Below are 72,089 nucleotides of genomic sequence, written 5' to 3'. Positions count from 1 at the left end.
ATGGTGTTCTTCGGCTTGCAAGCCTCCCCTTTTTCTCCAAACATAACGATGGTCATTATGGCCAAACAGTTATATTTTTGTTTCATCAGACCAAGAGGACATTTCTCCAAAAAGTACGATGTTGTCCCCATGTGCAGTTGCAAACCGTAGTCTGGCTTTTTTATGGCGGTTTTGGAGCAGTGTCTTCTTCCTTGCTGAGCGGCCTTTTAGGTTATGTCGAAATAGGGCTCGTTTAACTGTGGATATAGATACTTTTGTACCTGTTTCCTCCAGCATCTTCACAAGGTCCTTTGCTGTTGTTCTGGGATTAATTTGCTCTTTTCGGACCAAAGTATGTTCATCTTTAGGAGACAGAACGCGTCTCCTTACTGAGCGGTATGATGGCTGCATGGTCCCATGGTGTTTATACTTGCGTACTATTGTTTGTACTGATGAACATGGTACCTTCAGGCGTTTGGAAATTGCTCCCAAGAATTGCTCCCAAGATTCTGAGGTCTTTGCTGATTTCTTTTCATTTTCCCATGATGTCAAGCAAAGAGGAACTGAGTTTGAAGGTAGGCCTTGAAATACATCCACAGGTACACCTCCAATTGACTCAAATGATGTCAATTAGCCTATCAGAAGCTTCTAAAGCCATGACATCATTTTCTGGAATTTTCCAAGCTGTTTAAAGGCACAGTCAACTTAGTGTATGTGAACTTCTGACCAACTGGAATTGTGATACAGTGAAATAATCTGTCTGTAAACAGTTGGAAAAATTACTTGTGTCATGCACAAAGTAGATGTCCAAACCAAACTTGCCAAAACTATAGTTTGTTAACAAGAAATTTGTGGAGTGGTTGAAAAACAAGTTTTAATGACTCCAACCTAAGTGTATGTAAACTTCTGACTTCAACTGTAAGTATTCTGACCCTTTACTCAGTACCTTGTTGAAGCACCTTTGGCGTGATTACAGCCTCGAGTCTTCTTGGGTTTGACGCTATAAGCTTGGCACACCTATATTTGGGGAGTTTCTCCCATTCTTCTCTGCAGATTCTCTCAAGCTCTGCCAGTTTCGACGGGGAGTGTTGCTGCCCAGCTATTTTTATGTCTCTCCAGAGATGTTCAATCAGGTTCAAGTCCAGACTCTGGCTGTGCCATTCAAGGACATTCAGAGACTTGTCCCAAACCCACTCCTGCATTGTCTTGGCTGTGTGTTTTGGGTGGTTGTCCTGTTGGATGGTGAACATTCGCTCCAGTCTGAGGTCCTGAGCGATCTGGAACAGGTTTTCATCAAGGATCTCTCTGTACTTTGCAACGTTCATATTTCCCTCGATCCTGGCTAGTCTCCCAGTCCATGACACTGAAAAACATCCCCACAGCATGATGCTGCCACCACCATGCTTCACTTCTAGGGATGGCACCAGGTTTCCTCCAGACGTGACGTTTGGCATTCAGGCCAAAGAGTTCAATTTTGGTTTCATCAGACCAGAGAATCTTGTTTCTCATGGTCTGAGAGTCTTTATGTGCCTTTTGGCAAACTCCAAGCGGGCTGTCATGTGCCTTTTACTGAGGAGAGCCTTCCGTCTGGTCACTGTACCATAAAGGCCTGATTGGTGGTGTAGTATCCTTAAAGGCTTCTTAGAATTACGACTCATGAGACTTACGTACGGTTTAGTATTTAATTGTAACTTAGATTTACATTCTCTTATGCACCTGGCTTAATTAAACTAGCTGAAGCTTTCTTAATCATAGTTAAATAGGCAGACATAGGAAATAGCTACGGATAGCGGGAAGCAAACCCCCGTCTTGAGTCAATACTGCCATCTATTGGTAAACATAAATATACCAGGTTACTACAGGTGGAGTGCTGCAGAGATGGTTGTCCTTCTGTAAGATTCTCCCATCTCCACAGAGGAACTCTGGAACTCTGACAGAGTGACCATCAGGTTCTTGGTCATCTCCCTGACCAAGGCCCTTCTCCCCCGATTGCTCAGTTTGGCCGGGCGGCCAGCTGTAAGAAGAGTCTTGGTGGTTCCTAACTTCTTACATTTAACAATGATGGAAGGCACTGTGTTCTTGGGGATCTACAATGCTGCAGAAATGTTTAGATACTCTTCCCCAGATCTGTACCTTGACACAATCCTGTCTCGTAGCTCTATGGACAATTCATTCGACCCCATGGCTTGGTTTTTGCTCTGAGATGCGCTGCCAACTGTGGGACCTTATATAGACAGGTGTGTGCCTTCCCAAATCATGTCCAATCAATTGAATTTACCAAAGTTGGATTCCAATCACGTTGTAGAAACAACTCAGGATGATCAATGGAAAAAGGATTCACCTGAGCTCAATTTCGAGTATAATAGCAAAGGGTCTGAATAGTTATGTAAATAAGGTATTTCAGTTTAAAATGTTTAATACATTGACAAACATTTCCAAAAACTTGTTTTCACTTTGTCATTATGCGGTATTGTGTTTAGATTGATGATGACATTTTTTTATTGAATCAATTTTAGAATAAGGCTGTATCGTAACCAAATGTGGAAAAAGTCTAGGGGTCTGAATACTTTTTAAAGGCACTGTACCTGGCTAGCGAATACAGCTAGTTAGTTTAGCCTACTCAAACACCAGGTTCAAACAGAGAGGGATGCTCTGTTAGCTAGCTGGCTGGCGATCCAACACTGGAACCATTCCACCGGGGCCCGCCGGTGTAACTGCTAAATTGCTTTCTGTACACTACTGCATGATTGTAGCGGGTTTACTACCTCGTTAGTTCTAGTAGATATGTTGACTATGACGTTAATATGGTGAAAACGATGTAGGCCGTGTGTAGCGGTTAGCGTTTAAGGTATGAAGGCTTGGAAAGGTTTTTTCGCCTGGTCACAGACAGCTGTTGTATTGTGCACTGAAGTTCACAAGCAAAGGGAAGAGGTGATAGGAGGAGAGATCGTAGATGCGAGAAGGAACTATATATATACAACAAGCAAAGCATGCTGTTTACATGTGGCTGCTCGTTCTGTGTTGCGTGTGATCAGGGGTGTATTCATTCTGCCAATTCTGTTGAAAAATATTTCTTTATCAGAAGAAAAAGGAACAAAATGGGGATTAACATACCTGAATTTGTCAGCTAGATCAGTTAGATGCAGGCAAGAGAGTGGAAGGTGGTTCTGAATGTGTCACTGTCTGTCACCTTGTTTACTGTAATTTCTCTCGACCTGTGCACCTACATTGTAAACTTTAATTCGTAGGCTAGGTTGTAGCAACCTCATGATGGTTATAGGGAAAATTAGAGTATCATATAGTAGCTTAAACCGATCAATGTTACATTGAGCTGGGTGAATGGAATATGAATGATAGTCATCCAATATACTGTAATAGAAATAAGGCCATTCTCATAATCATTTTTAAATCATCTTCCCTCATCTTAAACGGCATCAACCGCCACTGATATGCACACATAGGAAGAGGCTGACACGAAGACACTGGTTCAGCTGTCTTGGTATCTTCTCTCTCTGGTCAGAATGAGATGTTGTGCCAATGTGAAGCTTTTAGAGCCACTCCTTTCCTTTCCTGGGACAATGGTATAACATGGCAACTGACAGTTTGCACTCAAGCCTCAACTCCCCATTCTCACCTACTCATCACCCCAGGAAATTGTGGTCCTCCCAGGGTAAGTACCTTACCTTTTCACACTTACATCCACCCCTTTAAATCTCCCTATCTGATGCCATACATGGTATTTTAAGTTTGAGATACAACTTTACAAAGCCCCTTTAAGCTTTATTTCTACTCAAAGGACTATATTTTAACTAATATAGTAGAATAAAGAACTTGGGGTGTATTATAGAGGTTTAGCATAGGAGTTTAGTGGATCAGAAACAGATGGAGATGGCTATTTGGACTGATAACTGACTGCTGACAGTTCATTTACCCGATATGGTATTACAACTGACCCTGTGTATATAGACTAACTTTTTCGTGTTCTTATTTTTACTTGTTGTGAGTTTTTTCTAGCTGATGGTATTTTTAGTGCTACATTGATATTGATTACTGCATTGTTGGGTTTGGGGCTTGCGAGAAAGGCATTTCACTGTACTTGTGCACGTGACATAAAAACTTGAAACATATCCTTCTACTCAAAAATGTCTGATGCTTAGTGGCAGTGTTTACTTGTTTCAACCTTGTTGAATAACTATTACACACCTGATTTTTTAAAACATGTGCACAGGGAAGCTATGTTCTGTCTCGAAAATATAATCTCTTATTGAATTTTATTTTTCATTAGGTTGACTATTTCCTCTGTTTTCTGATACCAGAAACAGGGCTATACAGCAGGTATGTAGTTAAGGTACCTGGATGAAAGGGATAGAGAGGGTCAGAGTGAGTGGGAGGTGCTTCCACCCAGTGTGTGTGAGCAGAGAGTGAAGTAGCTGGCGCAGAGTATGTCAATCACAAAGGACTGTGTGAGTGTGTGTGACTAGCAGATCTCCACACACGCACACAGAGAGAGAGACCAATGCCTCGTATTCAGTGTAGACCCCCCCCCCCCCAGCATCCCCAGCTGTAGACCCCCCCAGCTTCTGTAGACCCCCCAGCATCCCCAGCTGTAGACCCCCCCCCCMGCTTCTGTAGATCCCCCCAGCTTCTGTAGACTTCCCCAGCTTCTGTAGGCTTCCCCAGCACCCCCAGTAATGGGAAGGTATGTCAGTGGCCTGAGTGGATGGGGGTCAGGGGGAGGGGTGGGGGCCTGCACCAGCCAGCGGGCTCAGTCTGTGGGACATGTTGACTCTGCGCATATTATCACCAATCCATGGAGCTGCATAGTCACACAGGATAATCGGTACACGGTGGCGGCACAGCAGCAGGAAATGTAAAAGTTACCGGCTTTCAAGGGTAAACAGGGCTCGTCTTTCTGGCAAGGTGGCAACAGCTGAGCAATTTATAAACATTAGCTGGTGAACAAGGTGTACATATGAATGACTGGATCTCTAGATCTCCTTTTCAGACTGGGACCAGGACACAGGACATGTGAATGCAAAATGATTGGCTTGTTATGTCTGTAGTACAACAGATGCAGGCTCAGAATTGCATGGATACCTCAATGATGTCCATGAACACCATAGAATTCAGCCATCATGAGAGGTGTGCTTGTTTGGCCAACCCAAGAGGTATCCCTGAAGAATACTTAACCAGTATGTGGCATAATACACATCACCCTCCTACTGTAAATGGCCTACTCTGTAAAGTTCTTGGCTTAAGGCCAGTTGTGTTTTTTTTTAAGGCCGAATGTACAGGAAGTAAATGATCAATGGATCTAAAACTTAGTGATGAGAGGAAAGCTGCATTCATTCCGCATGTGGTAGGGACTGTGGGGAACATATGCTGGGGTCTTTATTGGCATTCTGGAGGAGACAATCAATTAGCCATGAAGCTGTGTGTCCCAGAGGGCCACCGGTTAACCAGCCTATTTAGTGGTCACACACTCACCAACACAGTGATTGACTGGGATTGACTCCTTAACCAGCTGTCACTGGGGGTGTACACGCATTTGTCAATAGTTGTTAATGGAATTGGTTGATTAGAGACTGTTAGTAGCTAATTATTATTCATTCATTATGTATTTGTCATTACTCAAAGTGACAAGGTTTTAAAATGGGAGGGGGAGAGGGATACATGGAGCAGGGAACAAGAAGCAGTGTGGAGAAAGTAAAGTCTCAGAAGGTGTACAGTGTGTTGAACCATATGGCACATGGCAACATAGGGAAATACAAGGCAGCATAGAAACACAGGGCATTTACATTTTATTTAACCCTTATTTTACTAGGTAAATTGATTGAGAACGCATTCTCATTTACAGCAACGACCTGGGGAATAGTTACAGGGTAGAGGAGGGGGGATGAATGAGCCAATTTGAAGCTGGGGATGATTATGTGGCCATGGAATGGGGCCAGATTGTGAATTTAGCCAGGACACCGGGGTTAACACCCCTACTCTTATGATAAGTGCCATGGGATCTTTAGTGACCACAGAGAGTCAGGACACCCATTTAATGTCCCATCCAAAAGACTGCACCCTACACAGGGCAATGTCCCCTTCACTGTCCTGGGGCATTGGGATATTTATTTTTTTACCAGAGGAAAGAGTGCCTCCTACTGGCCCTCCAACATCACTTCCATCTAGGGACCGATCAGGACCAACCCTGCTTAGATTCAGAGGCAAGTCAGCAGTGGGATACAGGGTCATATACTGCTGGCTAAAGGGCAACACAGGGAAACACGGAAACACTGGGAAACACGTAAACACAGGTTTCTGCGGTGCTCCCCCCGACCAGTGCAGAGTTGAGAGAAGCATGCAGGTCCACTGCTGATTATTCAACATGTTTCTCTAATCCCGGGGCCTTTGGGTAGGAACCTGTGAAAGAGCCTGGTCTTTGTGTCGGGGGGGTTAATCGTGTTTTGGAAACGCCGATCAGGGCTAATCTTCTGGCCTGCCTCTAATGTGGAGCAACTGATACCCTCTGCTGCAATAAATGAAGCTACTTATTAATCTAATTGCTGTACATTCATCCTCACAAACTTTCATGTGACTTGGAAAGCTCCCTTCACCACTGAAATCTCTCTCGCGGTTGACTCCCCTCTCCTCTCTCTCTCCAGACCAGACCACATGGCCCCATTCGTCCCAATTAGGAGCCCTGTGGATACTGCCTCTAACAAGCCTCTAGGCTCCAGCTAGACTTTCCAGCCAGACAGGGGTCAGCACAGACTCCCTCAACTCAGACTCCACCTCTTCTATTCTCTGTGTATTCCTTTCATGATTTAGGTTTCCTTAACTATGCCTCTCCACAGTTTTTCTACATTTTCTTTACTCTTGGGCTTCTCTTATTGTTCCTCAACTACTTACTTTATTGTTCCTCCTCTGATCCATCTTCTGTTTCCTCTCTTCCTTTCTCTCACTGACTCACATTTCTATCCGCTCAGCAATTTTTTGGGCCTTCCCCTTCAAACCATGCATGTTGAAGTCAGTGTGACTTTTCCCAAAGTGCCTCTCTCCATGGTTCCCCTGATCTCAGTCGGGGTGAATGGGGCCTCTGCCCCTCTGTGGCCCCCCAGGGCCTGTGTGATGCCATCACACTCTGCTGCCCATAGCATAGCGCTGCTCCCTCCCAGCCCTGGGCAGAGGTCGACTGGGCGGCTGGGGGGGAGCATGGGGGAAAATGTGGGAAGGTTGGGGAGTGGGATAGGTTGGTGTGGCAAAATGACAGTGAGATGACAGGTTCATTCCCTCCATGGACAGTGACCCTGAAGGGAGATGAAAGAGGTTCAAGTCTGCACTTTAGCAGCTCAAACTGGGCTGCAATCATTCGTGAAGTCTCCCTTCTTCAGCCTCCCACCACCCCTCTCTCCTCCTCTCCCTGTCTTTCTCCTTCCCTTTGATTCTATGTGAGGTGGAGTGTGGCAGCCTCCTCTGGCCTAGAACACTCCTTTCTCAAGCTCCTCCTACTTCTTATTTTCCTTGATGCCCTCTCTGTACAGGACAATGCCAGTGGGTGATGGCAATAGTTCGCAATTCTCAGCTTCTAAGAGATACTTTTTTAAATCTAGCAAAACAATATTTTTAAGGGCTCGATTCAATATATATCGCTGTTCAGTACTAGTACAGCGCGATTGAAATGTAAAAGTAATTTCCTGTTGAGCCGACATGCTATATGCAATGTTTACCGTGAATGCAGTCTCTGCCCACTAGGCACAGACGTCAATTCAATGTCTATTCTACATTGGGTCAACGTAATTTCATTGAAATGACATAAAAAAGTAACGTCGATTTAACCAGTGTGTGCCCATTGGGTGCGAACGTGGGAGCATTGCCTTTTAAAATTCAAGTCAAAAGTTGAGTTGTTCAAGTATTTACTTAATCTGCTTTGGGAGTTCATGTAGTTAAATAGCCTATGTGGAAAGGCAGCCACAGCGGCATAGCCTCAGGCTCAGCAGTTTGATATACTGTCATGCTCCCCGTCTCATCAGAGACAGAGTAGATCAGTGAGACGACCTTTAGCACTCCATGCTCAACGCACCTCAGCCTCCTCCAGAGGTATCATCTGTGCCGCATTAACCCTGGCCTTCTCCCTCTCTCAAGTGCGGTGCGGATGTGCTCGTTGCTCAAAGCTAACCGGAAGAGTTAAACGAACGCAAAAGGGTCTGTGCTGCTATCAAACTCCCATTAGATACAGAGAATTGAGTGTACGCTCCACACCGCGCTCCAAACGGCGATTTGATAACGCCGCGCAAAGGCAGAACAGGATGCTAATTGCATGTTGAATATTTATAGACCAGACAATTAGCTGTTGCCTTTTATATGCAAAATAACAACAGCAGTAGCGGCAACAGAGAGAGGGAGAGAGGGTGAGAGAGGGAGGAAGTAATTAAGATGCTCAAAACAGGACAGGGACATGCTGTCTGTTGTACTGTGATTTGTTGCTAACATACACATTAATTAGCCTGTCATTGTGGGATAATGAAGTTGGCTGTGTCTTTTTCTGTCTGCCAAGTGGCATCCAAGACAAGGCAAGGATGTCCTTCCACCACCGCTACTGCTGACATGGCTGTGAGAACACGTGGGTGTTCAGGGGGGTCATAGAGCCCCCTGAGCCTCCTAAATGGTCCAAGGTGGCTTAGCAGTTCAGACGTCTTTTTCCGTATTGTCGTGTCGTGTCCTGTATATATATATATTTACACCTTTTCTTCGCATATCTTTTATTTATTTTATTATCCAAGAACTCAACTACAAAAGCTTTCCTGCAAAAGCTTTCCTGCAACCCGCTTCACCAATTACAAAAAGTATTATTTACCTCAATCTGAAAATCCATCGTGGAAGCTAGCCAGGGGCTAATTCAGAAGCTAGCCTGAAAGCTAACCAGAAGCTACTCCGATAGCTAGCCAGAAGCTAATCTGTAGCTGCCCCGAAATTAGCCGGTTTGCTGGCTAGCTGTTGAGGTGTCAGTGCCCCCGTTTTTTGTCATCAGCTATTCCTTTAGCTCGATATCTACCGGCACTTTTGTGCAACGCGACTCGGACCGGAGCATTCCGGGACTTTTTTCTCTCAGTTTCCCCGGATTCCAGCCGCAGGCTCTGGACACTTGCACCTTGATTTCGCAGCTAGCTAGCTGCATACCGTGTGACTTAGGCTTACGTCGACCCCGGAGCAAACTCAAATCATGCTGGAGCTAGCCGCTGAGGAGTTCCATCACCATCCGGACCCGTTTCTTTTGTTGCTGCTGTAGATACGGAACCCCACCGGGCCTTCACGACTGACTGCCGCGACTGACTGCCGACGTTATCTGCCCGAGGATTTATCCAACCGGCACCTCCGTCCCGACGTTACCTGAACGCTCATCTGAGGCCCGCTAATCGTTAGCTGCTTATCGGCTGCTATCTGAACAAAAACCCACTACACGGAACCTACCGACGGAAACGCACGAGGTATCTACAAACAGACCTCCATCCTATGCTGCTACCGATAGCCATATACCCGGCCAGCTGTCTGGATCGCCACGACCCCAACCAACCTCTACTCACTGGACCCTTATTGACACTCGATTAAGCATGCCTCTCCTTAATGTAAATATGCCTTGTCCATTGCTGTTCTGGTTAGTGTTTATTGGCTTATTTCACTGTAGAGATTCTAGCCCTGCTCTCTACCATATCCAACCTCTCAGTTCCACCACCCACATATGCGATGACATCACCTGGTTTCAATGATGTTTCTAGAGACAAGATCTCTCTCATCATCACTCAAACCTAGGTTTACCTCCACTGTATTCACATCCTACCATACCTTTGTCTGTACATTATTCCTTTAAACTATTTTTACGCCCCCAGAAACTTCCTTTTACTCTCTGCTCTAGTAGCTCTAGGCGACCAATTCTCATAGCTTTTAGCCGTACCCTTATCCTACTCCTCCTCTGTTCCTCTGGTGATGTAGAGGTGAATCCAGGCCCTGCAGTACCTGGCTCCACTCCTATTCCCAGGCGCTCTCTTTTGATGACTTCTGTAACGCGTAATAGCCTTGGCTTCATGCATGTTAACATTAGAAGCCTCCTCCCTAAGTTTGTTTTGTTCACTGCTTTAGCACACTCTACCAACCCGGATGTTTTAGCCGTGTCTGAATCCTGGCTTAGAAAGACCACCAAAAATTCAGACATCATCCCCAATTACAAGATTTTCAGACAAGATAGAACGGCCAAAGGGGGCGGTGTTGCAATCTACTGCAAAGACTGCCTGCAGAGTTCTGTTATATATCCAGGTCTGTTCCCAAACAATTTGAACTTCTACTTTTAAAAATCCACCTCTCTAAAAACAAGTCTCTCACCGTTGCCGCCTGCTATAGACCACCCTCTGCCCCCAGCTGTGCTCTGGACCTATATGTGAACTGATTGCCCCCCATCTATCTTCAGAGCTAGGCGACCTAAATTTGAACATGCTCAACACCCCAGCCACCCTACAATCTAAGCTTGATGCCCTCAATCTCACACAAATTATCAATGAACCTACCAGGTACCACCCCAATTCCGTAAACACGGGTACCCTCATAGATATCATCCTAACAAACTTGCCCTCCAAATACACCTCTGCTGTTTTCAACCAAGATCTCAGCGATCACTGCCTCATTGCCTGCATCCGTAATGGGTCAGCGGTCAAACGACCTCCACTCATCACTGTCAAACGCTCCCTGAAACACTTCAGCGAGCAGGCCTTTCTAATCGACCTGGCCGGGGTATCCTGGAAGGATATTGATCTCATCCCGTCAGTAGAGGATGCCTGGTCATTTTTTAAAAATGCCTTCCTCACCATCTTGAATAAGCATGCCCCATTCAAGAAATTTAGAACCAGGAACAGATATAGCCCTTGGTTCTCTCCTGACCTGACTGCCCTTAACCAACAGAAAAACATCCTTTGGCGTTCTGCATTAGCATCGAACAGCCCCCGTGATATGCAACTTTTCAGGGAAGCCAGAAACCAATATACACAGGCAGTTAGAACAGCCAAGGCTAGCTTTTTCAAGCAGAAATTTGCTTCCTGCAACACAAATTCAAAAAAGTTCTGGGACACCGTAAAGTCCATGGAGAATAAGAACACCCCTCCCAGCTTCCAACCGCTCTGAAGATAGGAAACACTGTCACCACCGACAAATCCACTATAATTGAGAATTTCAATAAGCATTTTTCTACGGCTGGCCATGCTTCTCACCTGGCTACCCCTACCCGGACAACAGCACTGCCCTCCCCTCTGCTACTCGCCCAAGCCTTCCCCATTTCTCTTTTTCCCAAATACAGTCAGCTGATGTTCTTAATGAGCTGCAAAATCTGGACCCTTACAAATCAGCCGGGGCTAGATAATCTGGACCCTTTCTTTCTAAAACTATCTGCTGAAATTGTTGCCACCCCTATTACTAGCCCTTCAACCTCTCTTTCGTGTCGTCTGAGATCCCCAAAGATTGGAAAGCAGCTGCGGTTATCCCCTCTTCAAAGGGGGGACACCCTTGACCCAACTGCTACAGACCATATCTATCCACCCTGCCTTTCTAAGGTCTTTGAAAGCCAAGTCAACAAACAGATACCGACCATTTCGAATCACACCACACCTTCTCCGCTATGCAATCTGGTTTCAGAGCTGGTCATGGGTGCACCTCAGCCACGCTCAAGGTCATAAACGATATCGTAACCGCCATCGATAGGAAACAATACTGTGCAGCCGTATTCATTGACCTGGCCAAGGCTTTTGACTCTGTCAATCACCACATCCTCATTGGCAGACTCGACAGCCTTGGTTTCTCTAATGATTGCCTCGCCTGGTTCACCAACTACTCTTCTGATCGAGTTCAGTGTGTCAAATCGGAGGGTCTGTTGTCCGGGCCTCTGGCAGTCTTTATGGGGGTGCCACAGGGTTCAATTCTTGGACCGACTCTCTTCTCTGTTTACATCAATTATGTCGCTCTTGCTGCTGGTGATTCTCTGATCCACCTCTACGCAGACGACACTATTCTGTATACTTCTGGCCCTTCTCTTGACACTCTGTGTTAACAACCCTCCAGGCGAGCTTCAATGCCATACAACTCTCCTTCCGTGGCCTCCAACTGCTCTTAAATACAAGTAAAACCAAATGCATGCTCTTCAACCGATCGCTGCCTGCTCCTGCCCGCCTGTCCAACATCACTACTTTGGACGGCTCTGACTTAGAATATGTGGACAACTACAAATACCTAGGTGTCTGGTTAGACTGTAAACTCTCCTTCCAGACCCACATCAAACATCTCCAATCCAAAGTCAAATCTAGAATTGGCTTCCTATCCGCAACAAAGCATCCTTTACTCATGCTGCCAAACATACCCTTGTAAAACTGACCATCCTACCAATCCTCGACTTCGGTGATGTCATTACAAAATAGCCTCCAAAACCCTACTCAATAAATTGGATGCAGCTATCACAGTGCCATCCGTTTTGTCACCAAACCCCATATACTACCCACCACTGCGACCTGTACACTCTCGTTGGCTGGCCCTCGCTTCATACTCGTCGCCAAACCCACTGGTTCCAGGTCATCTACAAGACCCTGCTAGGTAAAGTCCCCCTTATCTCAGCTCGCTGGCTCACCATAGCAGCACCTACCTGTAGCACGCGCTCCAGCAGGTATATCTCTTAGTCACCCCCAAAAACCAATTCTTCCTTTGGACGCCTCTCCTTCCAGTTCTCTGCTGCCAATGACTGGAACGAACTACAAAAATCTCTGAAACTGGAAACACCTATCTCCCTCACTAGCTTTAAGCACCAGCTGTCAGAGCAGCTCATAGATTACTGCACCTGTACATAACCCATCTACAATTTAGCCCAAACAACTACCTCTTTACCTACTGTATTTATTTATTAATTTATTTTGCTCCTTGACACCCCATTATTTCTGTCTCTACTTTGCACTTTCTTCCACTGCAAACCAACCATTCCAGTGTTTTTTAGTTTTTATTTTACTTGCTGTGTTGTACTCACTTCGCCTCCATGGCCTTTTTATATTTTTATTTATTTATACATATTTGTTTGCCTTCACCTCCCTTATCTCACCTCACTTGCTCACATTGTATATAGACTTATTTTTTTTCATCTGTATTATTGACTATATGTTTGTTTTACTCCATGTGTAACTATGTGTTGTTGTATGTGTCGAACTGCTTTGCTTTATCTTGGCCAGGTCGCAATTGTAAATGAGAACGTGTTCTCAATTTGCCTACCTGGTTAAATAAAGGTTAAATAAATAAATAAATAAATAAAAAGAGCACGATGTGTGGTGGAATGGCTCCTGAGATAGGTGACCTATCTGGCCAACACCACAACACATGATAGTGGACGCATAAAGCACAACACACACTGAATAACATCTATATAACCAGAAAATAACCATCACCTACAGAAGAGAAACAGCTCCCATCTATTTGTATATAGGTAGGCGTGTGTGTGTTGGTGGGCATACAAACACGTGACGGTATGTGTATGCCTGACCACAGGCTAACTGAATCAACAGCATTGTCTGTCTGTCTGTCTAGCAGGATTAGGTGCAGTGAGAGCTGATTTGATATTTGTGGCTGATAGTGCTTGTAAGTGTGCTTTTTTCCCTCTCCATAGTAGCTGAGATTCAGGCAAACCCCTGTTCATCTTCCCTCTTCATCTTCCCTCTTCATCTTCCTGCCTCAGTGTAGTAATAAGACTGATAAAGCAACACTTTGATAGAATCATCTCTGGCCCGCTCTCCTCTCCTCTGTCTCTCTCTCCTGCCAGCCTTGTCAGCTGTCATCGCTGTATCAGCCGCCTCTATTCTCTGCATCTCCTCTTCTCTCTCTCATTATGTCTTTCTCTTTTTGTTCTTTAATTCCCTATATTTCTCAGTAATACCTGCCAATCAGAAGAATCTAGACTAATGAGTCTGTTTATGGTTACCGTGTCAAGTGTTTGTCGCTAATGAAGGAACATATAGTACTGTAAATGAGATGGTATTATTAGTTGTTTGTTTGCAGATGCCTATTATGTTGCATTGGACTGAAAACTTTCACTATTGGCTCCTGCAAGGATTTAGATGTTAATCTGGGTGGGTTTTAGAGGTTGTGACAGTCACTATTGGCTCCTGCAAGGATTTAGATGTGGTTTAATCTGGGTGGGTTTTAGAGGTTGTGACAGTCACTATTGGCTCCTGAAAGGATTTAGATGTGGTTAATCTGGGTGGGTTTAGAGGTTGTGACAGTCACTATTGGCTCCTGCAAGGATTTAGATGTGGTTAATCTGGTGGGTTTTAGAGGTTGTGACAGTCACTATGGCTCCTGCAAGGATTTAGATGTGGTTAATCTGGGTGGGTTTTAGAGGTTGTGACAGTCACTATTTGGCTCCTGCAAGGATTTAGATGTGGTTAATCTGGGTGGGTTTTAGAGGTTGTGACAGTCACTATTGGCTCCTGCAAGGATTTAGATGTGGCTAATCTGGGTGGGTTTTAGAGGTTGTACCAGTCACTTGAAGTTTGTCTTAACTATGTAAAAGGTGTGCATGTGTAATAGTCACACTTAAAGCAATCCAACCCATTGCTCCACCGAAAAAGGCCTTCAATGGCACAAGGGACGGCACATCAGGCTGAGGAGTGAGTTTTACAGATCCCACCATCTGCTACACATGCCCAGTTTGACCATGTCAACACTGTCAAACAGGTGAAAGCCACATTTATGGCTGAAGAGAATTTGTGGCAGTCACTTAACGCTCTGTCATGAAGAATAAGATGAGTCATGAGGGCAGAGCAGGGATAGAGAGGAGGAGAAGGGCACATGGAGGGACACGACCCCTCCAGTCTCAGAACGAGAAGTCTCCAGGTGGGCTGGCTGGGGGTCGAAGGTCATAGCTGTACCTATTATCGCAACATTGAGATATTAACAGGTTCTAACAGTCAGTTACAACACAATTAAAGAGTTAATGTTGTGCTGATGTTTATTGTAACTGTTTGGCAGCCAGAGACACACACACCTTTTTGCTCCCTGCTATGGGTTGTCACATGACATCAGACACCCAAAGTCATTTATTTTATTGTGTATTTCCCCTGTCTCTCTCCCTTCCTCCATCTCTCCCCATCTCTCTCCCTCTCTCCCACTAATCTCTGTAGGTATTTCTCCTCGGCTGCTGTTATTAGAATTCAGCGAATGCTCTCTATTGATGCATGTCAGAGGCTCATTCTTTCATCTCCAACATTTAATTTACCATCCTGTTGTGCCACTAATCCTGTGTCGTGCCATTTCCTCTGCTCCTCAGATTGCTCTCTCAAAACCCCCTCTCCGCCAGATAAAGAGGAAGGTAATCGCCATTGTCTGCTACAGATACACCAGAGCCGGCCCCCACCTCCCCTCAGCCCAAATTAAAGAGCTGTCCTGCCCTCACGCCTCCTTAATCACTGGCCTCGCCTCTCTGTGCCTCTCTGTGCGAGTGGACTCCAGGGTTGCTGCACTTTTCATCCACAAATAGGCTTTCACCGAGAATCACCCATGGCTAGCCTCCGACAAGGAGATCCCCATACACTCCTCTGCTCTGTCTTTCTCTGTCATCCTCACTTTCTTCAGAGTCCCCCCTGTGAGCAAGCATGAAGAGTGCACTACGTTCACTTCCAACACGGAGAACGATATTGAAACTCCCCCAGCCTTGGAGGTTTATTGTACAGAGCCTATTGAGATACTTGCATGTGCAGTAGCATTTGTTTGTTTATTAGGATCCCCATTAGCTTTTGCGAAGGCAGCAGCTACTCTTCCTGGTGTCTACAAAAACACAAAACATGACAAGTAACAGAACACTGGTACACTGATAGACAAGGACAGTCACACACATTTAAAATACAACAATATAAAACCAATAAAAAATTTAAATATTTTTTATAATACGAACAAAACAACAAAAAATAGTGTGTGTTTTGAATGTGTCTGTGTGTACGTGTATTTGTGTGTGCATGTGTCCTCACAGTCCCTGCCATGCCATTAAATGTTTTGTAATTTTATACAGGTTCAAATCTGGTCGGGACGTCTTCTAACCTAATCACGTCCAGATTACGTCTTTTTGACATCATTGAAAAAAGATGTCTTGTTTTGGTTGATATTGTTTTTGTTGTTGAAATCTGACCAGTTATCTAAATGCTACTCAATTAACAGACATCAATCTATATAAACATGTCCAAAGGGATTGTTGGGAATGCACCCATTGTACAGTTGAAGTCAGAAGTTTACATACACCTTAGCCAAATACATTTAAACTCAGTTTTTCACAATTCCTGACATTTAATCCTAATAAAAATTCCCTGTCTTAGGTCAGTTAGGATCACAACCTTATTTTAAGAATGTGAAATATCCGAATAATAGCAGATACAATTATTTCTTTCAGCTTTTATTTCTTTCATCACATTCCCAGTGGGTCAGAAGTTTACATACACTCAATTAGTATTTGGTAGCATTGCTTTTAAATTGTTTAACTTGGGTCAAACGTTTCAGGTAGCCTTCCACAAGCTTCCCACAATAAGTTGGGTGAATTTTGGCCCATTCCTCCTGACAGAGCTGGTGTAAATGAATCAGGTTTGTAGGCCTCCTTGCTCGCACACGCTTTTTCAGTTCTGCCCACACATTTTCTATAGGATTGAGGTCAGGGCTTTGTGATGGCCACTCCAATACGTTGACCTTGTTGTCCCTAAGCCATTTTGCCACAACTTTGAAAGTATGCTTGGGGTCATTGTCAATTTGGAAGACCCATTTGCGACCAAGCTTTAACTTCCTGACTGATGTCTTGAGATGTTGCTTCAATATATACACATAATTTGTGAATATATACACCATCTATTTTGTGAAGTGCACCAGTCCCTCCTGCAGCAAAGCACCCCCACAACATGATGCTGCCACCCCCATGCTTCACAGTTGGGATGGTGTTCTTCGGCTTGCAAGCATCCCCCTTTTTCCTCCTAACATAATGATGGTCATTATGGCCAAACAGTTATATTTTTGTTTCATCAGACCAGAGGATATTTCTCCAAAAAGTACGATGTTTGTCCCCATGTGCAGTTGCAAACCGTAGTCTTGCTTTTTTTATGGCGGTTTTGGAGCAGTGCCTTCTTCCTTGCTGAGCGGCCTTTCAGGTTATGTCGAAATAGGACTCGTTTAACTGTGGATATAGACAGAACGCGTCTAGACAGAACGCGTCTCCTTCCTGAGCGGTATGATGGCTGCATGGTCCCATGGTGTTTATAATTGCGTACTATTGTTTGTACAGATGAACATGGTACCTTCAGGCGTTTGGAAATTGCTCCCAAGAATTGCTCCCAAGATTCCGAGGTCTTGGCTGATTTCTTTTCATTTTCCCATGATGTCAAGCAAAGAGGCACTGAGTTTGAAGGTAGGCCTTGAAATACATCCACAGGTACACCTCCAATTGACTCAAATTATGTCAATTAGCCTATCAGAAGCTTCTAAAGCCATGACATCATTTTCTTGAATTTTCCAAGCTGTTTAAAGGCACAGTCAACTTAGTGTATTTAAACTTCTGACCCACTGGAATTGTGATACAGTGAATTATAAGTGAAATGATCTGTCTGTTAACAATTGTTGGGAAAATGACTTGTGTCATAAACATAGTAGATGTTCTAACCGACTTGCCAAAACTATAGTTTGTTAACAAGAAATTTGTGGAGTGGTTGAAAAATGAGTTTTAATGGCTCCAACCTAAGTGTATGTAAACTTCCCACTTCAACTGTATATAACACACTAGAACCTTTACAATTGTAAACATTTGAGTATGTCACGGCCGTCGAATGGAGTGGACCAAAGCGCAGCGTGTTGAGCGTACATATTCCTTTTATTAGTAATGACTCCGACAAAAACAATAAACAATACAAAACAACCGTGAAGCTTAAGGGCTATGTGCCACAAACAAAGTTAACTTCCCACAAAGAAAGGAGGGAAAAGGGCTACCTAAGTATGGTTCCCAGTCAGTATGGCAGAATCATATTACTCTGGACTCCGGCTATTGGTACTCAGGCCGAGTACACGTAAGCTTATCCGGCCCGATTAACTTTCTCAGGAATAGGGCCATTTGAGGTTTTTATTCAGCAGGTGATGAAATACCAATTTACAAAAGTACGTGAACACCCCTTCAAATTAGTGGATTCACCAATTGTTTTTTATGAATTTTTAAAAAACATTTTATTATTATTACATTTGACCCCTTTTTCTCCCCAGTTTCATGATTTCCAATTGGTAGTTACATTGTTGTCCCATCGCTGCAACTCCTGTATGGGAGAGGCGAAGTTCGAGAGCCATGCGTCTCCCGAAACATGACCCTGCCAAGCCTCACTGCTTCTTCAAATCAAATCAAAGTTTATTTGTCACGTGCGCCGAATACAACAGTTACAGTGAAATGCTTACTTACAGGCTCTATCCTATAGTGCAAAAAAGGTGTTAGGTGAACAATAGGTAAGTAAAGAAATCAAACAACAGTAAAAAGACAGACTGTATACAGTAGCGAGGCTATAAAAGTAGCGAGCCTACATACAGACACCGGTTAGTCAGGCTGATTGAGGTAGTATGTACATGTAGATATGGTTGAAGTGACTTGACACAATGCTCGCTTAACCCAGAAGCCACCCGCACTAACGTGTTGGAGGAAACACGGTACAACTGGCGACCGAAGTGAGTGTGCATGCGCCCGGCCCGCCACAAGGAGTCGCTAGAGCGCGATGGGACAAGGACATCCCGGCCGGCCAAACCCTCTCCTAACCCGGACGACGCTGGGCCAATTGTGCGCTGCCTAATGGGTCTCCCGGGTTGCGGCCAGCTGTGACACAGCACAGGATCGAACCAGGGTCTGTAGTGACGCCTCAAGCACTGCGATGCAGTGCCTTAGACCGCTGCGCCACTCAGGAGGCCCCGGATTCGGCTATTTCAGCCACATAGTTTGTCGAGATCGGTGTGGAAGAACTTGACTGTCCTGCACAGAACCTTGACTTTAACCTCATTGAAGACCTTTGGGATGAATTGGAACGCCGACTGTAAGCCAGGTCTAGTCGCCCAACATCAGTGCCCAACCTCACTAATGCTCTTGTGGCTGAATGGAAGCAAGTCCCCGCAGCAATGTTCCAACATCTCGTGAAAAGCCTTCCCAGAAGAGTGTAGGCTGTTATAGCAGCAAAAGGGGGAACCAACTCCATATTAATGGTCATGATTTTAGAATGAGATGTTCAACGAGCAGTTATGTAATACTTTTGGTCATGTAATGTAGTTCACCTCCAAGTCATTGGATTTGCTATGTCATTAAAAGCAGACATTTGTGACAGTCTCTGCGGTCCTATAGCTATCAGAGATGATCCCCAATGTAGAGAATCTCCAATACTATAAATGCTTTTGCTTTCACTACAGGCTATGGCAGTGTTTTTCGTAGTTACGAAACAGGAGAAAAATTCACTGCTGTTAAAATGCAGTAAAACTGCAGTACAATTAAATAATTGTTGTGTAATTAATGATATCTGTTAGCTTGCTGTATTTGCTAATTATTTCCATCGGTAATTAGTCAAAAATTATTGCACCTTAATATGACCCTGAAAATAGAACTAATATTTTTCATTAAAACTTTTAAGCAATTAACATATTGCCTGATGAGTCATGTAAAGTTTCTCCCATTTCTGTCTTGCTCATTCTCCCTGTCGCTCAGTCAAACTCACACACATGCTCAGTTGTAGAGAAGAGGAAGAGATTTGCCAATTACACCCATTTCTACCAATGTTTGTTGCAGGATTGATATGACAGATCTTTTAATGTCTCTTTATTGCTTCTCTACACATACTTACATTTTTGCATTTACCCTTTCTTTTTTAAGACTGCCAAGCTGTCCTGAATTGGGAGAACCTTTGTCTAGGAGAATGTCCTCACGATTATGGAGCGGTGTGTTTATAAAAAGTTGTTTGAATATTACAACATGTATTTGGATTAAGCAAAACATCACCATTTAGAGATTAGTTAAAAATTGTCATTATCCAACTACTGTCCAATCCTCTTTCTTAAAATGTTTCAGATTGATGAGCAATGAATTTATGTTCCACTTCAATGTGAAGGGACAGAGGAGCAAACATGCCTTTGCTACCACTCATGTGTGCTCCATTGTAGTTGGTAAGTAAATGTGAGCAGTTGAGACATTTGGCATAGACAATGACATTCTTTTAGTAGATCCTGACTGTTAAAGATATTTTACTGTGCTTTACTGTTCTGTCGTGTCATGCATTTCCACATTATGCCAATCGTTAATTTATTTTCTTCTTTTTTAATGTAATAGTAAGTGTCATGAAAAGCCAGACAAAACAGGATGTTGATGTGATGCGGGCCCTCTGGAAAGTCCTAAAATATGCCCCTGACCGCCGTGGTGGAGGAGGACGCAAAGTGTAAATATGAGGAAATTGCATATTTAAACTTTAATTGGTGACTATTGAAAACAAATCGAAATGCAATGAAATATCATTCACAATAATGTTTACACTAGGTAATAAGCTGTAGTCAGGTGTTCATTACCAGGTTATGATGAGGTCTTAACTATGGCCAGTAGGCTACGTAATATAGCACATAATAATATCATTGCATTTCTATTGTGATCAAAATTATGACCAGCTGGTCAGACAGAGGTCACAACTATGACCAACTGGTCATATGGTGGACAGAAAAAGATGTCATATTCTGGTCTGTAAAAAAAAAACATAATTTTTCAAACAGTTTGCGACCCGAATAAGACATCATAAAAAGACATCATACTGACATCTTTTCAACCAGGTTTTGTCCACTGGGGTGGCTCTGTATAATACTGTGTGTTGCTGTGAATTCATTTTGGACTTGGGGACTCTGAAGAGACCTCTGGTGGCATGTTTTGTAGGGCATGTATGGGTGTCTGAGCTGAATGTTATTTGATTATGCAGACCATCTTGAATTTTCATTACAGTAATACCTTTCATAACAAATAGAAGATAAGCAGTTAATCTCTCATCAAACCCCAAACAGGAAAGACTAGCATGCATGTTGTTGACGATAGAAACAATACAGTTCCAACTATCATCTTATTATCCATTTATTTTAACCAATCATCTGTCATCTGAGTCAGTGCATTACAAGTTGAGTGCCCTTCTTTATATGCATGCTAAAAGTCAGTAGTTAACTTGTTTTCTGAAAAATTGTGTTTGGTCAAACACAATTCTCTCCATCAGTTTACTAAACACGGCTGCTAGAATCTTGACAAGAACCAAAAAATTTGATCATTGTACTCCAGTGCTAGCCTCTCTACACTGGCTTCCCGTTAAGGCAAGAGCTGATTTCAAGGTTTTACTGCTAACCTACAAAGCATTACATGGGCTTGCTCCTACCTATCTTTCCGATTTGGTCCTGCTGTACATACCTACACGTACGCTACGGTCACAAGACGCATGCCTCCTAACTGTCCCTAGAATTTCTAAGCAAACAGCTGGAGGCAGGGCTTTCTCCTAAAGAGCTCAATTTTTATGGAATGGTCTGCCAACTCATGTGAGAGACGCAGACTCAGCCTCAACCTTTAAGTCTTTATTGAAGACTCATCTCTTCAGTAGGTCCTATGATTGAGTGTAGTCTGGCTCAGGAGTGTGAAGGTGAACGAAAGGCACTGGAGCAACGAACCGCCCTTGCTGTCTCTGCCTGGCCGGTTCCCCTCTCTCCACTGGGATTCTCTGCCTCTAACCTTATTACAGGGGTTGAGTCACTGGCTTACTGGTGCTCTTCCATGCCGTCCCTAGGAGGGGTGCGACACTTGAGTGGGTTGAGTCACTGACGTGATCTTCCTGTCTGGGTTGGCGCCCCCCCTTTGGGTTGTGCCGAGGTGGAGATCTTTGTGGGCTATACTCGGCCTTGTCTCAGGATGGTAAGTTGGTGGTTGAAGATATCCCTCTAGTGGTATGGGGGCTGTGCTTTGGGAAAGTGGGTGGGGTTATATCTTGCCTGTTTGGCCCTGTCCGGGGGGTATCATCGGATGGGGCCACAGTGTCTTCCGACCACTCCTGTCTCAGCCTCCAGTATTTATGCTGCAGTAGTTTATGTGTCTGGGGGCTAGGGTCAGTCTGTTATATCTGGAGTATTTCTCCTGTCTTATCCGGTGTCCTGTGTGAATTTAAGCATGCTCTCTCTAATTCTTTCTTTCTTTCTCTCTCTCTCTCTCAGAGGACCTGAGCCCTAGGACCATGGCTCAGGACTACCTGGCCTGATGACTCCTTGCTGTCCCCAGTCCACCTGGCCGTGCTGCTGCTCCAGTTTCAACTGTTCTGCCTGCGGCTATGGAATCCTGACCTGTTCACCTGACGTGCTACCTGTCCCAGACCTACTGTTTTCAACTCTCTAGAGACCGCAGGAGCGGTAGACATACTCTGAATGATCGGCTATGAAAAACCAACTGACATTTACTCATCAGGTGCTGACCTGTTGCATCTTCAACAACCACTGTGGTTATTATTATTTGACCCTGCTGGTCATCTATGAACTTTTGAACATCTTGGCCATGTTCTGTTATAATCTCCACCCGGCACAGCCAGAAGAGGACTGGCCACCCCTCATAGCCTGGTTCCTCTCTAGGTTTCTCCCTAGGTTCTGGCCTTTCTATTTTTAGGCAGTGGAATTCCTTTAGCTTCCTTCCACACCTGTGGACTCACACACTCCTTTAGGCTTTGGTTAAAGATATAGCAAGTAGGGGTGGATATACAGTCTGCTACCATTCTCAATAGTTTCCCATCAAGATTGTCTATACCTGGTGGCTTATCATAATTGATGGGTAACAATAGTATTTCCACCTCTCCCACACTAACTTGACAAAATAGCAGTACTTATCTTTCATTATTAGATCTTTTATAAAAAAAATATGATGGTTCACTGTTCAATGTTGTCATTTCACTTCTGAGTTTTTCCACGTTACTAGTGAAATAGTAATTGAAATGATTGGCAATATCAAAAGGTTTTGTTATAAATTACCCATCAACTTAAATAAACAAGATTAATTGGGTTTTCTGCTCATGAGACATGTATAAATTAAGCATTAATGTAAAGTACTTAAGTAACAATACTTTAAAGTACTACTTAAGTCATTTTTGGGGGTATCTGTACTTTACTTCACTATTTATGTTTTTGAATACTTTTACTTTTACTTCACTACATTCCTAAAGAACAATATTGTACTTTTTACCCATACATTTTCCCTGATAACGCGAAGTACTAATAACATTTTGAATGCTTAGCAGGACAGGGAAATTGTGAAATGTATGCACTTATCAAGAGAACACATGGTCATCCCTACTGCCTATGGTCTGGCGGACTCACTAAACACAAATGCATTTTTTGTAAATAATGTCAATGTTGGAGTGTGCCCCTGGCTATCCGTGAATTTTAAAAACAAGAAAATGGTGCTGTCTGCTTTGCTTAAAATAAGGAATTTGAAAAGATTTATACTTTTACTTCTACTTTTGATACTTAAGTATATTTGAGCAATTACATTTACCTTTGATACTTAAGTATATTTAAAACCAAATACTTTTACTCAAGTACTATTTTACTGTGTGATTTTCACTTTTACTTGAGTAACTTTCTATTAGGGTATCTATATTTATACTCCAGTATGACAATTGGGTACTTTTTCCACCACTGCATTTAAGGTACTCAAGTCTTTTCCCATTGTGTTTTATGTCAATTATCTTGGTTTGGTTCTGAACAGGTACCACAACACCTCCCCCATAGGCATTCCTGTCTTTTCTGTAGATGTTATATCCTTGTATTGCTACTGCTGTATCATCAAAGGAATTATCTGTGAGTTTCAGAGATGGCCAGTATATGAATGTTATCTGATGTTAGAAAGTTATTGATTTCATGAACCTTATTTCTACGGCTACATATATTAATATGGGCTATTCTCAGCCCTGTTCTGGATAGCTTATCGGAGATAGACATAATATGAAGAAAAAATATATAGGTAAAATAAAACATTGTTTAGCTTGGTGTGATAAGAGGTTGTGAGGGTCGTGGGCATCCTTAACATAGGGGATCATTTTTCATCCATTGCTGCAATTTCTATTGCTGGTGAAATCCATATTAGACATTATACTCCAACCATGTAATGTTGTGAGGAGGCATTAATATTTCATTTTACATTGTCACATATTAACATAAGATTAAAGTTATTTTATTGTGTGTGTAAGTTGTAAACCTATCATTCCTATTCGGAGCCGTGAGGCCTGGCCGTGAGCTTCAGTGTGTTATTTTTCTTGCAGGGTTTATTTACCAGGCACAGGTCTGCAACCTGAGGAGAGATTACTACTACAGCCCTCTTATTGGATATTGACTAGCTAGCTATTCGGTTTTGCTGCCTACATCCTCAGTGTGCCAGCATTATGGCTTGCATGAATAGCTGATGAGTCTAGCTTGCGGTATCATAAATATTATTGATAAGTCCGTATCGATAAGGGGGTGTGAGTGTCGTTCGTTCCTCTCGTACACCCACAGTTGCTCAATTGCATTGAGCTAATTTCTGTTAATTGCGGCAGTTAATTTCCCCCTGATGAATTGACATGGCCATTATGACATTAGCCAGGGCTTATCCTAGCTAAGTGGCTGAGCCAGCCCACACAAACACCAAGGAGTTTAGGATGCTGACATGACACAGAGCAATATCTAGCAATGGTGACTATCAGAGTGGTGATGGACAGACAGGGCTATCAGTGGTGATGGCTTACAATATAAGTTCAATGTCCTTAAAAGGGTTAAAGGAAACTATGCAATTAAGAGGATGTCTCTTAGAAAACATACACAAAAAGTTGGATAAACAAGTGAGGCAAGCGACAATGTGAACAAATGCAGGAGAACTACACCCCCATACACTAACAAGCAGGCGTTTAGCTTGAGCGACCGCCACGACGTAAAGAGGTAAGACTGCTCTTTGATACGCAGTCAGTCAGTTAGCCAGTTAGCCCCTCTCTCTGCCACTGACTTATTAAGGGTCCTGTGAGGAGGAGGATTCTCTTTGACTGGGTTGAAGAGGCTATTTAATATACAAAGCAAATTAGTTGGGGAAAATGCCATTGTGCTGGACTGTGGATCGACAGAGGGGGGTACTAACTGGGCCGACAAGGGGGGTATGTGGTGGCGGGTTGTTGGTAGTGGGGGAGATGATTACTTGTGATGTATCCCAGGTTGTAGTCCTTGGACAAGAGATTGTGAGTTAATTTCTAGCCAACAGAGGGGCCCTGGCCAGGAAAGGTGCTGAGCTTAATTAGACTTGTCTGGGGAGAGACAAGCTTTAGGTGTAGCTAATTAAGATCATAGCTCTGGCTGAAATGGCTTAAACTGCACAGCAATAGTAGTCAGGTCCCAGGAGAAGCAGCATAATGCCAGTTAGACATCATCTTTCCCCAGCCAATGAATTCACACGTTAGGAGATAAGAGCAGTGGCAGGCATAAGGGGGAGGGTTAAGGGTGCAGGGCGTATGATTGCATATTACTTTTCTTTGCGTTTATGGAGGAGGTGATCATGCATTAGGAATCAACGTATGCATATTATGTTATTTTGATTACATTTTGCCCACATGGTGGCCCAGAATTGTTATTACTTTAAAAATGTGGATTTATTTAAGTTTAGGGCATCAGTAAGAAGAATATTATGTAATAATCAATGTAATGATATAATAACAGACAAATAAGGGATTCTAATGTTTCTACTAAAAAATATTTAAAACATTCAGTGACATATTTTGAAAAGCCACAGTAGGTAAATGTGAATATCTGTCTGAATCCCCCAGTGAAGGTCTCATAGTGACTGCGGATGCCACAGACACTTGACGAGGAGAGTGGAAATGAATCAGACTGGAGGCATCTTGTGGCTTTTGGCTGGTGGGCAACATGGTGTGTGTGGGGGGCAAACAGACGTTCCCATAATCCTCGGAATCAACAGCCACTACTCTGTTCTGTTTGGTTCTCTCTCTGATCTGTCTGCTCTGTGAAGGTTGTGGAGCCCCGTTGATGCACAGAGGTACAACATCTAAAAACAGAGCCATTACAGATCTGGGTCAGATCTGAGTATTGTCCTCGGGCATTGATGATCCCTGCTCTTATGATGAATTAATTAGTGAATTGGCCACCACTACAAGACGTGTGCAGTTTGGATTTAGTCCCCCGGCCCACACACCAGAAAGATTTTTGTTTTCAACAGTCCTCAGGTTTTGGTATTGCTATTTTAGCCTGTTTTAACCTTTTGAAATGATAGAAATTGCATGTTTGAATAATATTTTTTTTCATGCTTTATCATATATGATCAAGATAGAGATCAGAATAGAAAATGATTATATTTATATATTTATTTTCAGTTTTTCATCACTTTATCCCTCTCCCCATGGGACTAGACCTTTTTAAGCTGGGTCTTTGTTACATTCGCCATCTCCTCCTTAGTTCCTTTAACCAGAGGGTGGAGGGGGGGAGAGTTTTTTTTCTAAATGTAGCCACGTAGCTCTGATAACAAGGGCCCCTCTCTCCCTCCCCTCTGACCACCCGTCACCTTTAAATCTGCCTTTTCATATTCCTCTCAAAGCTCCTTGTCCATGGAACAGGCCACTCGCATAACTGGATCTCTGGACAAACAAGAGCCGAGAGAGAAAGAGATGCAGACACTACTGGACCCAAATTATTTAGCTATTCTTAAGGGGGAAACGTGCTCTTTTCCCCCCCATCTCTTTTTCCCTCTCTCACCTTATCCATAGATAGTTTGATCTAGTCAGTATTTTATTTAGGAAAAAGTGGGTAGGAAGGTCTGCACTGTTTTTCTGCCGTTCTTTAGTATTTATGCCCTGACCTTACTCACAGTTAGGTCTTTGCATTACAGTCTCAGTGAGATAACATAAAATTCTTAGGCTAATAAGGTTTGTGTTTGCATTACACACCTCAAAATTCTCTCAGTAGTAGACACATCAATAATGTGTTGGAAAGCTATAGCTACTTACACTGTAACAGCACTGAAAAGACCTGGCATTTGCTGCAACCTGGACTCAGGGATAGACGTAACATATTAAAAGTAAACGTGTCTCCCTCCATTTAGTATATGTTACATTTTGTATGGTATTAATTAAAAAAGTATATGTTACGAATATGCAATTCGTACATGTTACGAATTTGCAATACGTATGATATGTTACAAATTCCACTTTATTGTGGCTAATGTTAGCTAGGTGTTAAGTGGCTAATGTTAGCTAAGCTAGGGGTTGGGGTTAGGAGTTAGGGTCAGGGGTTGGAACCGGTTCAGGGAACAGAACCAAAAACCAGAAAATATATACAGTGAGGGAAAAAAGTATTTGATCCCCTGCTGATTTTGTACGTTTGCCCACTAACAAAGAAATGATCAGTCTATAATTTTAATGGTAGGTTTATTTGAACAGTGAGAGACAGAATAACAACAAMAAAATCCAGRAAAAYGCATGTCAAAAATGTTATAAATTGATTTGCATTTTAATGAGGGAAATAAGTATTTGACCCCTCTGCAAAACATGACTTAGTACTTGGTGGCAAAACCCTTGTTGGCAATCACAGAGGTCAGACGTTTCTTGTAGTTGGCCCCAGGTTTGCACACATCTCAGGAGGGATTTTGTCCCACTCCTCTTTCCAGATCTTGTCCAAGTCATTAAGGTTTCGAGGCTGACGTTTGGCAACTCGAACCTTCAGCTCCCTCCACAGATTTTCTATGGGATTAAGGTCTGGAGACTGGCTAGGCCACTCCAGGACCTTAATGTGCCTCTTCTTGAGCCACTCCTTTATTGCCTTGGCCGTGTGTTTTGGGTCATTGTCATGCTGGAAAACCCATCCACGACCCATTTTCAATGCCCTGGCTGAGGGACGGAGGCTCTCACCCAAGATTTGACAGTACATGGCCCCGTCCATCGTCCCTTTGATGCGGTGAAGTTGTCCTGTCCCCTTAGCAGAAAAACACCCCAAAGCATAATGTTTCCACCTCCATGTTTGACGGTGGGGATGGTGTTCTTGGGGTCATAGGCAGCATTCCTCCTCCTCCAAACACGGCGAGTTGAGTTGATGCCAAAGAGCTCCATTTTGGTCTCATCTGACCACAACACTTTCACCCAGTTGTCCTCTGAATCATTCAGATGTTCATTGGCAAACTTCAGACGGGCATGTATATGTGCTTTCTTGAGCAGGGGGACCTTGCGGGCGCTGCAGGACTTCAGTCCTTCGCGGCGTAGTGTGTTACCAATTGATTTATTGGTGACTATGGTCCCAGCTGCCTTGAGATCATTGACAAGATCCTCCCGTGTAGTTCTGGGCTGATTCCTCACCGTTCTCATGATCATTGCAACTCGTCGAGGTGAGCTCTTGCATGGAGCCGAGGGAGATTGACAGTTATTTTGTGTTTCTTCCATTTGCGAATAATCGCACCAACTGTTGTCACCTTCTCACCAAGCTGCTTGGTGATGGTCTTGTAGCCCATTCCAGCCTTGTGGTTGGTCTACAATCTTGTCTGACATCCTTGGAGAGCTCTTGGTCTTGGCCATGGTGGAGAGTTTGGAATCTGATTGATTGATTGTTCGTGGACAGGTGTCTTTTATACAAGTAACAAACTGAGATTAGGAGCACTCCCTTTAAGAGTGTGCTCCTAATCTCAGCTCGTTACCTGTATAAAGACACCTGGGAGCCAGAAATCTTTCTGATTGAGAGGGGTCAAATACTTATTTCCCTCATTAAATGCAAATCAATTTGTAACATTTTTGTTGTTGTTTATTCTGTCTCTCACTGTTCAAATAAACATCCATTACAATTATAGACTGATAATTTCTTTGTCAGTGGGCAAACATACAAATCAGCAGGGGATCAAATACTTTTTTCTCTACTGTAATTTTTTTGATGACAGAATCATAACCGCAAATGAAAGAGATCTATACTGTTCCGGAACAAAACTGTTATTTTAAAAGCATGGGAACAGTTTGTCACGCCCTGACCGAAGATTGCTTTGTATGTTTCTATTTTTAGTTTGGTCAGGGTGTGATGTGGGTGGGTATTCTATGTTGTAGGTCTAGGTTTTCTATTTCTATGTGTTTGGCCTGGTATGGTTCTCAATCAGAGGCAGCTGTCTATCGTTGTCTCTGATTGAGAGCCATACTTAGGTAGCCTGTTATCCACTTTTGTTTGTGGGTGGTTTTTTTCTGGTTAGTGTTTGTTGACACTGTCAGAACTGTTCGTTGTCGTTTTGTTCGTGTATTCATCTTGATTAAAAGTATTATGGATACGTACCACGCTGCACTTTGGTCCTCCTCTCTTCTCCCGACGACAAGCGTTACACAGTTAATAACCTTATTTTCATTTTGGGCATTTAAAAAAGCGCATCAAAGCCCCTATACAAAGCCCTCATTCTGTCACGTATTCTAGTGCCAGCCTGCCAGCTGAAAATCTTTGCCAGTGTGTGTGAGTGTGTAGCCCCTCCTCTCCGAAGCATAGTCTATTAACCTATGACGTTACAGCGTGACTCAGAAATTAGGGAGATATTTTTTTTATTTGAGAATGACCTATTCAATAACATTTCAATGCTAGTTAAGGATACTATAGTTATCACATTTCACATTGGATTTATTAACTACAAAAAAAGTGAGTTTATTTTAATTCTGGGTGCTGCTCTGACACACAAGCTTGTTAGCTAGCTAGCTAGCTGGTCCAACGTTAGCATAACTTTCTGAAGTTCAATGACCTCAAAGTTTCTTTATAGAAGCCGCTCCTCCGTAGGTATACTTATGTGGGCCTAATTCAGATAATGCATATCATAACAACAAGCTGCCCAGCGCTTCAAGCCAAGCCTCTTCCTCCACCCTCTCTCGCTCCCTCCCCACCTACAGAATTCCTGATACATCGCGCCCTTACACTTGTCTGTCCAATGCATGTAAATAGCTTGCCCGCTCAATAGCAAGCTGCTCTATCCGCACAGATTGGTGAAGTAATTTAATGTCAAGCTAAATAATTTTTTAAAATGATTTCAGAGGTTTAAAAGGGAACAGAAAGGACGATATAAAACCATAACTTTTGTTTTGTTTGAACCGGTTCAGAACTTTATTTTGCTGGTCGGAACAGTGGCACGGAACAAATAAAATATGGTTCCGTTCAGAATGAAACAATTGGAAAATAATTTGGTTCAACCCCTGGTTAGGGGTTAAGGTTAGCTAACATAGAAGTAGCTAAAAAGTAGTAGTAGTTGCAAAGTTGCTAATTAGATACATTCTAAAGTTGTCCGTGACAAGGCAGCGAGGTCCGGACCCACGTAGGCCACAAAAGCGTTGTCGCACGAAGGCAAGGGTCTCCGGGAGCCCGGGTGGCAGGAAACCTGGAGGAATGGGCCCACTCCAGGACGCAGAGCGGACAGCATCAGGCACAAACATCCGATTATCTGGGACCCCAGGGTTCGGCTGAGAATGCTGCACCTCCTGGACCTGTTTCCTGATACCCCAGCTGAGTGCCATCGCCAGGCATGAGGTGGGAAGGATGGTCTCGGGCTCCGGGGTGGTATCCGTGGGGTTATAGCGGCGAGACAGGGCATCTGACTTGACGTTCTTGGACCCCGGCCAGTAGGAGATGGAAAGTTGAACCGGGTAAACAGTAGGGCCATCTCGCCTGCCTGGAGTTGAGGCGTTTGGCGGTGCGGAGATACTCCAGGTTTTTGTGGTCGGTCCACACAATGAACGGATGTTCGCCCCTTCGAGCCAGCGCTCCATTCCTCCAATGCTATCTTCACCGCGAGAAGCTCCCGATTCCCACATTCCTCTCCGTGGCGGTGAGGCGGTGGGAGAAGGCGGCGCAGGATGCAGCTTAAGGTCCCATGGCAGAATGTTGGGGCAGAACACGCCATATCCGACATCCGAAGCATCGGCTCCACCACGAACTGCCGGGAAGGGTCCGGATGAACCAGGATCAGAGTCGTGGTGAAGCGGTGTGTAAGGTCCGGAACGCCCGGTCCGCGGCGGTGGGACCACGTGAACGGAACCTTTGTAGAGGTGAGGGAAAAGAGGGGGCGGCCAGGGTGCTGTAACCCTGGATTAAGGGGCGATAAAAGTTGCGAAGCCCAGGAAGCGTTGCAGCTGCACCCTGAATTGGCTGAGGCCAATCACCACCGCTTTCACCTTCTCGGGATCCTACTTGACGCTCCCAGCAGAGATGATGTAGCCACGAGAAAGGGAATGGTGGAGCGATGGAACTCACACTTTTCGCCTTAATGAACAAATTGTTCTGCAGAAAGCGCTGGGAACCTGCCGAGGGAGATTGACAGTTCTTTTGTGGTTCTTCCATTTGCGAATAATCGCACCAACTGTTGTCACCTTCTCACCAGAGCTGCTTGTGATGGTCTTGTAGCCCATTCCAGCTTGTGTAGGTCTACAATCTTGTCCCGACATCCTTGGAGAGCTCTTTGGTCTTGGCCATGGTGGAGAGTTTGGAATCTGATTGATTGATTGCTTCTGTGGACAGGTGTCTTTTATACAAGTAACAAACTGAGATTAGGAGCACTCCCTTTAAGAGTGTGCTCCTAATCTCAGCTCGTTACCTGTAATAAAGACACCTGGGAGCCAGAAATCTTTCTGATTGAGAGGGGGTCAAATACTTATTTCCCTCATTAAAATGCAAATCAATTTGTAACATTTTTGTTGTTGTTATTCTGTCTCTCACTGTTCAATATAACATACCATTACAATTATAGACTGATAATTTCTTTGTCAGTGGGCAAAACATACAATCAGCAGGGGATCAAATACTTTTTTCCTCACTGTATATTTTTTTTGATGAACAGAATCATAACGCAAATGAAAGAGATCTATACTGTTCCGGAACAAAACTGTTATTTTAAAAGCATGGGAACCAGTTTGTCACGCCCTGACGAAGATTGCTTTGTATGTTTCTATTTTTAGTTTGGTCAGGGTGTGATGTGGGTGGGTATTCTATGTTGTAGGTCTAGGTTTTCTATTTCTATGTGTTTGGCCTGGTATGGGTCTCAATCAGAGGCAGCTGTCTTCGTTGTCTCTGATTGAGAGCCATACTTAGGTAGCCTGTTATCCCACTTTTGTTTGTGGGTGGTTATTTTCTGGTTAGTGTTTGTTGCACCTGTCAGAACTGTTCGTTGGTCGTTTTGTTCGTGTATTCATCTTGATTAAAAGTATTATGGATACGTACCACGCTGCACTTTGGTCCTCCTCTCCTTCTCCCGACGACAGCGTTACACAGTTAATACCTTTTTTACATTTTGGGCATTTAAAAAAGCGCATCAAAGCCCCTATACAAAGCCCTCATTCTGTCACGTATTCTAGTGCCAGCCTGCCAGCTGAAAATCTTTGCCAGTGTGTGTGAGTGTGTAGCCCCTCCTCTCCGAAGCATAGTCTATTACCTACTGACGTTACAAGCGTGACTCAGAAATTAGGAGATAATTTTTTTTATTTGAGAATGACCTATTCAATAACATTTTCAATGCTAGTTAGGGATACTATAGTTATCACATTTCACATTGGATTTATAAACTACAAAAAAAGTGAGTTTATTTTAATTCTGGTGCTGCTCTGCACACACAAGCTTGTTAGCTAGCTAGCTAGCTGGTCCAACGTTAGCATAACTTTCTGAGTTCAATGACCTCAAAGTTTCTTTATAGAAGCCGCTCCTCCGTAGGTATACTTATGTGGGCTAATTCAGATAATGCATATCATAACAACAAGCTGCCCAGCGCTTCAAGCCAAGCCTCTTCCTCCACCCTCTCTTGCTCCTCCCCACCTACAGAATTCCTGATACATCGCGCCTTACACTTGTCTGTCCAATGCATGTAAATAGCTTGCCGCTCCATAGCAAGCTGCTCTATCCGCAACGATTGGTGAAGTAATTTAATGTCAAGCTAAATAATTTAAAAATGATTTCAGAGGTTTAAAGGGAACAGAAAGGAACGATATAAACCATAATTTTTGTTTTGTTTGAACGTTCAGAACTTTATTTTGCTGGTCGGAACAGTGGCACGGAACAAATAAAAATAATGGTTCCGTTCAGAATGAAACAATTGGAAAATAATTTTGGTTCCAACCCTGGTTAGGGGTTAAGGTTAGCTAACATAGAAAGTAGCTAAAAAGTAGTAAGTAGTTGCAAAGTTGCTAATTAGATACAATTCTAAAGTTGTCCGTCAAAGGAGCGAGGTCCGGAACCACGTAGGCCACCAAAAGCGTTGTCGCAGAAGGCAGAGGTCTGCCGGGAGCCCGGGTGGCAAACGGAGGAATGGGACTCAGGACCGAGAGCGGACAGCATCAGGCAAACATCCGATTATCTGGAAAGAGTGGCTGAGAATGCTGCCACTCCTGGCCTTTTCCTGATACCAGCTGAGTGCCACGCCAGGCATGAGGTGGAGATGGTCTCGGGCTCCGGGTGGTATCCGTGGGGTTATAGCGGCGAGACAGGCATCTGACTTGACGTTCTTGGACCCGGCAGTAGGAGATGGAAAAGTTGAACCGGGTAAACAGTAGGGCCCATCTCGCTGCCTGGAGTTGAGGCGTTTGGGGTGCGGAGATACTCCAGGTTTTTGTGGTCGGTCCACACAATGAACGGATGTTCCGCCCCTTCGAGCCAGCGCCTCCATTCCTCCAATGCTATCTTCACCGCGAGAAGCTCCCGATTCCCCACATTCCTCTCCGTGCGGTGAGGCGGTGGGAAGGCGGCGCAGGGATGCAGCTTAAGGTCCCGGCAGAATGTTGGGGCAGAACAGCCCCACTCCGACATCCGAAGCATCGGCCTCCACCACGAACTGCCGGGAAGGGTCGGATGAACCAGGATCAGGTCGTGGTGAAGCGGTGTAAGGTCCCGGAACGCCCGGTCCGCGCGGTGGACCACGTGAAGGAACCTTTGTAGAGGTGAGGGAGAGGGGGCGGCCAGGGTGCTGTAACCTGGATTAAGGGGCGATAAAAGTTGGCGAAGCCCAGGAAGCGTTGCAGCTGCACCCTGAACTTAGGCTGAGGCCAATCCACCACCGCTTTCACCTTCTCGGGATCCTACTTTGACGCTCCCAGCAGGATGATGTAGCCCAGAAAGGGAATGGTGGAGCGATGGAACTCACACTTTTCCGCCTTAATGAACAAATTGTTCTGCAGAAAGCGCTGGAGAACCTGCCGGACATGGAGCATGTGTTTCTGGGGGGGAGCGGGAGAAGACGAGGATGTCATCAATGTAGACAAAGACGAACCGGTTCAGCATGTCACGGAGAACGTCATTCACCAGAGCCTGGAACACGGCAAGGGTATTGGTGAGGCCAAAGGGCATGACCAGATATTCGTAGTGGCCGCTGGCCGTGATGAAAGGCGGTCTTCTACTCGTCCCCCTTTCGTATCCGCACCAGGTAGTAGGCTTTACGTAGATCCAGCTTGGAGAACACAGTGGACCCCTGGAGTGGCTCGAAGGTCAAGGAAATGTGTGGTAGCGGATAATGGTTCTTTACAGTGATGTCATTGAGTTGCCGGTAGTCAATGCACGGGCGCAGGGTCTTGTCTTTCTTCTCCACGAAGAAGAACCCTGCGCCATGGGAGAGGAAGAGGGATGGATACATCCAGTAGCTAGGGAGTCCCCAATGTAGTCCTCCATAGCCTAGGTTTCAGGTCCCGACAGCAAAGACAGACGCCCCCGGGGCGGCGTGGTGCTAGGGACAAGGTCAATCCCGCAGTCATAGGGGCGATGCAGCAGGAGGGAAGTGGCCCGGGACTTGCTGAACACCCCAGAGATCCTGGTACACCGCGGGAATGGCAGAGAGATCCGGAATCACCTCTGAGAACCCAGGAAGATGTCCCCGGGCAGGTTGCACCAACTTCAGACAATGGGCGTCGCAGAACGGACTCCAGCCCATGATGGCACCTGTAGACCAGCTGATGAGTGGGTTGTGTCGCTGGAGCCAGGAGAATCCCAAAACTATTGGGGATCTGGGGGGACTTTATGAGCAGGAACTGAATTGTCTCTCTGTGATTCCCTGACACACGTAGGTTGATGGGAGTGGTGTTATGGGTGACCCGACCTATAGAGTGCCCGTCCAATGCTCTAACATCCATGGGAATGGAGAGGGGCTGAGAGCCAGTGTGGCGTCCAAAAAGCTCTCATCGGCCCCAAAGTCAATGAGGACCCAGAGAAATTTGGACTAGATTCCCCACAGCAGAATGACATGAAAAGGTGTGCGAGTAAGGGAAGCAGAACGTTCCCCATATGGCCCTCCAGAGTACTCGCTCCTACCGGTGAGCCTGGTCTTTTACCGGGCACGAGGACACAAAATAACCAAAATTCCCACAATACAGACACACTCCTTGTGCTGATCCGGTGATGCCATTCCGCTGGCGACATCCCAGCCCTGCCTAGTTGCATGGGCTTGGAAAACAGTGCCTCGGCCATCCTCGGTGACTCTTCTAGGAAGGTCGGAAAAACTCGGGTGCTCTCAGCTACGGTACCATCAGGGACTTCCGGGATGACTCGGAGGCGTGGTGGAATCCCAGGACGTGCAAGTGAAATCGAATTTCCTCTCCATCCATCGTTCCCGCAATCACCCATCGATGCGGATGGTCAAAGCGATGAGGGAGTCAAAATCTGTAGGTAACTCCTGAGCCGCAAGCTCATCCTTAAACTACTCCGAGACGCCGTGCAGGAACATGTCGAACAGTGCTTCTGGGATCCATGCACTCTCTGCTGCCAACGTACGGAAATCCACTGCATAGTCGGCCCCAGCGCGGGCATCCTGCCGGAGCTGGATTAGCCTCCTGGTAGCTTCTCTCTCAGAGAACAGGGCATCAAAGACCTTCCCCACCTCTCCCACGAACCCCTCCAGGCTCGCACATATGGCCGGCTGCTGTTCCCATACGGCGGTAGCCCAGGTGAGAGCCCTTCCAGAAATCAGCATGATGTAGGCTATTTTGGAGCGATCTGAGGAGACTGAGGAGGGCTGAAGCTCGAAAATGAGGGCACACTGAGCTATAAACGCCCGACAGGTGCTCGGCTCTCCATTAAAGCATTCCGGAGGAGGTAACTGGGACTCCCGGGAAGGTGGTGGCCAGTGGGGCGGCACTGCTAACCGCCGAGTTGCTGAGGGGCGGTGGTAACCCCACCGTGGCAGGCTGCCCCCCAGACAACACGTGGAATTGCTCCAGCAGTATGTCCAACGCCCGGTCATGGCACTCAGCCAATGTTTGGACCCCCTCTATCAGCCCACGAAGCAATTCCTCGTGCCTACCAATGGAGGCTCCTTGGGATGAGATGGCGTTGCACAGCTGGTCCGGGTCTGCTGGGTCAGTCATGGCCAGTTTGTACTATCAGGTATGAAGGGAAGACCCAGATGCAGACCACGTCAAATAAACAATAGTTTAAAATTCCAACAGGGGCAGGCAATAGACAGATCAAGGCAGGCAGGGGGCAGTAAACCAGAGTTGGGGCAACGGTACCAGACGGCAGGCAGGGTCAGGGGCAGGCAGCGTGGGCAGGCAGGCGGGCTCGGAGTGAGGACAGGCAAGGGTCAAAACCAGAAGGGCGAGAAAGGAGAGACTGGAAAAGCAAGAGCTGAGACACAAAACGCTGGTTGACTTGAACAAACAAGACAAACTGGCAACAGACAAACAGAAAACACAGGTCTAAACACACAGGGGATAACGGGGAAGATGGGCGACACCTGGAGAGGGGTGGAGACAATCACAAAGACAGGTGAAACAGATCAGGGTGTGACACTCACCCACATAGTTGTGAAGAGGGCACGACAGTGCCTCTTCCCCTTCGGGAAGCTGAAAAGATTTGGCGTGGGCCCTCAGATCCTCAAATGGTTCTACACCTGCACAATTGAGTGCATCTTGACCAGTTGCTTCACCGATTGGTACGCGGCAACTGCAAGGCACCCGACCGCAAGGGGCTACAGAGGGTGGTGAGTATGGCTCAGTACATCACTGGGGCCAAGGTCCCTGCTATCCAGATGAGAAATCCAAGATGGCAGCATGTCAAGTCGTTTGTCTGTGACTAGTACATTTTAACCTACTAATAACCTATTTATTTATGGTTGAGTAACTTCCTTGTTGTGTAGTGCAAACTACTTTGTTTTTGCTGGTGTAAAGATCACGGGTCTCCCTCAACTCGGCACTTCATTACTTGAAGTTTACCAAAGTAACCCTATCTCTGGCTGGCCTGAGTTCCTTCTTCGTCCGCGGAGTGTCTCGTCCAAGCTGCTCCTTTTTGCTCTTCGCCTGGCGGTCAGTGGCAGCTCAACAATCCCCAACCCGTTCTCTCAATCGACCTCAACACCCAATCTACTCACACACGCAAATACTCACATTCAGACTCATACATACACGCTGTCCCTCTCTCCCCTTACCTTCGTTGGCCTCTATTTTTTACATTTGTCAGAGAAAATGACAATTTTCATGGTAGTGTTTGCTAACTATCTGTCTGATAGAACTCAGTGCACTCAATTTGATGGGCTTATGTCTGTTAAATTGTCTGTCTTTAATGGTGTGCCCCAAGGCTCTGTACTTGGTCCTCTCTTATTCACTATTTATATAAATGATTTAGATAAAAATGTCCAAAATGCGCAACTTCATTTTTATGCTGATGATACTGTTATTTACTGTTGTGCCTCGTCTCTTACAAAARCTTTCCAGAACTTGCAAACTGCTTTTTATACTGTTCAACATACCTTGTGTCAATTGAAGCTTATCCTCAATACTGACAAAACTAAACTAATGGTGTTTTCTAAAGCAAGAAATAGACCTCTGAACCTTTCACCTATTACTACCTGTCAGGGCAAGGAGATTGAGGTTGTAACCTCATATAAATATCTTGGAATTTTAATTGATGACGGCCTCTCTTTTAAATTGCATATTCAACAACTTACAAAAAAATTGAAGCTGAAATTGGGATTTTATTTTGGGGATAATGCCTGTTTTTCTTTTGAAGCCAGAAGGAGGCTAGTATCAGCTACATTTATGCCTTTACTAGAATATGGGGATATTTTATATATGAATGCTTCCGCTCATTGTTTGAGATCAATTGACACCCTTTACCATGGCACTTTGAGATTTATTTTAAACTGCAAAACCCTTACGCACCACTGCACTTTGTATACCAGGGTTGGCTGGCCTTCTCTAGTCACTCGTAGGCTCAGTCACTGGTATACTTTTATTTATAAAGCCATTTTGGGTTTACTACCTTTTTATTTGGGCATTTTTATTGTTCAGAAATGTGGCGGGTACTCTCTTTGTTCGCTGGACTTTATCCTGCTAACTGTTCCAAATGTCCGAACTGAATTTGGTAAAATAGCTTTTATGTACTCTGCGCCATCGTCTTGGAATGCTTTACAAAATACTTTTAAACTGGAAGAACTTGTCCCGATTGGTATTTTTAAATCACTGATGAATGATCTTGAGACTGATTCCCTGACCTGTCAATGTTTTTAATTTGCTGTTTTTGATTTTTGTTATACTCTTGTGAATTCTATGGTTTTTACTAGATTACTTTTAGTTTTTCATGTTGTTTGTCTGTAATTTTTGTAATGACTTGGCCAGGACGCTCTTGAAAAAGAGATTTTAAATCTCAATGAGCCCTTCCTGGTTAAATAAAGGTTAAATAAAATAAAAAAATAAATCCAGGAACTCTATACCAGGCAGTGCCAGAGGAAGGCCCAACATTTTTTCTAAGACTCCAGCCATCCAAGCCATAGACTGCTCTCTCTGTTACTGTATGGCAAGCGGTAGCAGTGCACCAAGTCTGGACCCAACAGGACCCTGAACAGCTTCTACCCCAAGCCATAAGACTGCTAAACAAGACTGCTAAATAGCTAATCAATGGCTACCCGCTACTGTCTATTATCTATCATGTTGCCTAGTCACTTTAACCCTACCTATGTGTACATAGCTAGCTCAATTACATCGTACCCTTGCACATCGACTCGGTACTGGTATTCCCTGTATATAGCCATGTTATTTTTACTCATTGTTATTCATTATTCACTGTATATTTATTTATTGTGTTCCTATTTCTATTTTCTATGTGATTTTTTATCTTTAACATTGTTGAAAAAGGACCGGTAAGTAAGCAGTTCACTGTTGTATGATGACCAAACCAGCTGTGTGTATGTCGTCATGCGCATGTTGATTTTGTCTATCCCCAACACGCAGGTTAAAATACCAAAACGTCGAAACTCATATGAAACATTCATGAACATGTAGCTAGCTTGCTGTTGCTAGCTAATTTGTCCTGGGAGATAAACATTGAGATTAACACAGAGGTTGGAGCTAAACTAAAGGACAGGGCTACCCCACAAAGAGCTATAGTAGACAACCCTGAGGCTACGGCCAAGGACAAGAATAAGTACAAGAAGCCTCGCTATGACCTTCGCTGTCATCAAACGAGCAAAAGGACAATATAGGAAAAAGGTGGAATCATATTGCACAGGCGTCGACGGCCGCTGCATGTGACAGGGCTACAGTCCATTACGGATTACAAAGGAAGACCCAACCGTGATCTGCCCAACGATGCCTCTCTACCAGACAAACTCAATGCATTTTATGCACGCTTTGACAACATCAACATCATCTGGGTGTGAGGGCCGTCACCGACCCAGAGGATTGGGTGATAACGCTCTCAGAGGCCGACGTGAGAAAGGTCTTTAATCAGGTCAGCAACGTAAGGCCGTGGGACACCAACGGTATTCCAGGGTGCGTTATCAGAGCATCCGCAGAACAGCTGGAAGGGTATATACATGGTCATTTTCAACCTCTCCTTGTCCCAGTCTGTAATCCCCATGTTTTAAGATGACCACCATCATTCTTGTCCCCAAGAACTCAAAGGCTTTATGCCACAATGATTACCGCCCTGTAGCACTCACATCTGTAATCATGAAGTGCTTTAAGAGGCTGGTTATAGCACACACTAACTCCACCATCCCAGCCACCCTAGACCCACTCCAATTTGTATACCGCCCCAACAGATCCATAGATGACACAATCTCAATTGCTCTCCACACTGCCCTCACCCACCTAGATAAGAGGAATACCTATGTCAGAATGCTGTTCACTGACTACAGCTCAGCGTTCAACACCATTGTCCCCTCCAAGCTCGTCATCAAGCTTAGGACTCTGGGTCTGAACACCTCCTTATGTGTGCTTAGTGCCTCCTGTATTCCCTGTTCATCAACGACTGAGTGGCCACGCACGACTCCAACACCATCATCAAGTTTGCTGACGACACGACGGTGGTAGGTCAGATCACCGGAGACGATGATTCAGCCTACAGGAAGGAGGTCAGTGATCTGGCAGTGTGGTGCCAGAACAACAGCCTCTCCCTCAACGTCAATAAGACCAAGGAGCTAACCGTGGATTACAGGAAACAGGGGGGGCCGAGCATGCCCCTATCCACATCAACGGGGCTGCAGTCAAGCAGGTCGAGAGCTTCAAGTTCCTCAGTATCCAAATCACTAAAGACTTAAAATGGTCCAAACACACGTGCACAGTCGTGAAGAAGGCGTGGCAGCGCCTCTACCCCCTCAAGAGGTTGAAAAAGTTTGGCATGGGCCCTCAAATCCTCGAAACATTCTACAGCTGTACAATTGAGATCACTGCCTGATATGGCAAAGGCACCGCTTTCGATCGCATGGCAGTATAGAGGTTGGTGCGGACAGCCCAACGCGTCACTGGGGCCGAGCTCCCTGACATCATCGTTAAAGACTCCAACCACCCAAGCCAAAGACTATTTTCTCTGCTTCCACATGACAAGCGATGCCGGTGCATCAAGTCTGTCACCAATAGGCTCTTGAACAGCTTCTATCCTCAAGCAATAAGACCGATAAATAGCTAATAGCTACATGGACTATCTGAGTTAACCTTGTATCTTTATAGGGCACAGGGCCCTCTAAGCACACTCACAGAGCTCTACACAATCACACACACTCACGCCATCATCTGTTCACTCACACATCATGTGCACATACATTTATACTGATCCACACATACCCACTGACATAAAAGCTGCTGCTACTCTGTTTATCTTACATCCTGTTGCCTAGTCACCTTACCCCTATACATATCTACCTCCATCACTCCAGTGTCCTTGCACATTGTAAATATGGTACTGGAACTGACCCTGTATATTATTCTTACTTACTTACTTATTTTGTTCTTCTTATTTCTCTTGTTTTTTTCCCTAGTATTACATTGTTATTGATTATTGCATTGTTGGTAAAAAGCATTTCCGTGTACTTGTGCATGTAACATTAAAACTTGAAAATTGAAACTTGAAACATTGGGGTTTATTTTACCTGAAATGCATGTGGTAAATTTTTTTGCTGGATTTTTGTAGAAGTTTGACCCATTTTGAGGAACACAAAATCGTGTGTTCTCTACTCCAACAATTAATTCACAGATAAAAGTGGAAACCTAGTGTCACGTTCGTCATAGTGAGGAGACCAAGGTGCAGCGTGATGTGAATACATACTCCTTTTAATAAAGAAATAACACTGAACAAACTAAACAAAAGTGACTGCTATCTACACCAAGTGCAGACATGCAACTTCACATAGATAATAACCCACAAAACCAAAATGGCAAATGGCAACCTAAATAGGATCCCCAATCAGAGACAACGATAAACAGGTGTCTCTGATTGGGAACCAATTCAGGCCACCATAGACCTACATTTACCTAGACAATACCAAAACCCCATAGATATACAAAAAACCCTAGACAAGACAAAAACACCCATACCACCCTCGTCACACCCTGACCTAACCAAAATAATAAAGAAAACAAAGATAACTAAGGTCAGGGCGTGACACCTAGTTAGTTTTTGTTTGTTTTCTTTGATTAATCTCTCTTCTCTTCTTCTTCTTCTTCTTTGGACTTTATATAGTGGTTGGCAACCAACTTTAAGGTGCATTACCGCCACAAACTGAACTGGAGTGTGGACTGCCTTCATCTTTCAATCATCCACATGGGTATATGCTCGTAAGGCCAGGCTGGGCAGTCTATAGACCGCCCGATTCACACTTGAAATTTTGGCATAATGGCTCAATGTTCTGTTGAGTTTGAGTGACAAATGTTTTGCAACAGTGGGAGCAGAGAGAGTGTAGCCTAAGCTACCTGTATGATTGTCAAGTGATGGAGTCTATAGGCTAGGGGAGGTTGAGTTGACCGTAAAAGGCCTGGGATGAGTGAATACTTCCAGGCTGCTGATTCACAGAGAGCTGTGGGCCCAGTCGAAGGCACCAGGAAATCAATGGATCCCGCCAATCCTGAACTACATCCGTGTCGTCCGTGTGAAAAATAAATATTCAAATGGTAATCGACGAGCCGTGAATCATAAGCCCAAGGTAAGCTATGTAATGCTGGTAAGTTGGTGAGTAGTGTTTTATTGGTGAGGAGCAAATCCTTTCCACCATTCAGGAGATGATTTGCGACAGTAATACCATTAACTTGCACCCCGGATCGCCAAATGCCATTTAATTGCCAATAGCAGCCTATTGTTTGGAGGGGTAAACACAGACTTCAGGCTGGGTGTGTGTGTGTTTCTGTGTGAGGGGGTGAGGGATGGAGGGGTTTATGTTCGAGGGGGGCACAGTGTAGATGTCCGGAGAATGATGGCCCCATCGACACACACTCATACACACGCACTCATACAAGCTCACACACGCTCACACACACAAGCGGTCCATGCCTAACTAAAGCCCCGCAGTAACTAGCTTAACTAAAGTCTTTAGGGAAAGTATATTCGGACAAACTCCTCTCTCCTTAATACCTGATTTGTTCAACAACATGATTTGAGGCGCGTCTATTCAGGGCTCTTTTGAGGCGAGTCGAGGTCTTAAGGCTCAGGGCTTGTACCTCGCGGTTATTGTGGGCTGTTTGGGGCTTGTCTCAAATCTCCTTGTGCGGGTGTGTGTGTGGACGCTCCTAATGCTGGCTAATGGGCTTCAGTGGGGTAATGGTCTCCTAGCTCCTTTTGAGGACCCCATGGAAAACAGCATAAGCCCTGTGGAAGAAAGGCTCCAGCTAGACCTTTTAGCCAGCCTTTTTTTTATTATGGGGAAGAGGCCACCCTCCATCACCCCTGTTTTCACCCATAATCCCAGTCCCCGCTGACACCCCCACCTTACCAAACCAGCAGCAGTCCCTTTCCAACCTGCTTGCCCAAACCTGTCAACAATAGCCCCCTCTTCCAGAACCTACCTCAGTCCAGGACATCGCCCTCCATCCCCCCAACCTGACCTGGTCTTATCCAGCCAGTGATGACCCTAACAGCCATGTCCTGGGGAGGGCTAAATTGAAAGTGAAATGCATGGTGTGAAGTCCATTGTGCAAAGGGGGAGTCTGGGAGGCGAGCAGCGTCACCGGCACTCAGCGTTGATCGAGTTTGACAGCGCGTCGGGAGGAGGCAAGAAAAACGTTTTATTTCTTTCATTCAAAACCGAAAGAGGGCAATTTTCAGCCCCCTCCTTTACCCCATCCCTCCACCCCTCCTCCTTCCTGCCTCTCTTCTTTTCACCCTGAAATTAAATAGGCCCATGCTTTCCCTGGACCAGCTCCCTTGAGACTAGACTGGGGCAAAGGACCTTTACTCTCCCTCCATCTTTCTCTCCTCTCTGTATCCCTCTCGCGTTCTCCTGCTCTTTCACAACTGTACATCTCTCAACATTACTCTGTCAGTCTTTCTGTCGTTCTCTCTCCTTATGTCTCAGCTCAACCTCCTAAAAGAATATCCCCATTTTAGTTGGGTCTCAGATTGAGCCCATCCTTGAACAGCCAGCAGGTTTAAATGCTCTTGATATCACTCTACTAAAGCACCAAACCTAAGCATACTCATCGTCCACTTCAGTGTTTATGACCATCTCTTTCTCTCTCTCTTCCCATCCCTCTCCATCTCCAGAGCTCACATCATGTGATTGAGTCCTGGATGATCCTCTCCTTGACCTTGAGTGATTATTATGTCATAGAACATTGGTCTCTCTTCAAAGGATTGTTGACTTCTTTACTGTGTGTTTGTAATGCCCGCTGTTGCCAATTTTCACATTGATAGACTGTTCCCGACTTTGATTTGAACACGGCAACATCTTGTGAGGAAAGTCATCATACATTTCTCCTGTGTTTTATCAGTATGTGCTTGTATTGTGTGTGTGTGTGTGTGTGTGTGTGTGTGTGTGTGTGTGTGTTGTGTGTGTGTGTGTGTGTGTGTGTGTGTGTGTGTGTGTTTATTCTCTCAGGACAATATAAAAAGTGATATTTGGTCTGTTCCGCTGATGGCTGTCAGGCAGGTGGTCTCCCTCCCCTGGAAGTGGCAAACTCCTCATTAATGCAAATGACAGTCATCTAGAATCCAATGCATTTCTTATCGCTGCACATTGACTAATCAATGTGAAGTGCTGTGTAAAAAAACAACAACATTGGCTCCCTGTAATAGTTGTTTTTGACCGAGTCAAGTGCAGCTCCTAGAATTAATCCCAACCTGAGATTCAATTATGGGCGCCTGGCTAAGCAGAAGGGATAGCATCGTATGCGGTGGAGAGAGGAGTGTGGTGCTTGTGTGTGCGTGCGTGCATGAATATGAGCATTGCTGGACATGAGATGGTCACAGTCCAGCAGATTAATTATATGAAAGCTTATGGGATGCCCTAGGGCCCTGAACCCCATCGACAGGGACAGGGGGCAAAGGATCTCCACACTCTGTCTCTCTGCGTCCTCGTGTCAATTCAGGACCCACCCATGTCAGCCCTCCTGGTCGTGCCCTGAGTAGCAAAGGGAGATGTGGAAGATTGGCTGGGAGAAATTCGGAGTTATAAAACCTCATTGTCACCTTTTTCTAATGAGGTCCCTGATCATCAGATCTGTTCTCAGTTCTGATTTTGCCCCATGAAGAGGTGTAGACTTTGGGTTGAGTGGGGAGGTGGTGGGGGTTGCAATGTGGGGTATCAATGTGGGCTGACTTCATCAATGTGCATGAAGAGCCACGCTCCCTGGAAGCATGTTTCAGTTGTGCCTGCTAGATAAGCATGTTTCAGTGTGCTGCTAGATAAGCATGTTTCAGTTGTGCTGCTAGATAAGCATGTTTCTTTGTGCTGCTAGATAAGCATGTTTCAGTTGTGCTGCTAGATAAGCATGTTTCTGTTGTGCTGCTAGATAAGCATGTTTCAGTGTGCTGCTAGATAAGCATGTTTCTGTTGTGCTGCTAGAAAGCAGTTCAGTTGTGCTGCTAGATAAGCATGTTTTCAGTTGTGCTGCTAGATAAGCATGTTTCTTTGTGCTGCTAGATAAGCATGTTTCAGTTGTGCTGTTAGATAAGCATGTTGTGTGTTTGTGTGGTTGTGTTCTGAAAATATGTTCTGAAAATATGTGGTGTTCATTATAAGGTGTCAGAATAGGTCTTTTAATTTAAATTTAAATTTACATATTTTGTGTTGTTTGGATCCATCAACACCTCAATTGTAAATAATGCTAAATTTGGACATATTGGATTAGTCCAACAGCCAACAAATTCATTTTTATTTACAAACTTGATTTATTTTATATTCCATAGAGAATATGATTTTATTTAAACATTTTTGCAGGGAACGCATGCACGCACACACATGCGCACACACAAACACACACAATAAAGTTGATCTTCCCATCCAGCCCAAGGACATTGGTGCTGTCTCCCTCCCTCCCCCTGCTCCCCTCTTCCTGAAATACAACAGTGGGCTAATGACAACATATAAACATGGAAAAGGCAATTTAGCTCCCTCTTTTAGAACTACTTTGAAAATAAAGGAATTTTAATTATGGACACAATGAAAAGAAAAAAGGACTAAAAAAGAGAGAACACTCTCGCACAGTAAACACAGCTGAAACATTTATCTTCTGGTGACCAGTCTGTGTTTTTAGAACACTCATTTCATATTTTATTTACTGCAGAGAGAGGGAGAGCAAGAGAAAGAGAGGAAAAGAGGGAGTGAGTGAGGGGGAAGGAGGAAGTGATAGGAGGGAGGGGTTGAGCGAGGGTAGGGGGAAAGAGAGAAAGATAATATGCATATATTTAAACTATCCCCACCCTCCCAATCGAAAGATGCATTTTTATTAGGGAAATGATTGAGCTACAGACTCGGGAGGAGGATGATGAGGGGATCATTTGTTGTTGGAGATTGTTCAGCGCCAACCACCAAAGACAACACTGCATTTCTCATTTCATTTATCTCTGAAAGAGAACGGAATGACATTGTGAAGTTCCTCTGGTGGGATAAACCAACAACAACTACACAACACAGAGTGATGAGTTAGAAACCCAATAGTAGTGTCTGAAGACAACCTCTGTCTCCTGAGAGCAATAGTATATGCTGGAGTAGCGGCAGGTTGCTGCAAGCTGGCTCCGGCCTTTCAATGGAGATTCTATACTTGTATTTGTGATGACGTGGTGGGGTAAAGGTGTGAGGTTGAGAGATGGGTCATTACTGAAGTTGTTACACTTATAGTCAAGCCAAGTTTGTTTGTCATATGCACACGATACACGTGGTGTACACATTGCAATGAAATGCTGACTTGCAGGTTCCCTCTCAATAAAGGGACAACAATAAGAAATAATAACACACATTTAAAAATGTTTTGAATGAGGTCGCTGGTTAATAAGGATAGTTAGACGGATAGTCCACCTGCTCAATTAGGATACAAATAACAATAACTGCTACACAAACACCATACAGCCTCATTTAAAGGGTCAGGCCTGCATTAGCACCACACACTCTTATCCAGTGGTATACTATACTGCACTGGAAACAGAGAGCTTCTCAGATGGCTTAAACATGGTTTAAACAATGTTCTTCAAGATAAGGAGGAACACGTGCATCTACAGTAGTTGGTGTCTGTAGGAATAAACAAACCATTGTGTTCAAAGTGTTCTATAATGAGGATTATGAAATGATTGAACATCTATGTCCCCTTCTAAGATGCATTACAACAACACTTATAGGCATAAATAGGAAAAATGGTATGTCTACTGAAATGATCACAAAAATGTTATTAACAAATCACACAATCCATTTCTGATGAGAACACCCACTCAGAGTCCACTGTTGATGTAACAATTACTCCTCCTCCACTGTTAGGTGAAATTGTGGGGAAGTGATGAATGTGGGGGTGCTGATATGTTGGCTGCCTGGGCCTTAAAATTGGCAGAGTGGATGTCCAGTGGGAGGCCGGTGTAAATGAAATATAATGAATCTATCACATCAATTCCAAATGAGCTACTGACACATTGCCTTTGATGCAGGCAGCCGCAGCACTGCTGTGTAGATCAGTATCAGCTCTCTGAATGAACGCTGCCTTCCACGCAGCCCCTGGGTTCCTCAGATGTAAACACTAACACTGGCCACCACTGTTATCCTCGATTGACTGACATTGATGTGTTTTGTGTGGATTGGCAAAGATAGCAAGGAAAAAGCTGCAAATCTCCGTTTACAATGAGGAGAAAATTCCATAGGATTAATTTTGTGTAAGAAGGCTGCTCATGCCCCACCCCCCACCTTGTCCACATCTTCAGCTGTGAAGCCCGGTGTTAAAAGACCCAGAGGAATACTGTCTTTGTCATCCTGCCATTTCTGGGTGAAGAATAAGAGAAGTTTAATCCCCATTGTCCGGGAGTCTAGGGGGTCGGCGGCTGTAAAATGATCCAACCGGCCCCACTAATCCACCCACACCCACTCGCCTCCACATCTAAAACACCCCACCTTCCCACAATGCAGCAGGCCCCAGACTTGGACCTCAATGTGCACATTCTAAAAAGGAAAATGGAGCAAAGAAAAAGTTGCAACAACAGAGTAGAATGGACATAGAGACAGTTGTACAGAAGATAGGGAGAGCTTTGTGGCGAGGGTGAGGTGGGGGAATGGCAGGTTCCCTGGCCCCTCAACACACCCTCTCTCTCCTGCCACTCACCCCCTCAGACCAAGCCCCTGTTGCTGTTGCTCTTTTGTGGGCCTCCCTGGTAACCAAAATATTCCCCAGATCTTCTGTATCAATTTTTTCATTTTTTCATTTCAGAGACTGGATCATCCACCAAAGCTCTATGTCTAATTGAGGATACATACTTTTGTTAATCATGTAATGCACGCAAATCGAAATGTGAGGTCCCATGTATCATTTTATTACGTACTTTGATAAATTAGAACTAATTGGGCAAAAATAAAGGAATTTGGACTTTGCATAGAATACATGATGACAACTATAATGACGATGATGATAATGATGATGATTCCAAGCCCAACAGAGAGTAAGGCTGACTATTGAATTAAGCAATAGGGCCCAATGCGAAGCGGAGGACCTGGATACAGCCCTTAGTAGTGCTCTATTGGCCATATACCACAACACCCTGAGGTGCCTTATTGCTATTAGAAACAGGTTACCAACATACAAATAACAGTAAACAAGTATTTTTGCGTCATACCCTTGGTATATTTTCAGCATCCAGGACCCAAACTACCCAGTTTATAATTATAGTATGAACAGTAGAGGGATACTGAAAGTTGGGCCTGCATTGCTCCTCGGTTCTGGTGTTCTGCTATGCATCTAAAGAGAGGATATGGGAGGAGAGGGAAATAGAGATAGAGTTGACAGAATGTGGGATTTGGGGACTAATAGAGGTGAGAGGAGAGTGAACAGAGAAAAAAGAGGAGGTTAAGCATCGGAGCAGAGCCTTAAGACCAGAGTAATGACTCTCCACGCTGTGGCGTCCGGGGTACGCACGCCACCATACACTGTTATGGATATGATGAAGTCTATCTGTAATAGTGTGAGAGGAGCTAGGGTGAGACAGGGCGGGTTGGGTTGGGTAGGCTGTAGAGGAGACATGGAAAGGGGGTGGTGCGTGTGTCTGTGTGAGGGAGAGCCAGGAGACAGCCGTTTAAAATTCTGTTTCCTGCAAGTGAAGAGGCTAATCCTACCCCCATAATTCCCTGCAGCCAAACGCACCCCTCCTTCCTCAACATCACCACTCCCCCTTCTCTCTCGTTCTCTCCTGCTCTCTGTGTCTCTGTCTCTGTCTCAGTGCACACTCAGTGAGTGACAGCACAATGCCCAGGCCCTCGCATGCTTATCTAACGCTAGCAGATGGTCGACTTGGATCAATGCACACACGCCATGATCAATGGCTGCGATAAAGAGCGGCGGGGATGGTACTCACTCCCTCGCTCCCTCTCTCTATCTCCCTCCCCTTACGCCCAGCCTGATGCCCCCTGCCCAATTGTTTCTCTCCTCAGCTCTGCCCGTCTGCATCTGCACTGGCACCTACCCAGCCTTGGGCCCCTGTTAGAGCGGGGTCCTGCTGATGGAGGGGGTGTCCAGTGCGCTGCCTGCTGTCTCTGCCTCCCTCTGTCTAATGCTCTCTGTGAGTGCTCTGAGCCCGCTCTCTCTCTCTCTATCAGGCTTATCATGAGATCACTGCTTCAGCTCCCTCCCTTCCTCCTCCCTCGCTCCCTCCCTCCATCCTGCCTGCTCTATCTTTCTGTCTCCCTCTCTCATGCAGTCAGTCAGCCTGGTCTTATCTACCTTGTCAATCTCCCACAGCTGTAGTCATTCTCTTTAGCCATACAGGGGGTACCCCTGTTATTCCCCTCTTTGCTCTCCCTGAGTGCCCCTAACCATTAAAAACCTCTTACCATGTGATTTGACCCAGTATATAAATTGTACAGTGTTACCCATTGGTTTCTATATTAACATAACTGTTCCATCCTTCGTCCCTTTTGTAGACAATAACATAACATCTTTCAGGGGATTTCAGAGTGGGACAGCCTTGTGAAGTAAATATAACTGGGTCAGATCTGGAGCTGTGAGGAGGAGAAACTGGAACAGAACAGTGACTGGGAGGAAGAGGTCCCACTGGGGACCATGGAAGGAATGGGACAGAACACTGACTGGGAGGAAGAGGTCCCACTGGGGACCATGGAAGGAATGGGACAGAACACTGACTGGGAGGAAGAAGGTCCCACTGGGGACCCATGGAAGGAATGGGACAGAACACTGACTGGGAGGAAGAGGTCCCACTGGGGACCATGGAAGGAATGGGACAGAACACTGACTGGGAGGAAGAGAAGACAGGGTGTGTGCTGCTGTAGAAATATATTGTAGACACTGAAAGCAAAGACACTACTCAGAAATATACAGTGGCATCCTATTCACCAATAACACAATGTGATAGGAAGTAACAAACCTGACCTCCTGCCTCAGAACCAGGGAATGAGTATGGCCCTATAGAGCAGTGCAGTATTCTCACCCTCAGACGGAGGGGTAGGTGACTTGTCAGCTGTATAAACTTTGTGCAAGTGTAAGCTTCCCCTTTTCCTTCTCCCTTAAGGAATTTTTACTTGGCCGTTGGTGATGTAATGCTGTTCATAATAAGCCCATTAAAGCCTTTCTCTGTGCTGATGGAAAACGCAGTGGCAATATGGACACCTCCGCTATTTATACCTCTCAAATCCTCATGCATATTCACACAGTGCAGAGACGGGGAAAGAGCAGGCAGACACCCTGACAAATAAGTGCCTGGATTTAATTTCTTTGGGAGCCTAAGCTATTTCAGCTTGCTGGGGCCCTTTCCCTCCTCGCACTAAGGATGGCCGTGGCCTCATCTATTCTTTGGGCCTCACTGCTTTCATTCGCCTTCAGTTAACGTGATCAAGGAAAGTTTGTGTGCGCGTGTGCGAGTGTGACAGAATTGAGAGAGAGAGAGCCCAATGATATTATCAATGATATTATCCTTTTTACACTTTTCTTATTATATTGTGAATCCTCAATAAGAAAGGAAGGATTACCATCTTATCTCAAATAACTGGTGGGTATCAAGAAAACAGGGAATCCCCCAATAGGAAAGGTATTGAAGACCATGTGAAACCCCTAGTGAAGTGAGAGGGGAGCCCAACGTTCTGACAGAGAGAGGGCTAGGCAGCCTTTCTCTCAGGCCTGGCTGCCCCTGGATCTGCTACTGAATCTGGACACACAGTCTAGCTGGCCACACTGAGCCCCACTCAGCTATTGTCACATGAGCTGGGGCCTGGAGAGGCCACTGCTCCCCCTCTGTCCCCCTCTGTCCCCCCCAAGCCTTAATCCTGCTTAATTTGAGTGCAAAGAAATTCACATGTGCCAATACGAACATTTACAGAGTACACTGCCTCTATTTCCCCCCCGAAAATAAAACACAGCTTAATCACTAAGCATTATTGATCTCTCAACTAGATAGTATGAGAGACGGTGCCTCTAAAACAGTGCACACTTACAGATACAGGCCACGCTACAGTGATTTTTTAATTGGGAATCCATTAGCGTGGCTGCAGAGTCTTGGCAGGGAGTCAGTCTCTACTCCTCAGCACTCTCTGTGTTTTGATGCTGTGTGTGTGTCTGTACATGTGTGTGCCTGTGTGTATGGTAAGCCTCTCAGTGTTGTGTTTTCCCCAAGAAGTGTTTAATTGCTCATGAAAAGGATCATCTGTAAAGGTAGCACAGCGCGTTATAATGCTGCTGCTGCCGCCACCGTTAGCTGGCGTAGTGCTGGAGTGAATCAGAGCAGAGCGTACAGTATGTGCGTGTGTGTGCGCCATGGGGCAGAGAGATGTAGAATTGCAGATTCCTCCCTATGCTGATTTGAACACCTCTGTACCGTGGGTGGGCATGAGGCAGAGACAGAGCAGTAGGACGGTTGGCCACCCAGTAGCTGTTACTTTACACTCCAGTGAAAGGTAGTCATTAGTTCAGACACAGCTCCACTGACAGAGGTAAAGCCATAGGCTGCTGTAGAGAAAGCTTTGATGAGGAAATATTTTGCATTGGTGTGACAGTGTTTATTTCTGCTTTTGTGCCTAATCAGTATGATTGTTTCTCACACAAACCCACAGGTAAGTAGAAATGAGAAAATGTCTTCTCAGTCCCCAGTTTGTCACAATACATTTTACCCTATGTTATGTCTCTCAGATCATGTTGGCTTGTAGTTTTGCCTTGCTTAAAGTGGAACTGACAGCGTTTATGCAATATGAAATCTTATTCAAATCTGTTCTCCCAGGAAGAATATTACACTTTATTTCTGATAAGCGAGAACTTAGATATGGTCATTTTCAGGTTCATAAATTCTTAGAATGTTTGGGAATGAGGTATAGTAAGGCATTTGTGAAAATTCTAAAGCAATATATAGTGGGGACAGTGGCCGTGCACTTGGATAATTAATAGACACGGCAGTAAATATAACCTAATAAAAACATCTGTCTTGTCCAAGACCGGAGTCTACGCAGACCGGTGCGCCATAGCCAATCAGAGCTACAGTAGGCCTTTATGCAAATAACCCATTTGCCAGTGAGTTTGGGGGAAAAAAGATGACGGAAGCGGATGATTAAGTGGATTCTGAATCTAATGGCGGTAGAATCAAGGAGAATTGGAATATTGTTCAAAAGAAAGGAAAACGGAGCAAAGTAGAGTACAGTGATGAGAATGTCACTTCGTCTCATGTAGGAGTACGGTTTGTAAATGAGGAGCAGCTGATCGAATTACCAATCTTGAGGAATCCATTTGAGATATCCAAACTGGTGGAGAGAGTGCTGGGTAGAATGAAGGCTGTAAGGATCACGAGAGGCAGGCTGATTTGGATTTTTTGTGCTTCTGCGGATCAGATGAAACATGTGTTGCGTCTCACCCGATTTGATAAGTTTGAAGTGTCGTGTGTGTCTCTTAGGAACAGGGCACCCCTCAAGGGGATTATATCTGGAATCTTGTGGGAAGTAGATGTTGAAGAGCTGAAAAATATTCCTGGAGTGATTGATGCACGTTGGATGAATAGTGTGGTGAATGAAGAAAAAGTGAAGAGTCTATCTGTTCTTTAGTTTTTTGATATGGACTGTCTCCCTACTCAAGTGCAGTTAGGGTATATTAACTACAGAGTCAGAGCATTTATCCCATGACCAATGCAGTGTGATCATTGTAAAGCTTTTGGTCATGTTTCAAGTTTTTGCAGAAGGGAGAAGCCGAGATGTCCAAGTTGTGGAAAAGATCATATTATGTGTTGTGAAAGTGATGAAAATATGACATGTTGCAATTGTGGTGGGTAGCATGAAGCCACGTCTTCCGAATGCTCCACAAGGGTGAAAGGCAATGAGCTCTCTCGTCAAACAGCATCCAAACAACAGACGTTTGTGGCACTACTGCTGGTGCTTCTGCTCCATCTGATCCCTCTTCTTCCTGTTGCCCTGGTGCCTGAGCCAGCTAACTGCTGGGGCTGTCCCTCCCTGCTGCTGAGGTTATTCTTTGAAGAGCCTCATTAATCGCTCCGGCATCATTAAAGGCTAACTTCTTAAACCTGGGGTCAAGTGCAGCGGTTTCTGATAGCACGTGATTATATTCCATTCTGTGGAACTTTCGTCCATTGATGAACGTAGGGTGTCCATCAACTCTGTCACATGTCCTGTGGTTACATTTGCTTCTCTCTGGCGGCTGGCTGTGATTCGCTGCAGACCCTGACACAGGAGTATCGTTTTTGAGGCTGTCACATAGCTGAAAAGAGAGAACAGTAACTTATTAGTTCAGGTTCATGTTTTGTCTACTGATACTACATTCTCATCTACTGCTCATATACATATATAATACTTCATTAAATAACGATGTAGTAATAACTGCTTACTGTACCTCTCTCCACTGATCTCCACAGTGACCTGCTCAAAGGGTTCCAGGACTCTGCACACCTCCTCCACCACCTCCCATTCCTCTTGGGTCAGAGCATCAACAGGTGCATTGACAATGGCCAGGGTAGAGATGATGGCATCCTTTGACTCAAGAAACCTCTTCAACATATAAACTGTTGAATTCCACCTTGTAGTGCAGTCTTGTTTAGGCCTCAGCTCAGGCATCCCCATCTGGCATGTGTAGACTTTAGTTTTTCAGCACCTACTGTGCTCCTGTGGAAGTATTCCACAGCTGCTTTCACTTTGTCCACAGTGGGCTTCATCACCTTCAGAGCATCTCCTAGTCAGGTTGATTGTGTGGGCAAGACATGGATGATGGGTCCATTTAAAAAAAACGTTCATGGCTTTGGTTATGTTAGCTGCATTGTCGCTAACACAACAGACCACTTTTCCATCTACTTGCCATTCTCTGGCCACTATCAACAGTTCCTCTGCCAAGTTCTGAGATGTGTCTGTTGTTTAACTCAAAGCAGTCCAGAAGACAGCTAGACATCGAAAAATATTCAATGAAGTGACATGTAACTAACATGTAAGAAGTGATCACCCTTGATGTCCAGCAGTCAGTGGTAAGGCAAACTGCAGTAACTTCTTGGACTCTTCCCGCACTGAAGCCTGTGTGCCCTCGTACAGTTGTGAAATAAGTGATCTTGAAAGGGTTTTCTTGCTTGGAATTGTATACATTGGATTTAGACTATTGCTATAATTTCTAAAACCTCTGTCCTCCACGATCGAAAATGGCTGGAAATCGGTGGCAATCATTTTAGCCAATGCAAAATCAATTTGGCCTTGTTTTAAACTGGTCCATAGAAGACTGTGTTGCTGTGGGTCGCGGAGTAGGCCTACTTGACTGAGTGGATACATCTCCACGTGTGGAGGTGCTGGCTCCACCACTATCACTAGCAGGCCCGCTAGTTTCTCGAAGCTCCGCTACAGCTAGCTTCACAGTTGGGTGCACAGTTCACATATGCCGGTGTAGGTTGTGCGTAGAACCGGCTTTATATGAGATTTTGTTTTGGCAAATTCTACACTGCGCTCTACATTATTAAAATGCATCCAAATGCTACTGTGCTTCCGACTCATTTTCCAGCTGTCCTTCCTCTCTCTCCTCGGCTGCTAAGTGTGTGACTGTGAGTGAGTTGGCTCGGCCCTCCCTCACGCATCTTTGGTTCATTGGTTGACACTGCGTGTTTGATTGACAGGAACAACAGGTGAGGCTGTTAGTCTGAGCAGACAGTCAGAACGAATGTGTGTGCACTTGAGCATTTAGGCCTATATTATTTTATTTATTTTTTCGTTCTTTGAATTAGTTGATTCTATTCATTTAAATATTTTGATTATTCACATCTTAATGTTTTTATATTTTTATAAATAGATTCGGCTCTTCTGATATGCGAGCCGGCTCCCAACGTTCACCTACTAGAGCCAGCTCTTAGAGCTGACTCGTTCGTGAACGACCCATCACTAGTAGATAGGCCTTGACCGCAGGGGTTGCCTTTCAGAAGCAGGTTCCTGACATTGTAAAGGTTAAGAAGGTGGACTTCGTGGCCTTTATAGCTATGGTGATAAATGGCTCAGCCAAGGTGGAGAGAAGGTCCAGGAAGATAGAAATATTGTGGAAACGGCAGAGCGGTTCCTGGGGCTGAAAGATTTCTCTGCCAAGGAGTTACATGGAATATTGTCACAGGCCGTACCACCCTCTCAGGTCCTAGAGCCTGAGAAGGGAGATATGGAGAATTGAAAGAAGGAAGAAGTGGGAGTTTTGTTTTGTCAATGTACAATTTTTATTTTTATTAAGTTAGTTTCCCTATCACATGGATTTTCTTTTTTACCTTGTTTTGGTTTTAACCCATCCAGTTGGTGGCAGCAATACACCTTTTTGGATTGTCATAAAACCCACAGAAGAAGAAGAACCCATTTGCCACACACTTTGAACTGGACTGTGTGTTTACAGGCAGTAGGGCCTGCCAATTCAATCACTTTGAACTGGACTTGGGTGTTTACAGGCAGTAGGGCCTGCAATCATTCACTTTGAACTGGACTGTGTGTTTACAGGCAGTAGGGCCTGCAATCATTCACTTTGAACTGGACTGTGTGTTTACAGGCAGTAGGCCTGCAATCAATCACTTTGAACTGGACTGTGTGTTTACAGCAGTAGGGCCTGCAATCAATCACTTTGAACTGGACTGTGTGTTTACAGGCAGTAGGGCCTGCAATCATTCACTTTTGAACTGGGACTGTGTGTTTACAGGCAGTAGGGCCTGCCATCATTCACTTTGAACTGGACTGTGTGTTTACAGGCAGTAGGGCCTGCCATCATTCACTTTGAACTGGACTGTGTGTTTACAGGCAGTAGGGCTGCCATCATTCACTTTGAACTGGACTGTGTGTTTACAGGCAGTAGGGCCTGCCATCATTCACTTTGAACTGGACTGTTGTGTTTACAGGCAGTAGGCTGCCATCATTCACTTTGAACTGGACTGTGTGTTTACAGGCAGTAGGCCTGCCATCATTCACTTTGAATGGACTGTGTGTTTACAGGCAGTAGAGCCTGTCATCATTCACTTTGAACTGGACTGTGTGTTTACAGGCAGTAGAGCCTGTCATCATTCACTTTGAACTGGACTGTGTGTTTACAGGCAGTAGGGCTGCCATCATTTACTTTGAACTGGACTGTGTGTTTACAGGCAGTAGGGCCTGCCATCATTCACTTTGAACTGGACTGTGTGTTTACAGGCAGTAGGGCCTGCCATCATTCACTTTGAACTGGACTGTGTGTTTACGGCAGTAGGGCCTGCGGACATCATTCACTTTGAACTGGACTGTGTGTTTACAGGCAGTAGGGACTGCCATCATTCACTTTGAACTGGACTGTGTGTTTACAGGCAGTAGGGCCTGCCATCATTCACTTTGAACTGGACTGTGTGTTTACAGGCAGTAGAGCCTGTCATCATTCACTTTGAACTGGACTGTGTGTTTACAGGCAGTAGAGCCTGCCATCATTCACTTTGAACTGGACTGTGTGTTTACAGGCACTACCAACAGCGCGGCTTTAGATTACTAGAACATAATTCGTCAAAAGCCACAAAATGCACCTGAATGGATTACTGCAAATATATAAACACCACTAGAGTCCTCTTACATTTGTGAACTTTACAGTCCTATTGATCAAACAACCATGAAACGGTAGGTTCTCTCTCCCTTAGTTATCAACAACAACAAGATCAACAACTAATGCCAGAGCGAGATGAGCTAAAATCTAACGAGGGAACATTAAATAAACCTTCAAACTTTTTCAGCTAGTTGGCCGTCAAAGTTGCACTGATAAACGATGGGGAATAGTAGCCAGCTCGTCCATCTGCAGCTTGCCTGCCAATGCATCCCAACCCATGTTTTGACAATGAATGGGAACTTGCCTACCTGCCCGCCCGTTTGATCAATGCCAAATACATTTGATTGACAACTAGCTACGGGTACGTTTATAAATTGACTCCAGTGTGTCAGAGTGCACTCTGGGTCGTTAGTAAATTCAGAGCACACACTGCGTGATTGACACTGGATGCTCTGGCCAAGGAGTAGGGTTGAGCCAAGCATTCCTCACAGCGGCAGTCAAGCACCCAAGCTAACTGGCTAAAGTTGGCTAGCTAGATACATCCAGACACAAATGAGAGAACATTTCACTCTGACAATTTTACTCACCCTAGCAGAGCTGGTTAGCTAGGCTGTTTACATGTTATCTAGAGTATTCATGACTTACTGTTACTTTTTTGGCCTATGTTTACTGACACCAGTCATATTCAGCGGGTGTTGCGCGTTCGTAAATTCATCAGTTATTCTGCGCTCTGGCACACTCAGACGAGTGCTCTGAATCAGAGTAGATAGCCAGGGTGAATTTATGAACACAAGAAATATGCTAACTGAATAACAGTTGTTCAAGTTCAGTACAGCTAGCAAAGCAAAACATTTTTTTTGCTAGCTAACAAAATTACACCTGCATCTAGCTGTAGCCACCGAAAAATTATATGAGGGGAAAAAGTCGATCACTCACACACTCCTCCAATGAAATGACATCCTCCCAGCAGCTAGCTAGCTAACGTTAGGCTCTGTGTTTTTACCTTGCTAAATAAAGAGCTACATGAAAAGAAACGCTAGCCTATTAGCCACGTTATGACTGACTTGTGATCATTGCCCATGCTATTTTGATTGTATTGACATTCCCAGCCTTAGCTTTTAGTTGTCCGTTTTTGTTCAAAATATTGAGTCATTAAAACTGAAACAGTGCATCCCATATGGGTGGAGGCAGCAAACAATGTACCAGGCCAGCTGTGATTTACAACCTGATAGCAATATTGTTTGGACTACCAAGAAATGCATTGGTGAATTAGCCAAAGACTGAGCAATTAGCAAGCTAGCCAACGTTAGTCAGATAGCTTCGGTGCTTGACTGCCGTTGTTTGGTCAGAACGCTCTGATCAACCCTACTCCTCGTCCAGTGTGCGCTCCGAGAGTGAAACGTTCTGAATTTATGAATGGACAATCTGACAACCTCTGAATTTACCAATGCCCAGAGCACACTGTGAGCGCTCTCTGGCACTCCAGATTGAATTTACGAACAGACCCAAAGTTAGTTTTGTAGCATAAACTTGGAATTTCATATTTTTGACTGATTATTATGATTGTCTGTTTGTTTCATATCTGCAAAGTAGTTAAAATGCTGTCTGTTCCACTTTAAGTACTTTCCTTAATTTTTTGTATTTTCATTGTGAATAGTATTTTACTGGCTAGAGCTCACATCACAGCAATGCTTCCCCTCTGAAAACACCTACTCATTCCAGAACTGATTCATTCCTGTCTAATTCAAATTCCTGGGGGATTAGGGACATCTAATTTGGTGATATCACCGTCATGCACACTTTAATGTTGTATTCAACCAACATTCCCTTCCCCCTGTCACATCGCGCACAAACACATGCAGCACTCCACTAGTGAACCTTAACACTCCTGATCATATTTTACATGTTTGGAAGAGCAGTTCTGGTCCTCAAGACTAACACATCCTATGTGATGAAGGCATGGTGAGGGACAAAAAGACCAGGGGGTCTAAAGCCACAACAAAACCATCAAATAAAGCGATAGCAGATTGGGAATGAATGAGAGTGAGGGACACAGTGGAGCAGCATAACAGAGCACCGATGGATCCAGATTAGAGAGAAAGGGGAATAGCAGTCCTGAAAGATTTGGACCAGGACCATAAATAGGCATTAAGCAGTGGCCCCATTTCAGGCACCGCCTCTGACTCAACCCCCCTGTCCCTCTACCTCCACTTCAGCCCCCTCCTCCTATTATCACTGGCAACATTGTTTTCCCCTCCAACCCTTCAGACAAATACAGACAAATACCACAAAGCTCCTTTTCTCATTTGTTTAGAGAAGCAGTGGTGCTTCATATAATTTTCATAACTCACTAGTGTTGGTGCGGTTCGCCCCAGCTCCAGGCCCTGTCGGCTGGGACATGCAGGGTGGCCTGACAGTGATGGATGGCTGTGAGCCTGGGACCAATAAGGCCCTCTGAGAGGTCCATATAGAGGTCCATATGGGGCCCTGGGAGACGGGCCCGCCGGGGCACCCACTTTAATTTAAATCCCCAGAATCTGGCAGCCAGCTATGACGCTTTCCCCCCGCCCTGCGTCCATCCCAGACCACCGCCTGCAGTCAGCCTCACTTTTGTTCCAGGGACCCACAAGTTTTTCCCCTTAATCAACAGAAAGTAATTAAACCTTTGCTTTCCACCAACGTGCCTTTTCTGCCCCCACCCCCACGCACCACAAAGGAAAGGTACGATGGAGACGGGGGCGCGAGAAATTAAGAACACTCTGTGCCAAATGACTGTCGGAAACAAAACAATAATAGCCCCCTGAGTCACCGGGCTCATAATAAAGGAATAACAAGACCAGGCAGAGAGCTGGGATGAATGCACTGTGGCGGCCACCGGGTCTCATTGTTCCGTGGCGAAGTGGAGGCTGTTAAGGTGGAAGGCCCCAGCCACAAGCCCAGCTCTTAATTTGCTGAGGGGTGTAAGGCGTCAGGGGTGCATGTTGTTTTGGCCGGAGGGGCAATAATGCACTTGGCAGCGTCTCCTCTCCTCCACTCTACTCAGCACTTTAAAGCTTTCGTAAAAACGTTGAAAAAAAAATGTCCTTCTCTTTTCACAATATACAGTACTCTTAATAAAAACCTTTTATGGTTTTTCGTTCTAGAGAAGCACGTCCAGAGCCATTCCCCAAGGAAATTATAAATCAGATTTGATACTAAATTAGCCGGCCTTAAATAAATAATAATTAAGATGCTGGACACAGAATGGACCTCTAACAGTGATCATGGGTCCTCCATGAGTCCTCTTTTCATTTGTCAGTCGATATTCTTCCATGTTTGGAGCATTTTTGCCCTCTCCCCTGAAAGGGCCCTGGTTCCCATGTCTGACCCCAGTGTCAGTGAGCCATATAGCTAACAGGAGATTCAGCATGTCAGCACCTCACAGCACCTCACATGATACACTTATAACAAGCCATCTCACCACATGCACATATAGGCCCTGACGTTCATTTGCTCACAATGTTGTACGAGACCGTTACCAACATCTCTTCTCCCCTAAGCTTTCAAGCAAGTCAACTCTGCCTGCTAATAAGGAGAGTGAGTTTGAAGATGTTAAGGGTGGTGTCTAGGGTTGCCTGTGATGTTTGTGAAGTTAGGAGAAGTGATGGTTAAGCCCATGTCTTTGAACTACGGTGTTGGGTCAGACAGCCAAGGCAGATATTTTAATCCCTAACTAATCACTTGGTGAGTCCAGTGTGGGTAGATGTTTTGGGGGGGATGGAGGGGTACGGGGGGCAGCCATGGTGGCCTAGCACATTCCTCACGTCAATGACGCCTTTGTTCCAGGGGATTGTAGGGAAAGTCAAACAGGGTGACCTCCGGAGTGGGCCACTGGATGGCCAGAGCTGTCGACTCAATGCTCCTGCCCCGCTTCCAGCTAGGCCACGTGGATGCATGCACGCGGCACCCACACACCCACAGCCATGCTAGCAAAGGCACAGTCCATGGCCCCAAGGCCAAGCTTAGTTCGTTATCCAAGGGTCCTAGTCCATAGGATGCCTAATGTTTTCTGGATGCCCAAGGTGTGTTTTGGAAGACATTTTTCAAAGTACCTCTCACGATTTCCACCTAGTGACATCTATTGCTCTGGGTTGGACAAACTAAGCAGATGATTAATGGTCTTGAAAAGGCACGCACATATGTAAAGGATGTAACGCTGCTTGCTTATCACCAATTCCTCCTGATTCGGCTCACACGAGGCTCAAACCCAGGAACTCTGCCTTGTTAGCACACTTGACCACCCTCCTGAAGCATCTTACCATCTGCGCCACGTGAAAGGCTAGCTATTTAACAGCGCAAGTGGGGACACTTCAGGCTGAGGAGTAATTTCACACATCCCCATGTGCTACACACAAACACACTTAATACGACACGTATCAGCATTCTTCTGTCAGACGTTTGGTGAGAGAGGAAACGAGAGAGACAGCAGAAAAAAAGAGAGGAAGAGAGAACCATCTCCATATTCACCATTCAGCCGTGCCTCATATTGCCGAAGCACTCCGCCAGATCACAACCCACTAACTGATAGAGAAACAAATTAAGGAAAGGCTGTTCAAATAGATATGCTTCTAAAGGAGATTTAAATAGTGGAACTGATTGTGCATGTTTGATTCTGGCGCTTCAGAGCCCTCACCCAGGGGGCTTGGCTTTCAAAGCTGGGTGACTCGCACACAGAAACAGTCCATTAACAAAGGTTCAGGTCTCCTCAGTGCCCGCCTCCCTCCTCCTCACTTACACCAACCTCCTCTCCTCTCCCTCCACACCAGCCTTCTCATAAGAGGCAGGCCAGCTCTTTCTAATGACGTCCCAGGGAGCTGTGCTTTGACAAACAGGCTGGGGACCTGTTCCCTGTAGAGCAGGATCTGTGTGTGGGGAATATAGAGCCGTAGTTACAGTCCTGAATATGATGACTACTGATTCAGTAAAGCATTTGCATTGGCTTAAATAAGGTGCTTTATTACAGGGGGGAATGTTTTCAGGTGTTGCAATCAAAACAATAGTTCCAGGGGTTGATTATAGGTTGAAAGGAGGAGAGAGACCATTGCCCATACACAGAGGGTACTGAGCAGCACAGAGCAGTAGCTCGGCCACTGTGTCCCTGGATTAGAGAGTCATGGGACCAGGCAGGACCATTACCCCTGAGTAAAGGAGCTCAAACCGAATGACTCACTCTCTCTCAGATGGAGAGGAAAAGACTGCCTGATAGAATGAAGCCTGCAGCAGTTGAACAGATGACAATTACTGTAAGTGGAGCAGAATGAGGAAGCTGTATTTCTGCTGGTCTGGGAGACTCATGATCGGTTTTTGAAGGGTCATTGATGACCTCTTTAGAAGATGATCTCTTTTGGATTTGATGGTGAGATAAATGAACTGGTGACCAGAAAAGTGCAGGTTTAAATCCAAAATATTGCTATAGTCCCCATACGTTTAGCTGGTCTTGGATCATTCTGGTCCTGGGCTTCAGATACACACCCATGTTGTTCTTTAAAGTTGGTATTTATTTTTTGAATTGTTTTAACTTTATCTTTCTGGTCTGTCCTGTGTGTCTGTGGTCTTATGGGCCTGGAATATTTCAAGATGATATGCTTAAATGTGAGAAAGGTGCATACTACAGATTTCACATACAGTTCTCTGTTCAAGACATGGAGACTAAAGATTAGTGTGAGAGTCAGACATTGAATGAGGTGCAGAAGTGACTGCCAAGGTTTTTATTTGATGGGAAAAGAGGAGTAGAGAAGGAGAGGAAATCTCTGAGGAGGAAAGAGAGTGAACAAGAGCCAGAGAGAGCGAGAGATAGTGAGAGAGAGAGAGCAATATATGGATGGCAGGCAGCAATTACTGAGGCTCCATGCACACAGAGCCGTGTGTGTGTGAGAGGGAGTGAGAGGGAGAAAGAGAGGAGGGAGGATTGAGATCTCTGCCTGGGCCCCTGCTGACACTCATACAGGCAGATCACAGGCTCATCATGTCAGCTCTGTTTGCGGCAACCCTCCCTCATCAAATGACAAATTTGCTCCACGTTTACCTTTATCAGATCTGGGGAGAGAGGGAAAGAAGATGAGAGAGCAGAGGGGGGGTGTGTGCAAGTGCCTCTCTACCACTGCCATCGCCAAGGGGCCAATTACTTGCTCCTCCGACAGCAACTCTGCTGTCCCAGCCTTTCATTTGGCCACCCGCCCTCCTCCTCCTCCTCTCTACTGCCGTGGCAACATCTGCTTCTGAATATGTAATGAGTTTGTAAAGGAAGAGAAACCCCTACATCTTGCACAAAGCTAATATTTGCAAACCTCAAACCTGTCTATTGTGGCTCCCGTGTCGCCGGTGCTGCTGGGAGTCTCTCCTCCTGCTGTAAGATTACTGTCCCTGTTACTGACTCCTTGTCTCCCTGCACTCCTCCTCCTACTCCTCTCCTCCTCTTCCTCTCCTCCCCCTTGGCCATCCTCCCCTTATCACCCACACTGTTCCATCATCTCCTAATGGAGTCTTAATTAACTGGACCAGGGCTCATCAGTGTGGTATAGCAATGTTTGGCCACTGAAAAGGAAACAGTGAAGGCTCGGGGATAACTGTGTTGTTTATGTATAGCTTCTGCAGTTGCAGTATATGATAACCTGATAGGAGGAATGATCTGGGCAGGAGGATCACAGGAGTGTGAACAGTGTCTGTAAATGAGCGAAGATCCCCTTGAATAAAGATCTCCATCTTCTGACTACTACTATCATACACATCGCAATGAGGGAATGAAGAGACAGAGATATCTCTGTCGTGCGAGAGAGACAGAGAGACAGAACCCCTCTGGTTTGCTCTTGGAAATCTTTGTAACGCAATCAGCACTTAACGAGCGAGAGAGAAAGAGAGGGAAGTGTACTGACAGGAGACTCTGACAGCTTGTCTTTTCCCCAGACTGCTCTCTGCCTCTGCAGACTGATGAAGATTATAAAGTGAGAGAGATGGGAGAGACGAGGACAGGACAGGGGGGCAGAGGAAGAGATTATAGAGAGAGGGAGAAGAGATTGACTGAGAGAGGGTGTGGGAGAGGAGAGAGAGAGAGGGAGAAATGGAAAGAGAGAAATAGCGGGGAAAGGGAGAGAGCATTAGGATAATGTCCTCCACCACATTAGGTCCCTGAGGCTCCCCGTGCTGAATAACAGAGGGCCAATACTCTTAATTCAATCTCTTTATTTTTTTTATACTTCAGAAATTAATAATTCTACCCCACCCCAACCACCCCCTCTCGTCCACAAACCACCGTGAGCGCTGAGCTGAGCTGCCTAACTTTGTAACTTTAACCCAACCAATTGATGTGAGCAGGCCTTGAGGCAGACCTGCTAATGAATGGATAGAGAGAGAAAGAGAAGTTAAAAGATGGTCTTTTATAAAGTAATTTAAGAAAATCCTGTTAGCTGGATCCAAGTACAAGAGTATAATTTCTCAAAATGGGAAAAATAAGAGCTTTTTCCCCTCACGCACTGAAAATGTAGGAGTTAGAGAGATAAAGAGAAGGAATCAATTGAGCCAGTAAATAGTGCTGATTGTAGAGGGGTTGGGATGGTAGGATGGCACATGGCGGTGGGATGGGGGAACTGTGTTAAAGTAGATAGAGCCCTGCCACAGGCTCACTAATCACACTGCACCTCCCACATGGCCAGTTCAGGTCTAGGCTGAGGTTGTGGCTGAGTAGCCAGCAGGCACTCAGGATGGTTGCCCATGGTGGATACAGTAGGACTAACCGAGCCTATTCATGTTTGCTACTGTTCACTGCAATAAGCCAGGTAAATCAAATCATATTGTATTCATCACGTTTCGTAAACAACAGGTGTAGATTAACAGTGAAATGCTTACTTATTGGCCCCAATGGGGCGGCATGTAGCCTAGTGGTTAGAGCATTGGGCCAGTAACCGAAAGTTTGCTGGATCGAATCCCGAGCTGACAAGGTAAAATCTGTCGTTCTGCCCCTGAGCAAGGCAGTAACCCACTGTTCCCTGGGCGCCGAAGACGTGGATGTCGATTAAGGCAGCCCTCCGCACCTCTATGATTCAGAGGAGTTGGGTTAAATGTGGAAGATATATTTCAGTTGAAGGCATTCAGCTGTACAACTGACTAGGCTGAACCCTTTCCCAATGCAGAGAAAAATAAAATAGAGAAATAATAGAAAAGTAAAAAACGTAATAATAAATATACATTGAGCAGCGATAAATTAGCTATATGTACCAGCACTGAGTCTATGGAAGGGAAGTGTATGACATGTAATTAAAAATAAAATGTTATGAATTTAATAAGGAATATTGTAAATGACTGTGTGTAACTGCATTTATTTTGACGTTATTGTTTTTACATAAAAAAATAAGCCACTGAAAACTTAGAATATCAAGTCTGAAAAGAGATAATTAACATAAAAACACCTTTTTCTTAGATTTGATTTGATTTAACTTAAAAAAAAAAATGTATTTGTGTGAACTGAGGTGTCCAGGTTATCTGCTGTAGTCAGTGTGTCCCAGTGTTGTCTTCTCCAGGCTAGTACTAACACTGACACTACAGTGTGGACACATCCACACCTGTCAACAGACAGCATGTTAACCAGACAGACGATATACCGTAGATCAAATCAGATTATCACACAGTTGCCATCTCAAAGGGAAGTGATCTGTCACAAAGGCTTGGCCAGGCTCAGTCAGTCAAGAGTGTCAGTAAGTTAATTGCAAAACATGGTGGTCTCGTAAAGGTAAATTCAGTGCGAAGAGATACCTGAACCTCTATTCACTCTTTTATAGACTTGATAAACTTGATGACCTTGATAACTTTGGTCTCAGGGATTGAGTGAAGGAATAATAAACCATTATGAAGGTATGATAATTATATGTTCAAGGTCACTTTATAGGTTGCTTTTCAACAGAAATGTACATTACCGTAATATGAGTAGCATGTGTTGAAAATGTGTTTAAACTGCAGTGGACAATTTCCCCTGGATAAGAAAACACTTGCCTCATATGCACTATAAAACATATTCTAATACAATATGATGACATTAATAATTATTTTAGAATATATATTTATATTGTAATATCCCCATGTCTAATTGTGTGTAAGTTGTTGAAGTGTAGAACTGATATCTCAAACAAATATTGCTTCCACATAGGCCTATCTACAATTACAATAATATTGAACTAGCCTTAAAACACTGTAATTACACAATTACAGATGATTAATTATATATATATCAAATACAAAATGTATCCATATTTATCCTTTAATCATGAACATGTAACAACAGTGTGGTACGTGTGAGACAGTGAGATATTCACATTTCAATATTGAAAATAAAGGCCTAATTGCATCCTATACACTCACAGGATATTTAGCAAAACATAGAAATTGTTGTGCAAATGATTTTGATGTACATGTAGTACAGTAAGCCCAGACATTGACCATTAAACCCCTCGATCAGGCGATCCCCCTCTGTACAATGCTCTCATTGATACAGTGTGGATGACTACTCTCTGAAGGTATGCCAAACAGCGTGTGTTATTTGATGTCGAGTCCCTCTGGTATTATAACTGGAAAATAATTGTAAGTATTTGTATTTGTTTCTTTTTTGCTGTGGTGTGTTCTGGGTAATTCTTAATACCTTCCAGAGATTATACGGTAACTCCCAAACTCCCATGATTATAATTAAGCCTGACTTGGATATAAAATGAGCAAATACCAATTTAGTTTTGCAACGTGTGAGGGAGCGTCTCTGTGTGTTCCTCTGTGTCCCCTTGTGTCTCTATATGTCTCTATGCTCTGGTGTCTGTTTGTTTCTGTTATGTTTGTGGTGTGTCTCCGCGTTGTGCGTGTTTCTGTTTGCCTGTGTGTGTATGCTTGTGTCAGAGGAACGTGTTGCTGGAGAGGAAGACGGGCAAAGGGAAGGTATTGTTAGGCATGGAGACTGCTATCATCTCCCTTCTGGCAAAAATCACAAACATTCCCCCATCCATGCTCTCTTCTTCATTTTCTCTCTCTCTCATACACTGTCTCCTCCGCTTTCTGTCTCTCTCTCTCTCTCTGTATCACTTACAAAGGCAACGGATTCCTCCTCCAAAATGAGGCCACGCACAGAAGGTATGCAAATGAAATCATTGCTCGTGGATTAGAATGGGATACCATATACCCTAAATCATGATTGTCAATCATGGCTGAGGATTAAGGGATATGGGCTTACAGACCTAAAAAAGCAACATTTCCCTCAGGCAGATCCCCATTGTGAGTAGCTCTGAGAAAGAGAGTTTGTCAGGGGAGGAGAGTAATACTGGTGCACTACTGCCCCCTGCTTGTCTTTTAGAGGTACTGAACCATTCTACTACAGCAGCACGGATACTCATTCCACATAGAAAAATACGAGGCGAGCACAGAACACATTCATTTACATTTGATCTACCCTGGAGGCAAATGTTTAATGAAACAAAAGCATGTGTTGACGTAGTGTTTCATCCTGAGTCGAGGAGATGGAGCTCAATTGTTTCTCTCTGCCAAGTGTGCTGGCACGGCACAGGCCACACAGATGTATTTTATTTATTTATTTAACAAGGCAAGTCAGTTAAGAACAAATTCTTATTTACAATGACAGCCTACCCCCGCCAAACCCAGACGACGCGGGCCAATTGTGCGCTGCCCTATGGGATTCCCAATCACGGCCAGATGTGATACAGGCTGGATTTTAACCAGGGACTGTAGTGACACCACTTGCACTGCGATGCAGTGCCTTAGACCACTGCGTCACATTCAGGAGCATGCTGCAGATGTTTCTATTTGAAAACAACCCAATCCCATGATCCGGACACCTAACTGCTCACATCCCTGGGTAGGATGAGCGCTATTAAACCTAGCTATTGCTTTGTGTGTGGGTGTGCGCGTGTCTCTAAGGAACGCAGATTAGCTACGAAAACTCTTATCTATTGACAAGCGCAAGCCCTTTGCAATGAGACAATTTATATTGGGATTTCTTGTAAGAAGACAACCCTGTTTATCACAGACAGAGACAGAGCCATGCTTAGCTGATTGTGTGTGCAGGCCTCAGAGACAGAGCCCTCAGTCAGAGCGCCAGTCTGTTCCTGTGGAGCAGTCAAACAGACGAGTCCAGCCAAGAGCACAGCCCAGGCACCAAGCCAGGCAGCAGCTCCAGAAAACGCTCCACAATAGCAGAGTATTAATAGAGTTTTTATGGAATAGAGGGAAGGAGCGGGGAGAACGAAGCACACTATGGCACGTTGGTTTAATATTATCAAAAGGATGGTATGACTAAATGATTTAAGGGAGGGCTCAATTGGGCCACAGTGGACTCAGCCTTTGGTATAACAAGACAGAGGGAAGGAGGAGACCATTGGCACCATGCCTAGTGCTGCTCCAGGCTGCACAAGACTGCAGGTGGCATGAAACTTGTGCCATGTTGGGCCTGGCTGGTACACTCTGGGCAGCAGGTCAAGGCCGGGGCAACATCTGCAGCACATCAAGAGAGCCTGGTGGGTAAGTGGGGGTATGGCATGATGCCCACCTCCTGACTCCTGTTCTAAGCCCCTCACATAGTGACATCCTAGATAATAGCTTTTGGAAGGGTCAGCACATGATCAACAACCCATTCTTTCAATTGGAAAGCACCCTATTTACAACCCTTATCATAGCTGTGTCCAACCTCCCTTTTGATTACTATGCACTATGACTCCTTTTGTATATCTTGACTCCCTCTTTCTAAGCCTTAAATGCCAAGTGACAAATGTCTGATATGAAATGTAGTTGGTGACAACAGGCAGTTGAATAGCACCAGTTATTGCTGGCTCTGGCATCATTACTCTTGATTCCCACGTAAAATATGCTGATGAGGGGTGTTGTATGAACACAAAGTGTTAATTACTTGGTGACTAATTTGAAGGGGAATCCTTAACCCCCTCCCAAGCCTGGTTGCCACAACTCCCACACCTGAGTCATCTCTCTGATGACGGCAGGAAAATCAAATACATAAGTGAAATTGATACAAGCCGCCGGCAGACGAAAGAGCAAGTGCTAATCACTATGGATCATTAGCTGAAGATTTGGCTTAAATTGTGTTTAGCAGGAATTAAGCGAAGCTGTTGTTGACATGGATTGACTGCTGTAATGCTTTATTGTCAGTGCTCCAGGAGGCAGAGGGAGGACCGGCGTGTTATGGAGACGCCGAAAGCAGGGATTTGTGGGATGCTGGAGAACTAGTTGGGCTCGTAGTGTAGACAGAGTGGACAAACTGAAAGTGCTATGACATCTGAGGGTGGAGAAGGGGGTGGCTGGAAGACTGGTGCTTAAGTGTGGATGAGGGGGGAGAATATGACTTGAGGAGAGAAGGATGATATTGATGGACAGAGCAGAGGACTGGAGGAATCAAACTTCCTCTTAACAGAACAGACAATAAAAGGAGTTCTAAGAGTTGTTGCAGTTGAACATAGAAAGTGGAGCACTCGAGAGTCTAGAGTCTGAAACAGAATGTGAATACAATAACGCACTCCGCAAACAAATTGATTGACAAGAACCTTTCCTGAGGGTGTGACAGATAATTATCCTGGTGACACTGCAGGTTGGAAGGTTTGGTGGCTTAATAGTGGGGCACTCCGTATCAGGGCACTAATACAGGTGTACTAGGTGGCTGAGTTCTACCTGAGCCTGCTGGGTGAACATCTAGCTCAGGGGGGAGGAGAAGAGAGGGAGAGAGGTGGAAAGAGTGTGAAGGGAAAGTGAATGGGTTTGGATAAATATTTTGGATTTCCTTGTAGGAAGGTAAGATGATTGATAGAAAAAAAACATGGACAGCGTTAGGTCTTCAGAAGTTAAATAAGGTTCTCTACATCCAGATCCTCGCATTTTTGCTGGACTGCCTTGTAATAGGCACAAGAAAAAGCAGCAGGAAATATATTTTCCTCAACCAGAGATTTGACAATGTAGAACAAGAACAACCCTGTTTTGTCTCCCTCTCCAGACAGATAACCCTGTGTATGTTCATGTGTGTGTAAACATGTCTGGATGTGTGTGTCTATGCAGGAACTGCTCAAACTGTGGCAGCTGATGAGTAAGAGGGAACAGTCTTATCCAGCTCTCCAGTATTGACAGTGTTACTAATCCCCTCCACCTGCTCAAACACTCCCCCAAAACAACATCCCTCCCTCCCATCTGCCCAGGCGGGGCATCCCTGGGGGCAGCCTGTGTCTCTCCCTTCAACTCCTCTCCAGTTATCGTCCCCGGCTGGGGCCCATTACCCCAACCCTTCCCCAAGCAGCATGTATTAATCGCCACAAAAACAAATAGTTTTCAAATGTTTGGAAAAGGCCCAGTGTTTGCGCCGTGGCCTAACAAAATCATTTTTACAAGCTACGTAGTTGTGATTAGGGCTGGGAGAATTGAATTTCAGTGACATTGATAATATTAATATTAGCCTAATTAATTGTGTTGTTTGACTTTACTCAGCACCCTGTGTACCTTCTACACAACACTATCCAGCCGGAGCTGTGGCTGAGCTCTGAACCATCTCTATCTCGCCCCGTCTCTCCAGTCCATGACAACTGCACACATTTCATCAACCGCTAGATGTCTAATCCCTCAAACAAATTCTGTTCCTGGAGACTAGAGGAGAACTGTACTCTTTCACGAAGAAAGTCTGGCATGTTAAGAATACCCAATGAGTACAGTACCAGTCAAACTTTTGGACACACCTACTCATTCAAGGGTTTTTCTTAATTTTTTACTATTTTCTACATTGTAGAATAATAGTGAATACATAAACTATGAAATAACACATGGAATCATGTAGTAACCAAAAACTTGTTAAACAAATCAAAATGTATTTGAGATTCTTCAAAGTCGCCACCCTTTTCCTTGACAGCTTTGGACACTCTTGGCATTCTCTCAACCAGTTTCATGAGGTAGTCACCTAGGAATGCATTTCAATTAACAGGTGTGCCTTGTTAATTTGTGGAATTTCTTTCCTTAATGCGTTTGAGCCAATCAGCTGTGTTGTGTCAAGGTAGGGGGGGTATAGAGACGATAGCCCTATTTGGTAAAAGACCCAAGTCCATATCATGGCAAGAACAGCTCAAATAAGCAAAGAGAAACGACAGTCCATTATTACTTTTAGACATGAAGGTTAGTCAATCGGGAAAATTTCAAGAGTTTCTTCAAGTGCAGCCATAAAAACCATCAAGCACTATGATGAAACAGTCTCTCATGAGGACCGCCACAGGAAAGGAAGACCCAGAGTTACCTCTGCTGCAGAGGATACGTTCATTAGAGTTAACTGCACCTCAGATTGCAGCCCGAATAAATGCTTCAAGTAAGACACATCTCACCATCAACTGTTCAGGGGAGACTGCGTGAATCAGGCCTTCCTGGTGGAATTGCTGCAAAGAAACCACTGCTAAAGGACACCAATAATAAGAAGAGACTTGCTTGTGCCAAGAAACACAAACAATGGACATTAGACCAGTGGAAATCTGTCTTTTGGTCTGATGAGTCAAAATGTTAAATTTTTGGTTCCAACCACTGTGTCTTTGTGAGACTCAGTAGGTGAACGGATGATCTCCGCATGTGTGGTTCCCACCGTGAAGCATGGAGGAGGAGGTGTTATTTAAATTCAAGGCACACTTAACCAGCAAGGCTACCACAGCATTCTGCAGCGATACTCCATCTGCTTTGCGCTTAGTGGGACTATCTTTTGTTTTTCAACAGAACAATGACCCATACCCACCTCCAGGCTGTGTAAGGTCTATGTGACCAAGAAGGAGAGTGATGGAGTGCTGCATCAGAAGATCTGGCCTCCACAATCACCCGACCTCAACCCAGTTGAGATGGTTTGAGATGAGTTGGACTGTTGAATGAAGGAAAAGCGGCCAACAAGTGCTCAGCATATGTAGGAACTCTTTCAAGACAGTTGGAAAAGCATTCCAGGTGAAGCTGGTTGAGAGAATGCCAAGAGTGTGCAATTCTATCAAGGCAAAGGGTGGCTACGTTGAAGGATATAAAATATATTTTGATTTGTTTAACACACTGCTTAACACACTGTTTAACACACTGCATACCACTGCTGGCTTGCTTCTGAAGCTAAGCAGGGTTGGTCCTGGTCAGTCCCTGGATGGGAGACCAGGTGCTGCTGGAAGTGGTGTTGGA

This window comes from Salvelinus sp. IW2-2015, linkage group LG4q.2 (genome assembly GCF_002910315.2).
Source record: "Salvelinus sp. IW2-2015 linkage group LG4q.2, ASM291031v2, whole genome shotgun sequence".
Lineage (NCBI taxonomy): Eukaryota > Metazoa > Chordata > Actinopteri > Salmoniformes > Salmonidae > Salvelinus > Salvelinus sp. IW2-2015.
Note: the sequence above shows the minus strand (reverse complement) of the source record.